The sequence below is a fragment of the Haemaphysalis longicornis genome, unplaced genomic scaffold, assembly GCF_048455015.1.
Source record: "Haemaphysalis longicornis isolate Haplotype H1 unplaced genomic scaffold, Haemaphysalis longicornis Haplotype H1 scaffold_6, whole genome shotgun sequence".
Classification (NCBI taxonomy): domain Eukaryota; kingdom Metazoa; phylum Arthropoda; class Arachnida; order Ixodida; family Ixodidae; genus Haemaphysalis; species Haemaphysalis longicornis.
The window spans coordinates 162,059,379-162,131,467 of NW_027526407.1; the positions used below are offsets into that span (position 1 = coordinate 162,059,379).

General features: G+C 45.2%; 1 protein-coding gene across 1 annotated transcript; it reads right to left on the bottom strand.

Annotated features, from left to right (window-relative positions):
* Nucleotides 1-16,738: 16,738 nt before the first annotated feature.
* LOC144142037 (alanine aminotransferase 1-like) lies at nt 16,739-57,717 on the bottom strand. The gene is made up of 13 exons (XM_077673463.1): nt 56,885-57,717; nt 52,497-52,586; nt 50,455-50,557; nt 47,794-47,921; nt 45,853-45,966; nt 39,809-39,938; nt 34,760-34,839; nt 23,112-23,245; nt 21,003-21,108; nt 20,630-20,695; nt 18,969-19,124; nt 18,062-18,174; nt 16,739-16,907 (listed from the first exon to the last, which is right to left on the bottom strand). The coding sequence occupies exons 1-13, from the start codon at nt 56,975-56,977 to the stop codon at nt 16,817-16,819; spliced, it is 1,404 nt and encodes a 467-aa protein (XP_077529589.1). The 5' UTR covers nt 56,978-57,717; the 3' UTR covers nt 16,739-16,816.
* Nucleotides 57,718-72,089: the final 14,372 nt, after the last annotated feature.

Here is a 72,089-nt window from a genome sequence, read left to right on the forward strand (position 1 = left end):
ACAAAAATATAATTGCCCGCTTTCTTTGTCGCGAAAAGAAGAACGATTTCTTGCGCAAGGACAGGTAGGCTCGTCTGTGCGCCCACCACATTGGTTTTCCGGGAAGCTTGAAGACGCCAGTGTTTAAATATGACAATCTCACCGCTGACAACAAAAAGCTATTTGGCAAGGCACTTGCTCTCAAAACGCAAAAGGGCTGGCAATTCTTGCGGACTGACAACTGCCACATCTTGGCACGTAAGAAAAGTGACAGTAAGACGTATCACATTCCATCAGAATCTGACCTGCACGTTTTCACCTAATATCGCTCATCTTATCTCTTGCCGCTTTCCCCGCGCAACTGCGCACCCAAAATTTTCATGTCGCTGCTATCTCCAGACAACTTTAATCATATTCTACCAAAAAGTTATTTTTCATTGATCCACTTCAACGCGCGAAGCATACGAAAAAATAATGATAGTATCAATAACGTTATCACATCCCTCAACCACCATTTCTCAGCAATATGCATTTCTGTAACGTGACTTTCTGATAGCGATAATAACTTGCATAGATTTTCATCTTATCAGGCTAAATACTGTCATCAACCCTCGGATAGCTACGGAAGGGCTGCCATTTTCCTTGATCCCACCATCATATACACCCACAGGCATAATCTATCATTCAATATTAGCAACTGCGAAGCTGTTTGGTTAGAAATGGAAGATCTCTTACTTGCGCATAATCGTACAAATTTTGTTCTTGGCTCTGTCTATCGTTCTCCGTCATCTTCCGTCCCTGAATTTCATCGTGCTCTTGATACCATTTTTAACAAGCCATCATTTGAAAATAGGAACGTTATGATAGTAGGTGACAAACTTAAGCCTTCTCGATACAAGTGCTAAGGTATATACTGACTACACTTATAGCTTCTCTGGCTATGGACTCGAATCCCCAATTAACACCTACACAAGATGCAGACCTAGGGGTTCTAAAACACTTCTAGATCACGCATTATCGAATCTAACCCCTACTCCATTAGCTGGTGTATTGTGCACTGACATAACTGACCATTACCCCATTTTTGTTTGATTAGATAGTTCAGCTTCACTCCCTGATAAATTATTTTTACTTCTGTTTTTTGTAAACATGAATCCACTGATACCATTGTCAGTACTGACTGGTCTGGTGTTAATACCGCTATTGACCCGGTGAAGGCTCTCGATGAATTCTGTACATTGTTTTTCAAGGCTGTATCGTTGAGCACAACAACTGTTAAAAGTAAAAAAAAACAGTACAAACAAGCATGCGACCCTTGGATGACGAATGCCTTACTGCCAAGTTTACGCAAAAAAGATAACCTTTACCGGAAAACAAAACGTCGACCTTTTAACACTGCTTCAACCCAACGTTATAAAAATATACTAATATTACTCAGTAAACTACATAAGCTTGCTAAAAGTCAATATTATGAAACCGAATTTACGAATATTAACCATAACCCCCCAGAACAATGGAAACTATTCGGTGAATTTTAAATACAGTGTCCTCGCGTAATCATTTTCATAAAATTAACTTTAACGGGACAGTCTTTCTTCAGTCATCCGACGTTGGTAATGCTTTCAGCAACTTTTTCTCGTTATCAACCCCAAGCATTAACACTACTAATCAGAAATTCCTACCACGCTCCCGACACTCGTAGTATCTATACCCTGTTACTGCCAATGAAGTGTACTTAACGATTTGTAACATCAAAAATACCAGTCCCGGTTTGGATAATATTTCGATGCGTCATTTAAAACTTGTTGCTGAAATCGTTTCGGAAACAATAAGTATCGCAACTAATACTATTTTTAAGTTAGGCATTTTTCCTAAAAACCTAAAGAGGGCCAAGGTTGTTCCAGTATTTAGGAAAGGTAACAATGAGTTAATTAACAACTATAGACCAATTTCAGTCCTTTACAGATTCAGCAAAGTCATCGAACAGTTACTTGCAAAACGCTTAACTAACTATACAAGAAAATTTAACATAATAGATAATTCACAGTTCGGTTTTCGTGCGGGAAGTTCCACTTGCTTGGCTTTACTAACCTTCACTGATTTCATTAAAAATCTATCGACTGTGGTAAATATGTTGGCTCAGTATTCTTAGACTTCAGAAAAGCTTTCGATACCATCCATCCTGAAATTTTATTCACGAAACTCGAAGCATATGGTATAACCGTTACAGCACTTACTCTATAAAAAAATTACTTGGTTGATAGGCAATACGTGGTAGCTTCAGCTGGCTCGTTCTCCGACTGTAAAACTATTAACCAAGGTGTCCCACAGGGTTCCATTTTCGGCGCCTTATTGTTTGATATTTTTATCAGTGACTTAACCAACTTTTTACACCGATACAACTGTCTTTTATATGTGGACGATACCACACTACCATTATCAGACACATCTATAGTATCCCTAACTGATATAATAAACGCTGCTTTAATGGGTGTGACTGAGTGGTGCTGCAGAAATAATTTAAATATTAATCCTACTAAGACTAAATTTATGATCTTTAGAAGCCGCCAGAACGTGTTAATTAAATGGCCAGAATAGAAAATTGGCACTAATAGATCGTATGATGTGACTGCGTCCAATTTGTTGGTATAATTCTTGACACTAACCTTAAGTTCACTTCTCACGTCAATGATAACAGAAAAAAATAGCATTTGGCGCCAGGACATTGCTGAAGGCACGACCGTTCTTTCCAACCAAGGCTTTGTTATTACTTTAATTCGCTTTCATGCACAGTCATATCAACTATGGTATCACTGATTGGGGTAACACATATTACACCCAGCTATCATCCATTCAGCACATTCAAAATCAAGCTATCCGTAACATTACTAGCAGCCCTCGCCATTCAGGTGCATCACCTCTACTCCGCGAAAATGCAGTTTTATCTGTCACGGCATTGTTCAATTATAACATAGGTATTTTTTAAACTACTAAACAACCAATTATGTGGTGAACTTCTTGACGTAGGTACTTTAGTGAATCATAACACTACTAGATTTGCCTTGAATAACAACTTGTTGTTACCTCAGGTAAAAACTAATTATAGCCATCAAACGTTTCATTTTGCCGCCGTTATTCTGTGGAACCACCTAAAACCTAATATTAGGTATTCACATTCTATCACAGCGTTTAAAAATCTCTCAAAAATCTTCTTGTAACCTGATATGTTTCCTATTTTCTTGGGTTTGCTCGTTTGACATTCGTAATTTGTTTGCACAGTAGAATTTTGTGTAATTTTGTAAACAGTTAGTTTTTAATGATGTATAATGATAATTTGCTTTTTAAATGCCGTTTTTATGTATATAGCCTAATATTTTAGTAAATTCTATATAAAATGATGCACTACATTTTTTGTTTATTTGTTTTCTTCACTAAGGTTTTATTGTACTTGTTTTCGCTTCCACTGCTGCTTCTCTAACGTTTTTCGTGTACTTCATCATCGAGGGTCCCAATACAGTCGCCGACTTCGGGACCCTTGTCTGTTAATTTCCTTTCTAACCGTTTACTTTTCATGAATAAACTACAACTTCAAAAAAAGAAACACTCTAAGCAGTCGAAGAGTGCTAGGCAGTCTAAGAGTAAAACCTTTCGTCCCATATTTCACTTCCTTTTGAAGCATTGGGCTACTCTTCTAAGGAGTGACGCGTGGCCGTCAAAATGACAAGCGAAATTCTCCTCGTGGGATTTACTTGCTGCTTTCGAGGGGAAGTACTTCAACCCTGTATGGGAAATGAATAACGATCTCCAAGGCAGCGTTCTGTCACCCCCATTAAGCCTGAATAACCTCTATTGGCTGCAGCAATACCGGCTACTGCAGAAGGGTCCTAGTACTCTCTCTTGGAAAGCATCCCGTTTCGCGCCAGGAGCGTTCGGGTATTCCCCGCGCTACAGCGTGTTTTTGCTCCGCCAGCTATTACACCCCCTCCCCTCCCACGATTGTACTGTAGACAGTTCGAGACAAGCTCTTCTGAAACATGACAAAAGAAGGAAAAACGAGCTCAGACTTTATTTGCCATGAAAATATCAAGACAATCGCTTCATGCAGTAATTTCACACAGAAAGCAATTTATTTGGAATTACAATATCACAGAACAACAAAACGGTTCTTACTCCTAATCCACACAGAAGGGAACGTATCTCCTATTTAAAACCCAGTCACAAAATTTCACAAATAAAAATGCAGGAAAGCACTGAAAACAGTGAAACTACAAACAATAAACAAGACAATTAAACGACAATAACACCCACAAATAAAAAGATATTGACATTAGCACAAAAAGCATCAGTAGAAAAGCTGCAGTGGGAGAATAGTTAACAGTAATAAAATAAATCAAAATGGCTTTAGTACATCAGTGCTGGAAAACTAGCTCTTATTTAGGCCACATTAAAAATATTTACAAATAAATTTTGCGAAACAAAAATCTGCGACTAAAATAATTCTACTTGGATTACCATTAACGCATTAAAAATCCCATCAACACAAAGATGAAAAGAGATAGGCCCAGAAACCCTGCAACAATTATACAGGGTGTCCCAGCTATCATGCACAAAGATTTAAAAAAATAGCAATGGCGTTACTCGAAGAAAACCTAGTGCATAATGTTTGCAGTACTCTGCAGTAGCGAGCATTAATTTTGCCGTTAATGATGCATCAATAATAATTTGTAATTAATTATCTAAGTCGAGAATTACTGTCCTAATTAGTGAGGAGTCAATGAGGCACTTCTGCGTTCCCACGAAGGGCATCTAACTGCGGTATTTTTTTCAGCGACGAACTAATTGCGTACTCATTTACTCTTACTGATAAAGAAAACCCGCGAAATATGAAAAATACCACGTGACAGCACTTCTATATCTATCTATCCATCTATCTATCTATATATATATATATATATATATATATATATATATATACAGTCAAACCCGGCTATAACGAACCCGGATAGAGGGAATTATGCAATATATCGAACAAAAATAATGCTGTTACGGAAATACATGGGAAACATATTCTCTATAACGAAGTTCACATCCGATATATCGAACTCTGCGTGCCTAGAATGGCCGCCAAAATGCATGGTCTCGGATCGGCGATGGAGATGTGGCTTGGCCGCGACCACGGAGCAAGAGTTGCGACTTAGACATTGCGCCTCGCATGGAGCGACATGACACCCGACACTTTCCGTAACTGTTTCCGACGCGCGGGACTGGCGACGGAACCCGCGCAGTCAGAGAGTCCGGACCAAGACAGCAACAGTGAACTGTGGGAAGAGCTCCCCCACATTCCCGATGATGTCGCGAGTGAAAGCCGTCCGACTCTTATAATGAAGCGCTTTCGGCAATCAATGTGCTCCATCAATGCTTCTTAGATTTTGGAGGACGGGGACTCGAGCTGGTGCAATTAATGTTTCGTGTAGAGAATGCTATGCTAGTTTAAGCCGCCAAAACGACGTGAAAACGAAAATCACCGCTTTTTTCTTCGCAAAGTAGGCTGTTCAGGTGGAAAGTAGCTTTATTACTTGCAATAAATTGATTATTTTGGGTATGGTAACGGCTACTTTACTGTGTTCGGTTTTGCATGAGGGGATGGTGGAGTTGGGGAGGCGGAGTGGGGCTCCCTCGGATTGCGAGCTTGTAACGATAAGTTCGTTAATGGCGGGTTCGGCTATATCGAACTATTGGATATATTGAACTAATCGCGGTGCATATTGCAATTCGCTATAAACGGGTTTGACTGTATATATATATATATATATATATATATATATATATATATATATATATATATATATATATATATATATATATAGTTAAGAGAAAAGGTTCCTGGCTATGAGATTAGCTGTACGATAGAGAAGTCAAACTGAAAAACATAACAACTTTTATTCTAACGTTTCGACCGGGGGCCGGTCTTTTTCAAAGATACAAATAGTGCAGATCAGTTGGGTTTAAATACATTTCAGTTGTGGGCGGGGCAAGAAAAACGTAGGCTCTACGCGACACAAAAAAGCCGCAGAACGCACAAGGTGGACAAAAAAAAAAGAGGGGGGGGGGATAGAGGGCTGTTGGAGTGCTGCCGGGGAACAGGGGGGAAAGGGGCCTAATGAAGGCAGGCGAAGCTATAGGATAAGAGGAAGGCATTGCAAGGTACTGAAGTCACGACGGGAAAGCAAGAAGGTGAGAACTAAGGAGGGGCTCGTTTTAGCTCGTTTGTTGACCTGTTTCTGGCGGCAGGTGCCAGGTAGGGCAACCTGCAGGGTGTGAGAGTTTCAAAAATACAGAAAATATGCAAAGAACCAGAGGAAATTGACTGGTGAGGAGAAAAGGGTGGGAAGCCCAGAGGTAATTACGGATGCCTAGTGCAAGCGTTAACACACATAAACAAAGGGAAAAAAGAAAAAAGAAAACGAGGGAAGGAAGAGGGGGATTGGGATTAGCGGGAGGGACGCGGAAACCGCAGAGGGAGGGGGGTGCGGGGATGAAAGAGGTTCGAAGAAAAGACCAAGCGACCATGCGGGGATGAAAGAGGTTCGAAGAAAACACGTGGTTTCACATGGCGTGAAATCGCGGAAACGCTTTCTTGCGAAAAACGTGGCAGCCGGCCACGAGGCGTCCACGAGGTCATGCAATGCAAGGAAAATACAATGCAAAGTAACGCTAATTTAAGCATGATCACATAAATACCGAAAATAAATGAACATAAGGCGAAAAAATAGAAGAAAGGAGATATACAGTGCCACATGAAGTTTTTGAAGAGTATTCACGCAAGATCATATTTCTTTACATACCCGCATACAGACGCACAGAAAAAACTATAAACAGAATATCACCACAGAAAAGACAAGCCGTTTTATCTACCCGATAGCAATTGTTCAGTGCAAAAGGACACAAAATAATAATCATACAAATAAAGAAAAAATTATAAAGCAAGGGGTACTATGGTGAAATATATGTACATGTGGTATGGCAACTACACACAAGCAATACACTGACACAGTACAAAGTACAATATGTACACAAATTAAAAAAAAAAAGTAAGAACGTTGTTCCTTCAGAACAAAGTTTCTCAGTTGCTTGCTGCATCGGCCTTCTCTGGTGCCTGATTGGGCAGGCAAGACAATCGGCCTGTGTTTTCATTTATGCCGCTCAAGACAGTGTTAAACTTGTAAATAAGGTACGATTCCCGGGCTTCACGATCATAATGCGTTTTGAAATTGGACTGAAGCACTGTGGCTGTGAATGCGTGGAAAGGGTGGCCTAGATTATTTACATGTTTAGATAGGGGAAGGAGTGGTAGGGACTTTATGTGTGCTCGGTGGTTGTTGATTCTCATTCTAAACGGATTCTCAGTTTGACCAACGTACTGGGCGTGGCATATGGTGCATTCAAGAAGGTAGACAATGTTTGCGCTGTCACAGTCAAAGTTTCCTCTTATCTGGAAAGAGAATGAAGACGCGGTGCTGATGGCGACAGAGGCTTTAGTCATCATGGGGCATAGTTTGCACCTAGGCTTATTGCAGGGTCCGCTGCCTGTGAAGCTGGGGGTGTTGACCTTAGATGACGTTACAATATCCCTGATGTTTCTCGCACGTCAGTACACGACGCGGGGAGGCTCAGGGAAAACACTTCGCAACTTTTCGCTTTGGAGTAGAATGTTGTGGTGCTTTCTAAGTATGCAGTTTACGCTGGAGGACGAAGCGGCATATGTTAGAATAAGGTTGGGGGTCGTATTCAAAGATTTGGATTTTGAGTTAGTTATCAGGTGGCGGCGGTCCTGTTTCTCAGACTTCCTAATGGCATCACTGATGACAGACGGTGGGTATTGTTGTCGTGTTAGGTCATTAGTTAGTTGTTGACAGTTAGAGGCAAAATCAGCTGGGTCAGAGCATATCCTTCTGAAACGCAGAGACTGACTGTATGGTATGCGCATATCAGAAGGATATGCTCTGACCCAGCTGATTTTGCCTCTAACTGTCAACAACTAACTAATGACCTAACACGACAACAATACCCACCGTCTGTCATCAGTGATGCCATTAGGAAGTCTGAGAAACAGGACCGCCGCCACCTGATAACTAACTCAAAATCCAAATCTTTGAATACGACCCCCAACCTTATTCTAACATATGCCGCTTCGTCCTCCAGCGTAAACTGCATACTTAGAAAGCACCACAACATTCTACTCCAAAGCGAAAAGTTGCGAAGTGTTTTCCCTGAGCCTCCCCGCGTCGTGTACCGACGTGCGAGAAACATCAGGGATATTGTAACGTCATCTAAGGTCAACACCCCCAGCTTCACAGGCAGCGGACCCTGCAATAAGCTTAGGTGCAAACTATGCCCCATGATGACTAAAGCCTCTGTCGCCACCAGCACCACGTCTTCATTCTCTTTCCAGATAAGAGGAAACTTTGACTGTGACAGCGCAAACATTGTCTACCTTCTTGAATGCACCATATGCCACGCCCAGTACGTTGGTCAAACTGAGAATCCGTTTAGAATGAGAATCAACAACCACCGAGCACACATAAAGTCCCTACCACACCTTCCCCTATCTAAACATGTAAATAATCTAGGCCACCCTTTCCACGCATTCACAGCCACAGTGCTTCAGTCCAATTTCAAAACGCATTATGATCGTGAAGCCCGTGAATCGTACCTTATTTACAAGTTTAACACTGTCTTGAGCGGCATAAATGAAAACACAGGCCGATTGTCTTGCCTGCCCAATCAGGCACCAGAGAAGGCCGATGCAGCGAGCAACTGAGAAACTTTGTTCTGAAAGAGCAACTTTCTTACTTTTTTTTTAATTTGTGTACATATTGTACTTTGTACTGTGTCAGTGTATTGCTTGTGTGTAGTTGCCATACCACATGTACATATATTTCACCATAGTACCCCTTGCTTTATAATTTTTTCTTAATTTGTATGATTATTATTTTGTGTCCTTTTGCACTGAACAATTGCTATCGGGTAGATAAAACGGCTTGTCTTTTCTGTGGTGATATTCTGTTTATAGTTTTTTCTGTGCGTCTGTATGCGGGTATGTAAAGAAATATGATCTTGCGTGAATACTCTTCAAAAACTTCATGTGGCACTGTATATCTCCTTTCTTCTATTTTTTCCCCTTATGTTCATTTATTTTCGGTATTTATGTGATCATGCTTAAATTAGCGTTACTTTGCATTGTATTTTCCTTGCATTGCATGACCTCGTGGACGCCTCGTGGCCGGCTGCCACGTTTTTCGCAAGAAAGCGTTTCCGCGATTTCACGCCATGTGAAACCAGGTGTTTTCTTCGACTCTTTCATCCCCGCATGGTCGCTTGGTCTTTTCTTCGAACCTCTTTCATCCCCGCACCCCCCTCCCTCTGCGGTTTCCGCGTCCCTCCCGGTAATCCCAATCCCCCTCTTCCTTCCCTCGTTTTCTTTTTTCTTTTTTCCCTTTGTTTATGTGTGTTAACGCTTGCACTAGGCATCCGTAATTACCTCTGGGCTTCCCACCCTTTTCTCCTCACCAGTCAATTTCCTCTGGTTCTTTGCATATTTTCTGTATTTTTGAAACTCTCACACCCTGCAGGTTGCCCTACCTGGCACCTGCAGCCAGAAACAGGTCAACAAACGAGCTAAAACGAGCCCCTCCTTAGTTCTCACCTTCTTGCTTTCCCGTCGTGACTTCAGTACCTTGCAATGCCTTCCTCTTATCCTATAGCTTCGCCTGCCTTCATTAGGCCCCTTTCCCCCCTGTTCCCCGGCAGCACTCCAACAGCCCTCTATCCCCCCCCCTCTTTTTTTTTTTTGTCCACCTTGTGCGTTCTGCGGCTTTTTTGTGTCGCGTAGAGCCTACGTTTTTCTTGCCCCGCCCACAACTGAAATGTATTTAAACCCAACTGATCTGCACTATTTGTATCTTTGAAAAAGACCGGCCCCCGGTCGAAACGTTAGAATAAATGTTGTTATGTTTTTCAGTTTGACTTCTCTATCGTATATATATATATATATATATATATATATATATATATATATATATATATATATATATACCTATATTTATATATATATCAATCAATCATGTTTATTTACGTGCCCAGGAACAGCAAGAGGCCTGAGTGCTGGCGCACGGGTAGTTACATAAAAACAAAATACAAGAAACATATAGCAAGAAACAAACAAGCGACAAGACACACAAATTGAAGTAGTGAAAGTGACAAATACAGCACAGGCGGAGCCTGGGTACAGGTAAAAAATTAAAAAAGAAGATGTCTATGTTGCTCTGCCTGTCGTAAAGGCCACACGACAGGCAGAGCAACAAAGTTTGACAGTAATACAACAAAAACAACGGAGTGTAGAGACAAATGATAATACGAACAACTGACAGTAAACAGTTTCAAAAATAGGCAACTATCAGTTGGATAGACACAACCGCAGAGAAACCAAATTCCAGAAAAAAAAGAGCGACAGACATATCATAGGTGTTTAACATACTGTATTCAACAGCGCTGTGCGGTAAATTGTAAAGGATTTCTGAAAGATGTCAAGGCGTTCAAAGAAGCGGTTGTAACAAGTCTGTATTCTGCGCACAGGAGAATGATTGGAGTTGCTCGCAGCGGTCAATAACGGGCGATGCGACCTGGTGGGCTTTTGTGGTACACTAAACTCTAAACAGTTAAGCACGTCGGCGCAAGAAAGGTCGCCATGAACAATTTTGTGAAGAAATGTAAGGTCTGCACGCATACGTCTGCAGTTCAAGGAAGGGATGGAAGGGACTATGGGTAAGTCAGAATCAGGATGAAAACTGAGATTGTGATGACGGTGCTTAAATATATATAAAAACTTCTTCTGCACACGTTCTATTAATTCACTACTATATTTGGAGATGCCGTTCCAGGCAACAGAAGCATATTCTAACTGTGGTATACATATTGCATTGTATAGCATTAGAAATGGATCTGGAGAAGAGAATTCTTTTGTAATCCGACACACATTTCCAAGGCTTCGGAGTGCTAGCCGGGTGATGAGCCTAATATGAGGAGAAAAAGAGAGGGTACTGTCGAAAAGCACCCCTAGGTCTCTAATCTCATCAACCCTTTGCAGAGGAGCTCCCTCAATACTGTAGGAAAACAGCAGACGGTGGGTTTTCCGGCTGTAGGTGACAACCTTTGTTTTAGTGGGGTTTAAAATTAGGCAGTTTTTCCTGCACCAGACCGATAATTCCGACACATCCCTCTGCAAGGCACAGCAGTCCTGAACACCGCTAATGTGCCTAAATAGTTTGAAATCATCAGCATTGAGAAGAAAAGAAGAGTTTGTTAACACTGTTGAAACATCATTGATAAAGACAGAAAACAATAATGGACCCAGCACGGAACCCTGGGGTACACCACTTGTTGCAGGGTAAACACTAGACGTTTTGTAGTTAACATCTACATAAAAGGACCAGTCAAGGAGATAGTTGGACAACAAGGCAACAAGGCTTGCGTCTACAACGGACTTAGCAAGCTTGTTAATTAATAACTGATGGTTCACCACATCGAACGTCTTACTGAGGTCAAAATAAATAACGTCCAACTGGCCGTTTTCACAAACTGCAGCTGAAGCCTGTGTCATAAAGCTTGCAAGATTTGTGACCGTCGATCGACCCGAGAAAAAGCCGTGCTGATTTGGTATCACAACGTTTTTGACGCAGGCAGCAAGAACTTTGTGCAGAGCTGACTCAAAGAGTTTTGAGGCGACACAAAGGAGTGAGATCGGGCGATAGTTAGAAACGGCTGACTTATCGCCAGACTTAAATATTGGAAAAATTCCAGCGATCTTCCATGCACAAGGAACTTTACCTAAAAGTAAGCAGTTATTATAAATGGAAGTTAAGACAGGCACAAAAATGTTGCCGTAAGCCTTCATGGGGGCTGCTGAGATTCCATCTGCACCACAGGAAAATGATGGTTTCATCCTTTGAAAGCTATCATTGACAATTTTTTCATCGAACCTAAGTGTGTTAAAATTAGAGTTATTAAACGATAGGCGTTCATCGTTGCCATCTGGCAGTTTAAAGACAGAATGAAAGTACTGAGCAAAACTGGTGGCAACATCCTCAACCTCTTCACCATCGGAATTAAGCAGGCTAACATGTTCTTTAAACACCTTAGAACGGCCGCGTACATACCTCCAGAATTCAGCCGGTTTCTGAGACGCAGCAGCCTCTAACGATTCTATATAGAGCTGGTGGTCACGCCGGTAGAGGATTTTACAAAGTGAGCGATACCGACTAAACTCCGCTTCACACTTGTCAAGCCCAGAACGCTTGGCCTTTTTGTGGGCGCTATCCTTAAGTTTAAGCGAATTTAGAAGTTCTTTAGAAAACCAGTGGGGAAATTTTGAAGGAACAGGCTTATAACAAGGGATATACTTTTTCATGCCCCTACTGACGATTTCAGTGAAACGTCGAACCAGTTCGTCAACATCATTGACATCCAAAACACTAGACCATTCAGCAGATGAATAAAAGTGATACAGCCCAGCATAATCTCCACGCTTGAAAGCATATCGCGGCACTGCACAGTTGTCAACACCGCCAGAGCGATGCTGGGTCGTGACCGAGACAGAGAATTAAGAGGGGGGTGAAACTTGTCGGGGTGCACAAGAGATATTTCGGAGGCACACACTTGTACGTCTTTTAAGTTTGAGAAGCACACATCTAGAACATTACCACAAGAGTATTCTATGCGGCAAAACTGCTGCATGGAGGTGAACGATTGAAAATCTAATAGCATGCTGCATTTCTGCGCTGCATAATGGTTGTTGTGCTCAAAGGAAAGACTGTTCCAGCGAATACCTGGGGTGTTGAAGTCTCTAAGTATAATTAGCTTATGGTTGGAGTGTGCATTTGCGACATTTTCTATGGATGTGAGTGTTCGATTAAATACAGAAGGTAATACATCCGGGGATATATAGAATGCACCGATGAGTAGCTTCTCCCCCTTCGTGAGGCCTACCTCAAGCCAGACTGATTCGTCTAGGGTCTCGAGGTCAGCACGCCGCATGCAATGCACTGAATGATCAATGGCAACGAGAACCCCGCCACCTTTTTGTTTAGGCCAGTTAATTTTCTGTCGCTTGTAAAGATTTGATACTTAGAAGGGAAATAGTCGGAAGACGAGATATCATCGGAAAGCCAGGTTTCAGTAATGACAACAACAGAAAATTTAGAGCATACAATATTTCTAATAAATTCAGAGGACTTAGTTCGTAGACTTCTAGTGTTTTGATAGTATATGTCGAAACTCTCGTACTTACTGATCATTTTCAGTTATTTCAGAGCTGTGCAGCATACCAGGGTGGACTTTGCCTTGAAACGGCTTGAAAAGGCAGCCTTTTGGCCACATAGACGGGTCGCTCAGGCGCCTAAAACACTCCTCGTTAACAGTTACGCAAAAAGAAGAATAGGAGTCGTACTTGGTCCTAAGGCGTTTGCACGACAATGGCGTAACTTGCACAGTTGACAAGTGAGCCAACAGTTGAGCAGATGTGTTGCTAGCGGACAGTTTTGAAACAAAGATGACCCTGGAGCTCGGTGGTCGGTGTACCACAACCAACTGAGAAGCTTCCGACGCACCCACGCAGCGAGGGCTCCTTTTCTTCTGCAAGTTCGTCGGCGAGCCATTAAACGCAGTTTCGGACCTAGGAGGCGGGGGCAGAGGGTGGACCGAATTCGGGGAAACCAAAGTGCACAAGCCCGTAGCAGGCTGACTGCGGGGGTGGTCAACGAACGGCGAAGCGGTGTTAGAGGACAGGAAGGGGGCACTTTCACCAGCTGCACCGGCGGCGGCTTCGGCGAACGACGACCTCGTAGGGATATTAGACTGCGGTAACGTCACCGGCGGCATGAAAGGATTAGCAGGCTTCGGGGAAGCAGGCGGCGAAGGCGGGGGACGCGCGAGCTCCCCTCGCAGGCAGCGAACCTCCTCACGCAGGGAAGCCACGATTGCAGCCTGATGGGCAAGCCCAGCCACGTTGTCCCGTCGAAGAAGCCGGTTCTCCTCGCGCAGCTCGGTGACAACATCCCCGAGAAAAGAGAGGCTGGCGCAGGCTTCGGACAGGAGATTCTTCAACGCAGCTACCTCTGCGCGTAGGTCCGCCGAAGGGTTGAAGCATGCTCCGACAGGGGACGCCACTCGTTTGGCCGGGATGTTCGCTGGCTCACCGTCTTCGCTGGCTTGATCACCGGGGTCGCTAGGCCTAGCGGGTGACGCCGCAGCCACACACAGATTGCAGACGAACGGCTGCTCACCGGAGATCAAACGCTGCAGTTCCTCGTCCGGAAGAACAATGCACTTTCCGTGCGCACGGCGTTTACACGCAGAACATCGAAAAAACGCCTGCCTGCCGAAGAAAGCGAGGCAGCAGAGGAGGCACTTGTCCTTACTGGGCGCCATCATGCCCAATAAATAAATAAATATATATATATATATATATATATATATATATATATATATATATATATATTAATATATATACATTTAATTGTGTTTACTCGTGTTTCAAGATGTGTCGTTTTAGTGTTGCCCCTTTTTGCCTATTGAATAAGCCTGCAGAATCACACAATCAGCACATATTTAGCGCCAGGGTTTTGACTGAAATGATGGATGAGAATTGGTAGTACACCATGACCAAATGCTTCCAAACCGGAACCGTTTGTTTTGTTTATTATTATCGAAGTTTGGAGAAAACATGCAGTTAGCAGGCGAAATTTGGCTGGAAAAGCGGTCTTTCTATAGTTTTAAAATTGCAGTTGGCGCAAATTTGTGTTGTTCCTGTATACGTTCCGAGACATACATTCTTTACTCTTTGCTTATCTCTCATTGTGTATGTGGGGTTTTGAAGAAGTTATTATTGATTTCACGGAAGCCCTGGACGTTGCCTAGAATGAACCAGGAAGCTCCACACTCGAAAATGTTTTAACAATGGCAACGCCGATGTTCTTTGTTGTGCTGACAACTGATAGACTATTGGAGGAAATTCAGCTGCAACTGCCTTTGTTTTGTTCTTTTGGGTATCTCTACATTGCTTGAAATACCACTCGTGTAATGATCGCAGTTTTTTTCTTAAATTGACGCAAATTTAGGGGTGCGATCATTACGCGGGGTAAATTTTTAGCGAAAAATATTTGACCACAGGAAACGCAACAAGTTGCGCGTCAATAATTTTACGAAAGGTGTTTGAACATAATTAATAATGAAGGGTAGATGTGGCTTACCTTTGAAACAAACGCACACATAACATGAACAGCAGACATACATTTTTATAATTATTTTTTATTCAATCACGTCCTCTAATTTTGAAACTTCAAACTGTGCACCCAGACGGGAGAAAAAAAAAGTGACAGAACGAGCGAAGAAAAAAAAACGTGATGGGACTTGTCTAGACTTCGCACATGTACGACCTACCACTCCAGCAAGGTCAGGGTGCGACCATACCGCGGGAAATAAAAAAAAATCGAAATTCGGCGACAAACATCCCAAGTGCAATGTTTACGCGAGTGCGATAAGTATGCGAGTAAATACAGTATACCCCATAATACGGACAAATTGTTGCACTCGAGTGAAAATAGGCAAAATGAAAGTTGAATGAGCCTGCTTTATACGACCGGCAGAATACAATTGAATAAACGATTTGTGAGCTCTAGAAATCGTGTTTATTACGGGTAAACAATCGTGCATTGAGCAAACTTTTGATGATTATACATTGATCTTGAAAACACGTGCCGAAAAGACATTGACCAAGAAATGAAGTAACCAGGATGACCACATATCTGTTTTTGTTTCGATCAACGTCGTCTCCGGGCGTGCTTGTACGATAAATGAACAAACAAAACGCACAACTTTGCATCCTGATTTTATATTGGCTCAATGCTGATAAATCGCCCACACTCACAAATTCTGCAGACCTTGCGGGCTTTGTTTCTTCCCAACTTGTTTTGCCGATTGCCATCAAACAGTTATAATTCCCAATTACAACGATTCAAAAGGTGAAGCTTTAGAATACGGAAAGCACGCCGCCTGTGGGGCTTATTTTTCGTTTCCCACTTGTATATGCTGTATTCATTCTGAATGAACACAAGCTTGCCCCGTCACTCCCATTCGTAAATAGTTATTCTCGTATGCGATATTGAATTGGCAAGGTGTGTTTATAACCATTTTATATGGACGCAGAAATTGTTAGGACATGTGGCACTTACGTTTTTTTGGTACAACATGCTTTTATCCAGGACTGCTGAGCTTTAAAAAGTTTGTAAATCTTGTATTGCAAGTGGATACAGAGTTCTAGTCGTCAGAGAGATATTAAAAGTATTAGGTTTGCTTTCCTTACTCAAACATCACAGGCTCAAAGGGCTGCACCAGTAACTTTTCAGCAATGCATGGATTTCAAAGCAGGGCAGCTTAGTAGAATTCATGCAGACGTTTGGCAGAAGGTGTGTTTGTTTTGTCTACGTGCTGGTACCACGGATATTGCGAAATATCTTTGTCTGTCAGGACTACGCACTCAGCCTACGTAGATGATGAAAACTGCTCAACTCATCAGATTGTTTCGAATTCATGACTACATTCCAATCACACCTATTACATTCAATAAAAGCGTGCAGCAATATTCGTTTATTGCCAGTACGTACAGCAATTACACAGCGAAACCAGCCATGTAATTGGCCTTTTCTGGTACCCGGGTAGGCTCTTCATGACTTTATGCAGCTGAGGAGCTTGCCTAATAAATCTGCGTTATCCATGGTCACTATTATGCAAACGTTTTCATGAACTCTTCTTGAAATGACTCCAGACGCTCAAAGAGCTCAACCAGTTTGTCTTTTTCAACGTTGAATCCGAGCCTGCGGCAAGAGTACAATGTTTTTGTTTCATAAAAATGATGTACAAGTCTCAGCAGTAAAAACTGTTTCATTGTGAATACATTCTCTATATACTAGTTGCACACATTGTGTAAACAGAGTGTATTTAGCAGGAATAACCACACTTACCTGCTCATAGAAAACAAAAGAAATTGAAGCACGACTTGTAAAATGTGTCGACAATCAACCTACACCAGAACAAGAGCGCACAGTGCACAACACTTATACAAGTAATGAAGGCAAGGAGGAGCACATCTGGCTGTTGAAGAACTGGCGCGTCCCAGAGATTTGGTTACGGTAAGAGAGTGCAGTTTTTTTCCGTGTTCCGAATTCGCAAGCAATGTTCTATTTTATTTTACAAGTACGCTATTTCTTTTCCAGAAAACAAAAGGAGCACGTGCACGAACATAGACGGCATGTGTTCATCACATAGCAGGCACAACACTTCTGGTCACCGAAAAATAAACAATTTCAACTCCTTTTTACAATTTTAAAAACTCTGTATTCTACACGTGGAGGATTAAGTCGGGTGATCGAACTGAGAATTGGCTTCAAGGCATAAGCATCAGGCGATCTGGGGTACCGACACGTTTACTGTATTTCTACGCGAGTTTTAGGCTTAACTTGAATGTACTCCTCTTAAAATTCTAGCTTGCAAATTATGCCTTCAGGGGGGAAGTTTTTCGAGGGAACGAATGGTCGCTCAGCAAAATATCGAGCAGTAAATTATTACCTTTAGCAGAGCTAGATCAAACTTGATATACAGACCAGTTACATTAGTGTTGTCAAACATTGCTTATAATTTTCTGTAAAATTCTATAAATATTTTCGCATGTTCTCCTCGCTGTCGAGGCTTTATTCACGCATAAAAACATACAAGCCACTCTTGAAGATTCCTCCGAGTCATTTCTTTACTGGAAAGCAATGGCTTTCTCTACCGGTAATGTTGTTGCTCTTTCAAAATGCCCACGAACTATTATAAACAAGAATTGAAAGTGTGCGTATGGTTTTCGGAATTAAGTGGAAAACGGAGGAAAAAAAAGGTTAATTTTACAAATGGCAATTGGCGAAAATAGCCTATCAAAGCCTGATTACAAAGTGGTTCTACACACTGCGCACCTGCGGGGGCTGCTTACCTGAAGTAAAATCTTCCAGGGAGCTGTCCGAACGCGGAACCAGGGGCTACGCTCACGCCTTTTGATTTGAGCAGTTGCTCGGCGTAAAACATATCTGGCAGATATCCTTGTTCCTGCGGAGAGTATAGTATTACAACAGGTTTCTCATCCGGCCTCAACTAGCAACACTCGGTGATTCTGACCGAATAACTGTAGGTCAAACAAAAGTAAATTTATGCTTGGGTATTTGAACGCTCTATGGAAAGTTTCGAAACACTTAAGGAAGCTCATGAAGCGGAGACGCCTCGTCAGCACACTTGTCATAGGGTGAATGTGTTTTGCAAACATGTACCGCTTTGTGAACATTGAATCTCGCACGAGACAGAACATGAGGAAGTTGGCGTTGCTTAGTACACGGGCCCTTCTACGCGCTACCAGCGCTGTCTTGGTTATGAGGAACCTTGCGTAATCCGAACGACGCGCATATTACTCTCACGTTTTTCCTAATTACAAGAAAGTTTGGACAAAAGGTTAAACAACGCACCACTACGTTTATATTTTCCGCGTTGTAAGGAAATTGATGAAGTGTTATTAATCATATGTTTCTACCGACGCCAGAAGCTGGACACCGCCGATGCTGCCGGCATGATTTTTTATTCAATAGGCTGTAAAGTGCCTAATCGATATGAGCAGAATGCCCACTATACACTGCAAGAAAGAATTACCTGTTTATTTACTTCACACTTTTCATTTATGAACCAGGCGTGAATTGCAGGAAACTCTTACATTAACCATAGTTAGGCCCGGAATAATACGTATTTACGTATTTAATAATTGTGTATAGTGCCAAATTGCGTCAGTACTTAGAGTAAGACACGACCATACGAGCGATGAATGGCCAGCCCACACGAGGTCAAATTAAACTTACCTCTGCTTCTAATATGGCCCTTTTAGGAATTTGTACCCTAGCGTAAGCAGACATTGTGGCCATGACTGGACCACAGGTAATCCCTTTGATAGAGTTGAGTTTCTCTTCGGTCAACGCTGCTCGTTCAGCTAGGGAGTCGATGCAGGATGTTTTCTCCTGAAAGTGTAGTACTCTCGATCTTGTATGCTGTCCAGACGATTTTGTATTTTCGAAATAAAAGAGCAGTTAGGCATTCCATTTACGTAAGTAGTACTTGGAACTGTGCAAGCAAAGCAGGCTATTTTTAAAAAGGCCCTAGTCATTTTAGTACCTGTCTTTGTTAAAACATGACCGTTTCGTCAATTGCTTATAGCAACCAGATATTACGTATTCTTCGCCAAAATGTGGCCTTAATTTCTATTGCAATTATTAAGACGGCTTTACTGCATAACAACAAAGCTGTACTAATTATTACTGTCAAATTACTCATTCACTGGAGCAACAAAAAGTACGATACATAAATGTCATTATGAATGGGTGGCCGGCCAACTAAACACCTAAGAAACGCGTAGGGTGCAGGCGGATAGTTTGCGGGTATCCGTATATTTCCCGGAAGCAATAACCATGTTTTTTCGCCACTATAAAGCCGCAGACGTTGTTCAGAAAGAAATCATTTGTGAAGTTCAGTGTTTCATCTCGCGGGCACGTAATTTGCCTTGCGTGAGAAATTTTAGACACACTCCAGCGAATATTTGCGGCCATACCATTACCCTAAAATTCTAATCATATTTTACTCACTTGTATATTGTTGAGCAACGGGTGTTGTATGCTGGGTGTGACACTAAATTAAACAGGACCTATTGAATCCCTGTTGTGGGCTAATTTGTAAATCAAGCTAACCAGTGTGATAAAATAAAACTAAAAAGATTTCATAAACGGCCTCGACTGCAATAGCACAAATACTGATGTTTAAAAACATTGATTTTTGTGGTGCTTTTTTTTGCTGCATCCAAAACGCCCCTGTGAAAGTGCATGTAACCTACAAACACGATGACAATGCGAAACAGCAATGGTAAAAATGGTACTGCCAAAAACTTGAAACTTCCATATGCTTGATACTACAACCTTACCTAACCCAGTCAATATTGTGTGCACGTTCAAAAAAGAATTTTAATTCGTTCAGAAAGAAGTTTGTTCTACAGAATATTCGGAATCACGCGGCAAATGGTAGAACAAGTTCCCGTCTGCCACAATTTTGGGAAAATCGTCCGGAATTTTTTTGTTGAGGTTTTTTACTTTCAAAACAAAAATATACCGGTTTACATAAGTTCAGACAGAAATCAGACAGTTTGCTGCAGTTTTTGTGCCCCTACAAAAATACAATATTGTGAATCATAAGAGTGCTTTCGATACAGTTGGAAAACAAAAGCACAATAATATACGAGGCTCCTCGGTCATTATAACTAGAATAGAACAATAAGTAGGAGGGAGATCTAGTCCCCTTGACTGCGTCAAAAAACTTATTTTGTGACGCGCAGCATTTTAGCTGAAGACTTCGTTTTTTTTTTCACGTAACAGCCAAGGCAGTTTTGTTTACTTGACTTTGCACTCTTCTTAATTTGTATATTATAAAGACTTATCAACAACAAGCTTAGTAAGGCATTTCCATTGTTACTTCATACCTTTAAATACAGCTCGTAAGAAGGGTCACTAGGGCATGGCGGCCGCACGAGGCAGTCAAGAATAACCTGAAAAAAATGACCAATAACATACACGCGAAGAATTTGTATTTGCGCTATAAAAACAGACAGCTAAGCATGTATATAATGGTTTCAAAACTGTTAGAAAAGTGTTAGAAAAGGGGTGTATAGTGTTATAAATATTGAATAAACCCACGCAACCGGGCGGAGCAAAGAATGTGGTACAACCACGAGCTCAACAACTTTTACCTAGAACTTATTCTATGGTAAACAGAAGGGCTTGAGAGGGTTTCGTTTTTGTTTCTGAGTGAGATGAATATTTATAATTCAGAAAACATGAATGTAGCCGTAATACTTGTGACGCCGTTGAACAATGCGGATCAGCGGTATCATCCATCATGTGGGTCTTGACAACATAGTCCAAGTTGATGGCTTCAAAGTAGCCGGCTCGAAAACCAGGCCTGCGCAGTTAAGAAATATATTGCAAACATTAGTCGCAACATGCCGCACGAGCTTCTATGCTTTGAGTTTTATTACAAATGGCTTGGCCATAAGCGGGCTCAAACATTTCAATGTTAACCCATTTTTGATGTTTTGACTGCAGGGAACGCGACCGTTGGAAGACTTTTTTTACGTTGTACAACCATGTCTGCCCATAAACTGGTGTTTACATTCAGTATTTATGACTTCCCTAAATTGTATGCGCGAAATGTTCTACCTTCAAAACAATTTTACCGCTGTGTTTCGCAGACTTTATATATATTTTAACTCCACTTTCTGGGGGAACGCGCACTGCCATAAGAGGCATTTTTGCGGAAATTTTAAACGTATGCCCACTACTTCCACCTTATCTCATCAAACAACTCGGTGGCCTCCTGACAGCAACCATGTTTCTAATTAATTGGCCCCTTTATATTTAATATTGCTTATTGTGCCGAAACTTCGGTTCTTCTTCTGTATTTATCTTATAAAGCTTGCCTAACTCGCAATTGTGAATTAGGTTTTTGCAAACTGCGGGGGAATTGTATTTATTCCTAAAAACGTCTTGGGATAATTTTTTAGATGCGACTGCATCTCATTCTTTCGCCTTGTCCCTCCATACGGCGTTGTTGTCCGTCCACACCCCTCCCCCGACACTATAAAAAAATAATAGTTAGCGGCGCCCGGTTTGGATCCGACGACCCTGTGGGCGGAACGCGAGGTACATGGCGCTCTTCCCACTGCGCCACAAAACCGAGACAGAATCAAATGCTACGAACGCGCCTTATATCCTTGACTCATTCAAACTACGTCAAGATGCTACTGATACAACGCATGATGGGGCAATAAATAACACTTGCAATAAAAGAAAAGAAGCTCCCACTTACAGCAACAATGGAGTAAAGGTCGTTGCGACAGCGAAGCCCCAAGCACACCACTTAGAGAGATTGACCAAGATTGGCCAATAAAACATAATATAATCATAAAACATAATGATCATACGCGTTCCCGACACGTTTCACGCAATTTCAGAATCAATCCAACGGAAACACCAAGTGAACCCCACGATGCGTCGCATCAACACAGGGTTCCCCTCGCGAGGAAGTGGGCACAATTTTTGTTTGGAATCTATGTTGCCACAAGAAACAAAATGTATTGATGAACTTTTGAAGGCCACGCTTCTCATTGACAAATGGTTTAGTTAAAATCTTTGCTATAGTAAACTCAGAACAGATACACTTATTATAGAATTTCTAAAGGTATTCGCCAAAGCACCTTACGGTTTCTTAATTTTTAAACTATCGTGGCTAACACTAGACCAATTCGCATTAAATGGGTTTTATAACTATCTGAAATACCACAGAATTAATAGCGAACAATCTAACACACCACGGGGTTCCGGGTTCAAGGAAGCGATTACTTCCTCCTGTTTTACACTCAATATATTGCATACCGCGTACGAGTAATGTAATTTCTGAGGTTAGGGCCAAATTAAAAAGACTCTAAGAAAATACATTTGGGTAACGTAAGCGTAGGATGTTTCAAATAATCAGGGAAATGATTATTTGGAAAAGAACTTGCTCACCCAATGAACATGAAATATGAGTACTCCCGAGAAAAACATCGTCTTCGAGCCTGATACGACTTTTCTATCTGTGTGCAAGAAAGTGACATCGCAAATGTTTTTACTCCCTCGTGCTAATCTTGTAGAACGCTGACTATAGTGTACACTAAATCTCTTCCCGTGCAAACTTATTATTCTTGCACTGTAGGCGTTTATTGCGTAATTACTCTTCCTGCTTTTAGTTCTGGTATAACCATGTAAAATTTTCTTGCGTATAAGTGATTGTATGCATTGCCAAAAAATGACAACAGGACGTTAACGCTAAAAAGAAAACTATTGCTCATCATTTCAAACACCAGAAAGTTTGTAATAAAGTTAATACGCCAGGAATACATGTTTTAGCAATGACCTTGTACGTACTCTGCAAGGAAGCCCTTTGATGTGGAATTGAATGAAACAAGGGGCATTTGTGTATACGGAGGTCCCATGGCATTGATGACCTTCCGCACACTATGAAAGCAGTGCTTGGTGCTGTGAACATTGTGCTCGAACACCTGAAATTGTAAAAAAGAAGGACAAGCCTTGCCGGTGGATATTTTCTATCAAGGTGTCTGCAATTTGGCGATTTCATGATCTTCTGGGGGTGTTCATGCTTGCACGGTCACAAGTTTGCCTATTTATTTCAAAAATATGTTGTTTGATACCTCTGCATGCATAAAATCTTGTTGACAAACAAAAACATTTACATCCACTTTGCACTCCCTCATTCTGCAGCATTTTCAATGAGTGCGTTAGTATTGGCCTAAATATGTCTCAATAAAGTACATCGTGGAGCGCAAGCTTTTTACTCCCTGCCAAATTTTACAATGCATATCCCAGCATAAAGACTGACCTGTTAGACTCAGTTGTTGAAAATCCCAGATGAACAAAATGAAGGTTGGCCTAATGCCTTCAGAATAACTTGCATACTTCAATATAGCTCGTATATTTTAGGCACGGTGCCTTCTATTGGATTACCAGTTGCAATTTAGTTTAAAAAACAACTACCAGGGAATGGTAGCACAATTTTCTTCTTTCCTAAAGTTCACAGAAATCGGCGTGCTCAGTTCTGTGCACAAATTTAAAATTATTTTTACAAAACAGCAATTGAATTTAAATGTGCGCGGTTCAACAGTTTGAATTAATCTGCACCCGCGTTGGTTGGTAGTGGTTTATTTAGTTGAAAGAGTTCAAGAGACAGCGCAAAAAATTGATCATTTACAAAAAGCATACTTTCTTGCAAGTGGTACTGTTCGCCAATAAAAAACTTTAAATTGGAAATTGCAGCTTGCGGCTGTAATAAAAAAATACAAAATAACATGGGTCCACAACTCATTTGTAACGCACGTAGCAGCAATGTATAATGCCCGATATCAAGTTTCGTCAAAAGCAAACGAGGTGGCGTGTATCACACCTACGGAAACTGCCAAAATAGTGGAAATGTCCCGGATTGCAACCAGGGCAGTCGACGCATCTGGACGTGAAGAAACCAGGTAAAAAAGTGGCCACCGCCACTTTCTAGGTAGGTGGACCAGTTCACAGAAGTCTTTTCGATGTTGAGGTAGGGCCGCAGGTGCATAAAAAAATGAATCAACTCGGAGAAAAATGAAAACTCCTGCCGCGTGAAATACACTATGCGGGCGTTGGGATTCTTACCGCATTCGCCAGGTTCAATTCTTTGATGTTCCCCAAGAATAGTTGCTGCCCCCCAAAACTGTATTACTTGGGGCCTGTGCGCTACCTTCTCCAGGCCTTTGAATAAAGGGTGCAGCTGTCGTAGACATGCAACCTTTCTCAGTTCATTTGGTTTCTTGTCATGGTTTACCCATTTGATTATATTCCAGAATAAAGCTGCATGTTACCACCATGGTAAAACTTCAGTAAAATAACATTTAGAAGTGGGGCAAGTTGAAAGGGATTGCTATCAAATCACACCGTCAAAGCCGAGGCAGACCATTGAAAAACCACAAGACGACCACCTAGTCTTAACTTTAGGATCGATTTACCGTCATTTCTGCCCACTGCGGACAGCGCCACATGTGGCAAAGTTGCATACAAAATAAGAAAACGGAAACAAGAATTATCTGTCATTATCCAGGAACTGAACCTATTTATCACTAAGCGACATTTAAGGGTGAATTATACATTTTTCGCTACTCCTTATAATCAGTTATGCTTCAAAATGTCAGTTTCCTCAAATGTCGGCTGCAATCCGCTGGTGTTGCGGTGTAAGGGCAATTGCGATCGCGAACGTTTCTCCGTAGAGAGCGCATGGTGTCGCAATTGGCACATGTGGCAGTCTGCCCTAAGTATGACGCACCGCACGATAGCGGATCTTTGTCCACAACCCGGCTCGCAGTCCAAATATCTGCGCCCACAATTCGAGTCACACGCCGATTCAGGTACCATTTCATTGGACGTAGCATTGCTGTGAACGGCTGCGCACATTCCCTCCAGTTTAAGCGGGGCAAAAAAAACCTCTGTGACACCATACCGACTGGCAAAATTTGTGAAACCGTTCCCCGTACGGGTCCTAGCATAAGTACACGGAGCATGGCAGTAGTGGCCGAACTCATCGTTCAGTTTAACAGGGTGTTCACACTCCCACTCCGGACTATCTGATGTGATTAATCACCGTTTTGCTGGCGTGTCATGCTGACAATTAAGGGTTTGAAACAGCAGCTGTGGTCCATAGAGTGGCGCTGGTTGGATTGCCGCTAGCGGGTGCCAGAGCCAAAGGCCAAAGCTTCCGCTGTTGAGCTGGACGAATCTACGTGCTCCCCAAAACCTGCCTTGTGGCGCGGCGTCAAAGGAGGCATAAAAATGTAGGCCGCTGAAGTTCGCCATAGCATGTCTTTGCGATATATTTCATCGTACGCCGGCAAAAATTGTCCTGGACAATATGGAATGCCAATTCGCTGAAATTTTTGATATTAAAACAACCCTCGCGTCAAACGTGCTTCTTTCATTTTGCGGAGCCTGGTGGAGAGGGCCCGTGTGGCTAGCCCAGGCCAGGGTATTCCGGACTAGAAGAAATCCCCCACCAGGCGGGTGCCCAGACGCGGCGCAGTGTCTGGGCACCCGCCTGGTGGGGGGCGGCGCAGCGGCGCAGCGATGCAGTTCGGGCACCGCTCCCGTGCTCCCTTTACTTCTCCGCGGACCTGTAAAGTGCATATAGAAAATCAGGGTCTGTTTATTTCCTTCAGTGTTTTTCCTTTGCCCTATTGGTGCCTGAGGAGGCTTCAGAAACCTGTAATACTTTTGGCCACATCTCTAGACGGCTGCTCTAGGGTTACCTGACACCTCTAGCTTCTTTGTCTGACCCTCGAACCTCTCATAAACCGTAGGGTAGAAATACTTGGTTTGGGCTTCCCGCAACACGTAAAAACTCAGTGCATTCTTCACCGAGCGAGGCAAGTGCTACGAGCCCGCACAACCTTCGTGAAATCTCAAACGCAGGTCCACGAACAGCAAGTTCTCTTTTTTGGGAGCTAAACCGTAATTATCAATCCGAAACTACTCTCAGGAGGCACTTTCAAAAGATTCAATGCAAGGCGTGGTAATTTTTCAGACATCAAAAAACCTAAGTAATCATCAGCCTAACTAAATATGTTACTTGCAATGCCAAAAAAGGTTCGCTCAATGGCACGGTCAACCCTCCTATTCAAAATATTGCTGATTATGGGCGCAACACAAGACCGAATACAAACACCGGGTCTCTGCATTAACAACAACACACCAAATATAGAAAAGTGAACTGCTTGTAAAAAGAGCTGACTTCAAAAAGACCGTCGTATTCTTACCCTTGACTTAGACTACCTTTTTTTTCCCTGGCACACGCCAGCTACTTAAATGTGTGAAGATGTGCATCGCCGGAGAGTGTAATGAGCTGGTCTTCATGAGCTGAAATGGCGTATCGGTAGTCTTTTTTGGAACTGCTCTCCTTTTACCTGCAGTCCACTATTGCATCTTTGGGTGGATGATCGTTGTTTCTGGAGAGATTCGGTGTTGTAGTGAGTCCTGATTTGCGCCCGTAATCAGCGATGCTTTCGTAGCAAGCTTGACCGCGCAATTGAACAAAACTTGTGTGGTGTGGTACGTAATGTTTTGGTTATTTTGACGATAACGTCGCTTTTGTTTTATCATAGGAATTCCTACGCATCGCCGTTGAACTTTGGAAAGTATTTCGTGAGAATGGTTTGGGATTGAATTAAGATTGAATGGTTGAGCTTAGAAAGAACTAGGACCGTAGTTCTTGTACTTGCGTTTTAGGTTTGAGAAAAACCCCGTGGGCTGGTTATCCTTATGGCGCTCAGAGAATCCCCTCCGTGTTTATAGTTCAGGACATTCGATGTAGTGAAGAATGGAGTGAGTTTTTCTGCGTTGCGCACAGCCTTAACCCAGTCTTGCTACCTTATCATTGATGAGAGCTTCGGGGTCAGCTAAATAGGATTGAGGCGGAAGGTTACCCTAAACCGCCCTCCGTAGTTATGGCAATAAGTTCACCAGGAATGCGAAGTCTCGTGGGGGGGCCCAGTAGAAAATAAAAATAAAAGAAGGAAAAAAACTGGCTGTGATATTGAATGTGCACAGAACGTCTTATGGTTTGAAGAAAGTTGCCAGACTTTTTGGCGTCAATTGGTCTTTTGCGCCCTGCGGAAACTAGAGTGAATGTGTGGGGCCGTTCACCAAAGGCTACGTCGAATAAAAGGTAGCTGAATCGGCGTGTGGCTCGAAGCATGAGCACAGTTATGTTGACTGCGAAACCAGTGTTGTTGTGCGTCATAATTAGGTCAGACTGCCAGCTGTGGCAATGTTATATTGCAAAATCATGCGATCTCCATGTAGAATCCGCCCAATCGCATTGGCACTGACACTTTAATGCTTACGGCAGCCGCCCCAATTTGCGGAAACTGCAAGTATTACTGACCACCCGAAGGAATTACATCGAGAGATGGTTGAAGCCTATCAAATTATTAAGATTGACGAGAAGTGTGCAAGACACCCTTCAGTAATCCTTACTGATAAATGACTATGGTGTCTGGATAAAAACATAATTTTTAATCTGGGCTCCTATGCAACCTTGCCAGGTATGGCATGGTTCGCCATTGACATAATAGTGTGGAACGAGACTTTTAAAATTCAGTTGAGAGTCAGTTCTCGTACTGTGGTTATTCTCCTGAGGGCCTAGACTGTCGCACTGTGATTGGATATGCATTTCAGAAAAACAAATCGTTTTGTTTAAATTTTTACAATATTTCGCCTCTGAGCTTTTGTATTTCTAGTAGTTTAGTTTGTATTGCAGCAATAACAAAGGCCAGTCTGATGCTATGCAAGCACTAAATTCTCTGCAACCTTGCGATTCGTTAGTTTGCAAAAAACGCTGAATTGTGGTCGTTTTAAATTCAACAAAAATGGCCTGTTTCCCTTCAGGACACCTTGTGGCTTTAAGTAAAGCAAGTAGAACGGCTGATATCAAATGCGGTTTAAATTTCTTTACAGTCGTAGTGATGTTAACGAAGTTGCCGAAAGCCCCAAGCATTGGTAACGTGTTTTATATCATGTTTATTATATTACATTGTATTACGATTTAGCAGTTACGTGCGCACTTAAAAACCAACCTTTCATTTCTGTCCCGCTGAAACCACTGAGGGCAAGCTATCAAAAAATTATGCACCCCTCCGTCTCACATACGATGTTTGAACGCGAATCTTTGTCATTATGGCATTGTAGTGGATCATCATCATCATCTGCTTGCAGTGCCACTATCCCCATTATGAAAAGCTGCCTACCATCATCATCAGTGGTGCTGGCCCGGCGGCGTCAGCAGTTCCACGCGACACAGAAATCGAAGGCGGCTGTGCACCATCGCATGTCGTAGGCCATCGCCTCTCTCCTGTTCCGGCCGGGGCTTGCGCACCAACAATAAATGTAGGACAGCCGCAGCATCACCGAGTCTAGGGCTCCCTTTCCTACAAGTGGTCACCCGGACGTGATACCCGGCCAGCGGCACACCGCAATGGTGACGTGGGGGACCCGCCGATAGAGGTCTTGGACGCACGCAAACTCAGAGGTTGGTTTTTCAGTCTTGTTACCAGGTTCTTGCTGAACAACGCACATCCAGCCGCTCAAGCACTTCATCCTCTGGGAGACGCTTCCTCTCGATCTCGGCTGCGTCCCCGCCCTACCACCGCCCAGCGAAACATCCTACGATACGTTCGGGCTGATGTGTTCGAGCAATACGGCTATCGAGATACCCCGCCTTGATAACACGAGGTACCCGCACAACTTGCACACGCTACGCCGCGACACACGATACCCTCCGTGCCACCCAGCACGGCACCGTGTCCTGTCACCGACGCCGTCACCAGCACTGCAGCCTCACCTTCACCGACGGTACTCGCCGCCGACGACATTGCGGACGCTCACCGACAACAGCCTACCTCTTACGCTTCTAACGTACCGCAAGAAGGCACGGCTGAGCCTCAGAGAACCGAGGCAGTGATTTTTATTCCGCCTCGATTGACACCACCGCCATATACACCAACTGCGAGCCCTCCCTAGACACCGCTCCACGACCAGTGCTCCAAAACGTTGCCAGCTCGATGCCAGACTGTGAGGCAAGCACAGTGCACCACTGACGAAGCGGTCATCGTCGCACCCGCCACTTGCCGTCACGAAATTTCGGCTCCCGTTTACGTGAATGCACGGCCGCACCGTGCTTCTACGCTGTGCGACGTCCTCAGCTGCCACAAGACTGTGTACGCAACTGCCGCGCCTCCGAGCGACCTGCTGGACAACGAGGAACCACGTGGGCTAGTAGATTCTCTTAGACCAAGGATGGCCATTCCCAAACTACCTGCGACCAAAATTTCTTCGGGTCCCGAAATTGAGAATACAGAAGGCCGGAGTCGCAGTCCGAGCCGTCAACCTCGCTCATTCTCGCCTGTTATTTCGCTTACAGACGCCGCGTATGCTACGCCGAGTCGTCAAAGCCACATCCGTGCACAAAAACGCGGTGCACCTGGCACCCGAATGGTTGCTACACATAAACCCGACCTTCAACGACTGTGCGGCTTTCACAAACTACGTGATATCTCCTTTCGGCTGGCCCCATCCACCACGGTTTGTTGGAGTTAGGAGGACATTGACCATCACGCTACGTGATTCGCGGGTCTTGAGACATCATAAGAAGCGTCCTTTCAATCCAGCACGACTGCCCAGGGCACCTAAACCACATGCCCTGAATTTTGTCTCTGAGACCCGCAACAAAACGGCAAGATAACTCTGCACCATTTATTCGTAACGGCGACGGAAACGACCACTACCTAATGAAAGCTTGCGCATAGTGCGCAGGTATGCAAAAGAGCGACCCACCGTAGCAGGCGAGCCAGTGGTCCGCCGGACTCGCTGGCTTTTAAAGCGCCATCATCGACGATTGCGTCCCTCTTTTTTGTCAATGGGCTGTTGTTGAAAAGTCCTTGTCACCTAAAGTAGTAAGTAGTTTAAACTAGAAGTTTAACTTCAAATTTCCCTTCATGCCAGCATCGATCGGTGAACCTGCGAGTGGCAGAGCGCCGTCACCATCCCGGCACTTTCGTGGGCGCTGTAAACGTATTTAGCGAAGCAAAGCTTTTCCCCCTAATGAAAGTTGATCGCCAGAAGAGATCGGACTCGTCGGGAATGGGCTGGTGGCCTTGCCGCAAAACAATCAAGAGCATCGAGCTCATTTTGCTTCTTCAATACGGGATCCTATGGGACCCGCACAGCTTTGTACTACCCGGAAGTGAGCCCGGGAGCCGCTTGCGCAGCGCCCCCTGGGCAGCGCAGGAGGCTTATTAGACAACGAAACGCACTGCAGTGATCGCAATATCTATCACCTAACTTCTTTCCAATCCACAGTAGAGGAGGGCGTGGACTGTTCTTCATCCGACGACGATGTAGTAGAAACACTTTTTTCAGCCAGGGCGGCCTGCACTAAGTGTGTGAGGCTCCCGAAAATTCATGCTATCGCTCATCAAGAGTTTGAAAGGCTTCACGAAGTGCGTTGGAGAGCCGAAAGAAGACCGCGGCGGACGCGATCAACGGAAGATATTTGAGATTCTTGAAGAGAACAGAAGGCCGTTCGGAGGCAAATGAGCAAGTTGGCCATGAGCAAGTGGGCTTTATTTCGCTCGAACTTGGACTGCAAAAAGCAACTTTCTGGAATACGCCGCATAGTTCGAAGTGTCAGGGGCACAAGGCGCACAACTTCACCGTTTCAACTGTTTCACTATGTACGAACACCAGTAATGTAGACGCCGCAAATGTTTTCTGGAGAAAGGTCACTGCTGCGCCGACATCAAATATAAGGCCCTCGTTGCGCACATGTGCGCGCGCCGCAGCCAGAATATCAACCATGGAAGAACTGTTTTAAGTGCGAATGCACTTCTTAAGCGAGCCTGAATCGTCCGCCGCCGTCGTCCGCCTAGCAACAGCTGCGGGTGCACGCGCTCCTCGTCTTCCTCCTCGCATTCCCTAGCAACTGGGGGAGATGGGCGTGCGCTACTCTCCTCCTCCTCTCTCCGCTCAGTGACTGCGGGTGTTGGGCGCCTCCTCTCCACTTCGGGCGGGAGAGCTCTCGCTCGCGTAGCCGGCGCTCCGCATTCCGACGCGTGAGGGCGCTCGTGTAGCCCTCGCCGTAACGGCGGGCGCTACTCTCCTCCTCCTCTCTCCGCTCAGTGACTGCGGGTGTTGGGCGCCTCCTCTCGACTCCAAGATCACGATATCCACCGTAATCGCGCAATCAACAACCGTGCATTCGCACTTACACAATCTCCCCGTCGGGGAAGTGCGAGGGAATTTTTTTTCTACGGCAGAACTCGTCGCTGCGCTGGCCTGTGTCATTAAAGCTGCGTCTCCTGTGGTGGATAATATATGCTACACAGCCCTTTCCCATTTGTGCGAAAAGAAAAAATGTGCCTTTTAGGCATATTCCATTGTTGTTGGGAAGCTGGTCGGCTCGAGCAAAAATGGAAACACGGACGTAATGGTGGCTGTATAAAACCAGGCAAACTACGGGCTTGCATCAAGTGTTACCGTCCCAGTGACCTCCTGAGCTCCTTCGGCATGCTTGTGAAAAAAATGGTGCTCTATCACTCGACTGGGCACTAACCATTCGCCATGTATTAACGCCACAGATGTGTGGCTTCCGCAGCACGCCGCAGCCCGGATATTGCCATAGTTCTTGATAATAGCACAAAACAAGGCAGAACACACCGTACCATAAAATTCTCTGTATTCTTTATATGCAATGGGCACACGACTGCATGTACAATTAAACTATATGCTCGGCCACGAGGTCTTCGGGCTTTGGGGGCCTCATACATGCATGAATTTCACACCAATTAACACACCGCTACACAGAGTGAACTGCGGTGTTCCACAGGACAGTGTGTTCAGTTCGACGCTCTTCATCATCGCAATGATGGGAGTAGAGAACTGTTTGCGGCAGACCGTGGATATATTCTCGTACGTGGGTGACATGTCCATATGGAGCACTGGATGCAACGAGCGGGTACTGAAGACGCGACTGCAACGGGCAATCAATTCTATTGCGGCGTTACTAGGAACCCGTGGCCTAGAAATATCACCGATCCAGTGCGTGTGATCGCTTTCGCGAAGCGAGATATACAAAAATATAGACCCGAACGTTGCATGCTTCACTATCTCCTATGTTCCGCACCACAAGTTTTTGGGTGTCATATTGGACAGTTTTCTGACGTGGTCAAAACACGCCCGCGATGCCGAAGAAAAGCTTGCTTCCTTTGCCAACATCACAAGCTATGTATCTAGAAACGCAGGCCGATGGCCAGTACCGTGACGTCTTCGCCTGTATGATGTCATATGTGTTGTATTGTTACGTTATAGCCTTCTTGTACTTGTCCGCCTGTCAAAAAGAAATGCGAGAGTTCTGCGAAATATGCAAGCGCACGTCCTGAAGGTGTGCATTGGAGTTCCGAAGACCACGTCCACGATACGAATTGTTGTGGAGTGTCCGATGACTGGCACCAGTTTTTCGTGGCACGCAGGAGCTCTGATATGCGGAACTACGATTTGTATCACGGCAGCAAGGTCACCCCGTATTACCCAGCTCCGCCACTGGCGTCCGCGACCTTCTGCCGCTATGCTACCAGCACCATTCTCGGTCTCTGCAACTGTCTTGGATGTTCCTGCGTCTGTAAATTACAACTGGAGGACCCGACACAACCGACGAACAGGATATCGCCAACCCTGCCGTAAAGTGCTTGGCCTTGGTACTGATCTCCCAAAAATACAGGGAGCACACCCATTTATACACGGATGGATCTGTGGCTGCCACCTCATCTCTCATAGAAATCTGGTTTCTGTCCTCTCGAACTGCCTTTGCCGCACCGCTTAGCCACAGGATAACATTCATGATTACCGAACTTGCCGCTGTGCGTGCTGCTTTCGCCTACATCATCGATCAATCATCATATCAATGGGCAACGGATTCTCTGGCGGCGTTTCAGTACTTAGCCTCGTACCCGAACGACCAGCATGCTTTCGTCATTATTGCAACGCACTTACAAGCTCTTAATGCACATTGTCACGTAGAACTTAAGGGAATTCCAGCCCACAGTGAATGACTGGGAACGTCAAGGCGGACACTAAAGCATCGATCGCGCATAATATGCCCGAGCCAATGATATCTATACCATTCTCCATACGAGATGCTTCTGCTTTTGCGTCCAAGGCTGCCTGGAGTTTTAGTAGTCTACGTAGGAAATTGCGGCGCCAAATTACCAGCGTTGTACTCCATAAAGTCCTACGGGAAGTTATAGATGCCTACTGGACTGTCCAAGCACGCGAAGTGATTCTTCACCGCGTACGAATAAATTTAGCATGTAGAAGTTGTTTCCGCTGCAAGATTAATGAGGCCGCTTCCCCCTTGCACTTTTTGTGACGTGCCAGAAAACTTGAAAGACAGAATTCGTTAATGTGACCACTAAAGAGCAGCTAGGACGTCTCTTTTGTGTCCTTGTGTCATCTTACTTAAAAGGAGTAATTATAGGTGACGTGTTAGGCCCTTGGTTTAATTCTAAACGAGCGTCTCGAACGACAAAAACAATATTGACTTTCTTGTCAAGCACAGGACGGTAGTATACGTTTGAAACAGGATTTACCTATTGAGCGCATCATTGACATCATAGTCGTCAACATCACGTCATAAATTTTCTTTCTTTCCGTACATTTGCTGTAGCAACCTAGGTGCTGTTGCCAGGCTGACCCCACTAGTATCGTTCAAGATTATTTTATGATGGTTCTATGGATTTCACAACCCATAAAATAAAAGTTCTCGCAGAAACATTTATTTGATGGGGCATTTTCTCAAGCGGCTGCTTCCGTGCACTTGCGTTCGTGATTTGCCCAGTTGTGTGAAACAACGCGCTGTAATTAATATGTGTGTGGCACCAGTAAGGCTTCTAAGATATAGTGCTAAACAGGTTAAGCAAGAATCGTTATGACGGAGCTAAATTTATTGGGATTAAGATCGCAATAAAGGGATCACATACATCGAAAATGTACACAGCGTCATTTACAACACTGTTGAATACGATGAGAATGCTTTGCAACCTGGCCCGTCAGACCGATCACCCCATGCGTTGCTTTTGCGACAGGCCCAATTATTGTAGTTAGAAAAGCAACTGCAATATTCCCAAAATGTTTGACAACTATTTTATTTTCAATGCACAAAGCAGTACAAAATAGAGACCTATCTGGTGGTAGTTTGCTAACTACAATAACGTTACGTATTGTACAAACTTCCATGTAATCAATGCAGTAGTAATTGTTCCTAGGCGCAGAAACTGGTCAGGGACAGTACTCCCGACTCCATGTTGCCAGCGTCCAATAAGGGGGCTGAATCTAACAGGCAATATTTCCTGGTAATGGGTTACCAAACTCGCACATTTACATTCAAATACCAAATAATAGAGACATTCACTTTTGGAGACAGTGAACCTTACCTCATCCGCTAGTATGATCAATTTATGTCCGTAGGCCCAGTGGATGATGTTCCTCATCTGTTGCGCCGATAACACCGTGCCTGAGAAGTACAGCAATAGAGAACTTACTACTACATCGCAGACAAAATGCTCATTCCCCCACAATAAATGACACACAAAAGTATTCCTTTTGCCAGTTCAACCAGACGCCATTTGTTTTCTATATAATGGTACCTAAAACACTGTCCGAGAATTGGGGTTTTGGTGTGTATTTGGTTTTATAGCCTTGTGTGTGCAAATGACCGGAATATGTAAAACATTTGTTCGAATAAGTTTTATCTTTCTATTTTCAAACAGCTCCAATGCCATTTAGTACTTTAATGACGATCCTGCCGTGTAGAAGCCCCACCGAGGGTCAATGCAGTTCTGAAACGCCCTCTTTTTTACCTCTAAGACTGTTATGCCCTTCTATATTTTTCTATAAAAGCATAACTTAAGCTGCCTAGTGTTTCCTCATGTCTCTAAATCGCCCGTCTGTCTTTCCAATGCGCTTCACATTTTTTGCACAATACGATCAAATATTTCACTTTGCTATTCCGTGTATAGCTAAGCTGGCTCATCTTTAAACTTCTACAGCCCATTTTTAATGTGAAGAGCATTTTAGTGCCGCACCTTGTCGTCCTCGCTCACTCGCCGGAACCAAGCACTGCAACAGGGCGTACCATGGTAACCCTGCCGTGCACGGCGTACCCCAGAGGCTTCGTAAGCCAAGCGGTTTCGAAAGCCATCATAAGTGTTCGAAACTCGTGAACCGCTGGCGCTTGTCCTCCATTTCCCCATTTGTTAGCGCAAAGAAAACAATGGGTACATTTGATAAAAAACATACGTAAATAACCAAAAGCGCCCTTGTTTTTTTCGTTTAGAACGCGTGTTGGGTTGGTTTTTACGAGAGTAAGCGAAAAAAATGGCAGTGGAATGCCGGAACATGCGAGGGGTAAAGCAGAAAGAAAACAACTTCCGCTGTCGCAGTTTCAGGCAGGGGGCGCGCGATCACGGCAAATGTTGGAAATTTGAAATACCTTGGGTAGTATGTTTGAGCGCATAACGGAGCTGCAGCCCATTATGGCGAATCCCTGCTCTGCACTCACGAGAGCTTTCACATTGAAGAAAATGGCTTCCATTTTTTCTCCGGGAGTCGCGCGGTCGGCGAAAGATAGTCTGGTCGTATTTGATGATACCACCACACACGACCGCCTCTCTCGCCGGATATTTCCACAGGCGGACCAGAAATTGGATAACAGCAAAGCTCATATTTGAGGTTTAGTACCAAGGAACAATTTCCACAACTCAGTCCGCCCTTTCCAGGTACATGGAAGCCTCTACCCAACCGCAGTCTGCCACCTGTGCGGTGAACACACCACCCTATCTCACATAATATGGCCAAGCCCCAGGATGCGTTCAAACTAATCTCCATTGAGGAGTACTTCGAGGCCACGCTCCGCGGCTCGGATCCGGACGTTCAGGTCTGTTTAATCCACAGGGCTCAGGACGTCGCCGGTGAGCGGATGCCACCGGCTACAAGCGCGGCCGGAATGTCATTACCGAAATAAAGTATTTATGTCTGTCTGTCTGTCTGGCTGTCATATTGGCACCAAGTTTCCCGCATCTCATTCACGTGTTGTTTCGTTTCTTTCCGCAACATGATCAAAAATTCGTGTAAGCTCTGCTCACGGCATATTGTTACAAAGATCCTCACGGCAGTTTTGTAATAGCAGCTCTCCTCACGGTTCTACTCACGGCATACAATGAAAAGGCTTTCTGTGAACAAAATAAATACACTGCAACTTTTGGTCGTTAAGCTTTCATTTGAACGTTGTTTCCGCCAATATGGCCAATGTTGCGCAAAGCAGGAAAAAAACAGGTAGTGTAGAAAGTTCACAGATAGCCATCACCGCTGAATTGATGATTTTCTTATGAGTGCCTGACAACAATAATTTAGTAAGACGCTCTTTGTGAAGCTACTTCTTCAAGCTGCTTCACGGAACTTGGTCTATTCTTTATCTAAATTTTGTGGAAAACTCACAGGATGAAGGTCATGTTTTTATTCGGAGTCATCGAGACTTCGGCCTTTGGATTGAAGCAGGATGCTTACGATTCGGATGTTGGACAATAACGAGAGGCGGACACGGCGGTGCCGCCTCAAGTCTGCCGGCTGATTGGCACGCGAGACCACAATCCACCATTACCTCCCATTATTCCCCGCACCGGTTCAAAAAGTGATGCGTCAACGGTAAGGAGAATGCCGCGAGGCATTGCTCGGCGAAAAATGTACGACCTCTGAATACAATCACAATTTTACTTTGTTTAATTTTCACTTTCACAAACAAAAGAAATAGATAAAAATAGTGTAGACGATCAGGCACCAGCTATGAAAACAGAAATTAGATTGAGACGGTACAGAAGAAATTTGAAGCATTTTAGGAAACTATCTTTAATGGAAAGGTTAAACCAATAAAGTTTTATTTCATTCGGAGATTGTATTACTGATTAAAAAAGGCACAAGTCTGACCCTAATAAACAGTGCTACATTATTGTGAAATTGCATGCATCAAAAAGATATCGGAAGTTTTTCCGCTGACGGGGCAATGCTATGACCCAACTGATTTTAAAACTCCTCCAGGAACAATGCTACTTGCAAGGACAGCCACCTGCGTAAGACTATTCACAGCAAGGAAAACATCAGATTATACACCTTCTTTGGCTTGACTTTCACGGCAGGTCATGGTCTCTTACCTTGATGTGAATTCAAAGATAGTGCCCGTATTACGGCGAGCGAGATAGAGTCTCATCGACATCTATATTGATGGTTGGGGATACGTATGGGGAATGTCTCACACATGATGCTGTTAATGTTGTACATGTTAGACGCACATACTGTCAGCATACCGACAAGTCCCACTTGACATTGAACAGCGAGATACTGACGTTTTTGCAAGACATGCCCACCAGAATGCTGTTGCACGTACCCGGTAACGTGCTCTACCGAAAACCGTAAAAGACAGCACGATTTGAAAAACAAGAACGCAGTTAACAAAGCAGTCAAATAATCAAAGCACACAGTATAAAAAACTGTTTTCAGATCGTGGTATGTACATCTGAGCACTTCAAATTCGTGTACAAGACCCTGGAAGGCGGCGTATGAATATTAGCGTGACTACGCTGACTCAACAGATACCTTCGGTGTGTGCTCAAATGCCTTTGTGGCAGCTTCACCTTCCGACTGTCCCAGTGGATTGGACAGAAACGAGCCCGGAGCGGTGGCTCAGGGTCTATGGTGTTGCGCTGATGAGCACAAGGACGCGGTTTCGATTTCAGATCGCAGCGGTGGGTTTTTTGAGGAAGGCGGAAAAAAAACGCGTTTTTTTTTTTGATTGCGGCGCGCGTTAAAAATCGCCAGGTGGTCAAATGTAATACGGAAGTCTCCTCTACGCATCGCCTCATCGCATGTGAAGCGTCGACGTGGTAAACCCACTATCAGTCAAATCAATCCATCTGACTAGAGCAACGTTTGCACCTGTGGAGGCGAAGTAATCACGGCTTCTTTGTGTCAAGGGAAGATGGAGAAACCTCATGGGTAATCGTCATTGCTAAACCGAAGAGGTCACCGTCACGAGCAGCATCAATTCAGTCGCTCCAGGTCGGCCTGCTTTGGCTTTCAAGTATCACAGTCTTGTAAAGAGAACCACACTTATCAACAGTGGGATGTCACGGCATTTGTCCTTTGCTACTATTTACGGAGGCAAAAAGCGAGCACCGGGTGTGGTGAGGAAAACTGTTTCGCCTATTTAAGAGTTTAGAGAAAAAAAAATCTCGGGAGTTTTAAAGGCATAGCCTACGGGCTCACAAAATTATATACACGGCTACAATGTATTAAACTCTCATTCTTCACATATGTTTCATAGCGCCTTGAAGCAAATTATTCCGTGAGCGAAGTGGTAAGCATTCACGCTGCAGTATATTTGCAGCCGGATCTTTTCTCCACGTGCACCTGTTTTACTCCCAAGATAGCACGTTCTTCCGTCATACGGCACGCAGCTAAGTATTGCACCTCACCCTTCTCCCCTCTATCCTGAGGCATAGCAGCGTGTGCTGCGCAACAGCCAGCTACAACGACACGATGGCCTGAATCTCCTCAGGAAGACTGCCTCGCAGGCTCGCGGCCTACCGGACTATGATAACCACAAATTGCTCCACTCCTTCATCTAACTCCCGTTTCCTGTTTTCTCCATAAACATTTCCAATAAGGACAACCTTCGCACAGATGTCCGAGGTAGAGCACCAACAATACACTCTGGGAATTATTTTCAAATCCCCTTTAACTCTTGTGCGAACCTCAGTGTGCCTTTATATATTCCTTGTTTACAGCGGCAGCCACTTTAATACCATTCGTTTTGAAGACTAAGATGAAAACCACCGTAACTTTTCGGGTTTGACGAGAAATCTGAGGTGTCCAAGTTATTCCAGAATTTGAATGGGAATGCACGACGCTCTACACAGTGCTCTCACTGATTTAGAAAAACCAAAAGTAGCCCAGCGGTTATCTACTCCATGCGAAACTCTTGAACGAGTGGCCGCCTGAAAGGAGGAAATCAAATATTGACTTGTTTGAGATACACGTAAATTCCACTTGAGAGGAACAACTAAAAAAAACGCGGAAACATAGCAACCAGAATCATATCACATGCATCTGGCAACGTAACGGTGCACTTCCTCAGGAATCTGGCACAACCTAAACAAAGAAAAAGAAAATCAGGCTATGCGAGATGAGGGGACATGCGTGCAACCGTGTTAGCGAAGTGAAGGATCCCAAAATTTTTTCTACAGGAGGAAAAAGGCAGAGAAACTGTCTGCGTGACGAAGCTACACTGAATGAAATGTGGTGAAAAAACCCTTGTTGGGCTCGGGACATTGCGGGTCGCCCAGCGAAAAGGAATGGTTATTTTTATTTTCAGCATTAACTTCCCGGAGGCCTTTGGCATTAGTGAAATTCGCCATTTACAGCTCTCTTACTTGTTGGATTCGCCGGGTTCACGAGGATCAGGCATCGAGGGTCGCTGTATTTACGGCACTCATTGAGTGCTTCCTCCATTCGGTCAGTGTTGTGAGCCCAGTTGTTGTCTTCGTCCAAAAAATAGCAGGCCTGCATGCAACGCTCAAAATATAGCATTGATACAACTATGCAGGCTCCGTCAGGAAAATATGATTTGCCAACTTCCTAATATTTGCTTTTTTTCCTTGTAAAGCTACACTGCTTTGGAACATGACTAATTACTGGAGAAAAAACTGTTCTTATGAAGAGAATATATTTAATATTCACCTAAAAATTTGGAAGTATCAGCGGATAAGGTATAATCACACTTGCCACACGGAAACAATAAAGATAAAGAGAATGCACTGGAGAGTTCGTCTTTTCTACATCTACAATATAAACACGAACATAATTATTAATGACCAATGCAGAGAAAATGGTAAGAAAAGACCTGTGGATAGGGGACCGGAAAATCATTTAAAAAAATATCACAAATTCACAGTGATAGATGCAAAAAATAATACGTTGAAGTGTATTGTATTGTAGTCACCACAGAAATTTTGACCACCACAATATATATATCTATATATATATCTATATATATATATATATGTGTGTGTGTATTTACGATTGATGCTAAAAATGTTTAATCAAATACAATAAAACACATGCAGAGATTGCGTATGCATAAACACACAGAGTCTTATCAACGCGGATGTGCTTACAAAATTTCATTCACAATAAAAATACGTTGTTTTGGGTTACATGTCTCTATGAATAGACCTTTAATATCCCACCAACGCTTTAAAATATGTAATTAGCTTACCTTAAACAAGTTCCATTTATTTCAATTGTCGTTGTTTTCGTGATCTCTAATGCAAGATGCGGGTAATCTCAATGATAATCTCAATGTGGTGAGCTCAAGCATTCCAACCACACGAGTGGAGTGTATGGCCAGGAGATAATCAGAACCTTGTCCAGCACAAGTTATGAGCGGTATTTTAAAGTGAACACAATTTTTATTCCCACCTGCCTCCAACCCCAGGAAAGAGGAGTAATTTCCTAATGAGCAATGTACCCAGACAACGTGTTTGTTTATTTACCAGTCAAAAGCTTCGCGCACTGCATCCTTCGTAAATTTTTCGTCTCAGACTTGGTGGTGTAGGAGAGTACATAACAAACCAATCGTTTATACAGCGAATGTATATTTTAAGGCAGTCGTTAAACTTCTATTTACATTAGATGCCTGCTTTTTGCAGTGCTATCTTAAAAAAATTACCCATCTTTTAAAGAAAAACCTGAAAAACGAGGGTAAAGTACAAGTGCAGAAGTCCCAATTTCTTCTTTGCAGAACTAAGAACACATGTAAAGAATTAAAACTGTTTTATTGCGCATGCCAATGCGCCATTAGGATAGCATTTTCGTAGAAATAAGATTTAAATGTTGCAGGTAGAACAAATTGACAAAGCGATTTCAAGCAAAGATTATGTAGCTGACCTCAGGCGGATAATCTGAATAAAAAGGCGCCAAGAAATTTGAAACATGCGCTATCTTCTCCCATAAATTGAAGATAGGCAGAACACTGACATAAATTCATCAGCTAAACTGAGAATGAATTATGAAGTTAAAATAATGGTTACACAGTTTTATGTTCACGCTGAACTGCGAAGGCAAAGTGCTGTGACTGAAGAAGATTGTTTTTTGACTCAAGGAGCAAAACAAACGAAGTGTGTAAGAGAGACATTTCAAAAAATGCTGCCAACCTGCTTTCAAACATTCATGCTAGCAGTAGGCCTAAACGCCAAAGCCTCTGAGCGAAAGTCAGCCAGCCCGTTATTATTCCTTTCTGAAGAATTTTAAACCATACATCTGGAGTAACAACGAAAATCGTGTCACAAAAATCTGTAGAAATGTAAAAGTTAGACTACGGGCGCCCATAACAAGCGCCTATCTTGTAAAACGCTAGGAACGTTCTCAAACCGTGCTGATATTTAGCAGAACGGTTTGTGCCCAAAGTACATAAAGAACGGTTTAATATAAATACTTCAAAGTAGGAATTGGCTTCGCGTCCGGAGTAGCCATCAATAGTCAGATACATGTGGAAATCGCTCAAACCCTCAGGTGCGTAATTACAGGGAATGTGAACACTATTTTACGATAAATATATTTCTGGTGGACCTCTGCGTATGCCCTGCAACATGTTACTTTGGGGAGGTCAAATTAATGGGACGTTCTTATCACAACCAGTGTGGGGAAAAACGAAACGCATAAAAAAAGACCGGAGTAAAAATTCCGCAAGCGGGATTTCTATCTGCCAGCTGACCACAAAAATAGCGCTTGCATGGTTGTGTTCACGTGACAAAATTGTGATATGGGTGGTTTTCTTGGGGGGGCGAAGCACCTTAAGGGCTCGGGCTGTCTTTGTCTCTTGTCTTCTACGTCTCCTGGGCTCAGGTTACTACAACAACGGGACACTCGTTTATCAACTTCTCATGCTAGAACGTAATTCGTATCAAAAGAACGGTATCATGAATAAAGCTGCTGCCATAACCCGAAGTTCGGGCAGATGGGGCACGGAAAGTGATAAAACCGGTTTAATGCAAGAGAGAGCGCGACCTCCTCAGTAATCACGTGATCTTTCTTCGCACCTCCGCTTTTGCGGCGCCCAATCAGGGTGCGCCGTGTGGCCAAAGTGAGCCTTCGAACTTTTTGAATAAATTCCTTTGCACTGCAGGCATCATACTCCCCAGTATCAGGTTGTGGTGATTGTCAGTTATTTTATTTTTCTTTATTCTCTCTTCAAAACATCCCCTCTATAAATAATTTTTTTTTGCCTTGACTGTTGGGTGTCCATACGGAACTATGCCGCTTTCGCTTTTGTTTCTCATACTTGTCATTCTTCAGTTAGGTCGACTGATGTTGTTACTGTTATTGGTTTGCTGTTTCCCATGTGTATAACCCATGTAAAATGAAATAGATCTCACTTCATTGAAACAAGGGGCCTTTTATCCGTTGGCTACTAATTATATAGGTCGTACGTTATTACCCATTATTTTTTATTTTTAACCTATTTGCCGAGAAAAAAGGTGTGAACTGTTCAAAGGTGTGCAGTGGATGATAAAGGGATGTATATGGGGTTTAACTTCCTGCGAGAGAAAAGTAGGATGCCTGGAACGTGTCCTCGTACGCTTTCGCTTGCTTATTCACATGGCATATAACGTACATTGTTGGAAGTGCGTTGAGTTCCAGGTTTTTATTCAGTTATGGTCTTCTTTGCAGAGATATATGTTGTATAAATGGGGGTACTGGTTACAGACCCCCCCTGTTATGGGTACGCAATATCCTTTATCATTCCTCTTGAACCTTACACTAGCGAGTTTTAGCTGACCATTTTTCACGGTCCGCTCCGCTCCGACAGCAAGCGCGAGCGCCATTGCGCATGGTTGGCCCACTTGGCCACGAACGGCATTGGCTCTGGTTGCGCTGACCGTGCCGCCGATACCGGAGCGGACCGTCGAAAACGGTTGGCTAAAACTATCTTCTAGATGGCTCTGTAAAAGGCAAGCAATGTCTCTTGAGCGTACTGACAAAAAAGGCAGCGGATTATCCCCTCTTTTTTCTAAAGGAATTACACTAGCCGTTGTTCAGGAATTGATTTTGCAACTGATTGAAGATAACTTTATATTTTATATTTTGTAGTGTGATGCACATACTGGTAAATATACGTTTACTTTATCTACGTGCCGTCATGCTTTCTGGAACATTTTGAACTCGAGTACTTGTGGTAGCGACGCAGTGACTTAACGTGCAATGTGCCTTCATAAGCCCAAATTACTGAAACACTTGTACTGCGACTTCCACGGATGCTCCGCCCCGGATGAAAGTGTAACTGCAGTTGAAGGAAGCCTGCCACAATGCTTTGTAGTCGCAGTTTTGCCAGCCCTTTTCGCCTTATTCGTTACCGCACCTACTTTTTGTTTTCTTCCAGGTGACTTTTCTGTATCGAATGGGAGGGTTAAAACAAAAAAGAATAGTACGGAGGCAGACGAGACAGCCGCTGCTATAAATTGAGTTTATTTCGAAAAGAACAAGCATAAGTATGACAAAAATACTCTGAACAGAACAGAAAGAAAAAACGATACCCGATGGGCATGTGGCCAAGCGCGAACATCGAAAACATTTTTAAGAAATTATCTTTCCTTAACAAATCACGAAAGCGACTTCACATTCAACCACACGGGCCCCTTCTTTATAAAAAAAAACGCCTCGGCAACTGACGTGCATTCACATGTGTGCTTCTTCCAAATATTTTTGTTTTGTTCAAGGATGGTTTACACTAAAAATCGAAATCCTTAAAATGTTTCGGAGAGTGTGAACCAATTTTAATATTTATAAACAGCGCCTGTTCTCTTAGGGCGGTTATTGATGCATCGGCCGCTCTGGCCGATACACACTTTGCCACAATTCGAAAGAATCTATACGCAAACCGTATCGCACACTTGATGGGAGGCCTGACATGCTTCGTTTCGCATTTTTTGCGCTTCATTTCTGGCGCTATTCTTGAGAATAGAGTGGCAATTTTAAGGGTACTGAAAATAAGACCCGTATATTCTACCTGGAAGCGACCTTCGTAGGGTTGCGCGCAACTCGGTGCGTGTACGAAATCATGCTAACTAAAAGCGCAAGAAAACGCGGGACAAAGAGAACTACACACATGTACGGAATGACCGCGGGCCTTGGCTTATTTGGCAAGCGCTCAGCAGGAGCCTTTTGAGGAGCACCCTTCATTTTCCTTAACAAACCCTTTACCACGGCGCTAACGATTGAGCTCAGAAAGCAGAAGCTTGAGGACTGGTCATTGGATGGTCAAAACGTCTGCCTATTTAACTTCACGTTTTAACAAAACGTTTAACTTCACCCCGTTAAACCCAAAAATCAAACAATCCCAACTGCGTTGATCATTGCCATGAAAACATTGTTACAACATAAAAGTTACTAATTTGTGACGTCCTAAAGTGAACTGCAGGACTAACCTAATCAAGAAAAATGTGGGGCCGAAGTGTTTAGTATGTATTTTGTGTAAAATGTATTCTTTAAAATTTCAGAATTAGAGCTAGTTTCTCGCTGCCTAAGATTAATCGGGAAATCAGACAGACCCTGTATCAGATACCGTATTTACTCACGTAATGATCGCACTTTTTGTCCCCAAATAATGACGCAAATTTAGGGGTGCATTCATTACGCGAAGTACATTTTTTGCGAATAACGTTTCGGCGCAAAAAACACAAGTAAGTGTCAGAGCAGAATTTTTACGATAGGTCCAACGAACATAATAGCCACAAAAAATAAAAACATAATAAAAACTCCATGAACCACCACTAGTCGCATTGAAAAGTGACGCATAATGCCGCATTTTTATGAATTACGGAACGCGCCGGAACGAGTTTCCTGCGAGGTGAGAAAAGGTGGACGAATAAGTAGCTGCTGCTGTCGCAGTGCGACATCAAAACAGACACGGCTGCCGACGCAGCAAGCTGAGCACAAATTTTGTTCTTTTTTAAGTAGATTATGTGCATTTATATAGAGTTTCTTCCGCACCAATGACGAAGTCACGCTTTCCGATGACGCCAATATCGGAAAGTGTGTGGCAATAACGTATCCTTGTCCGCTTTGAAGGAATAGGAAACATAGGTAAGCACGCCCATTGTCGGCTAGACTTAGCCCACATAGAAAATATGGCTGCGGTAAGTTTAGGTTGCGATGATTGTGCGGGTAATGAAAAGAAGTCGTATTTTGACGACGAACTTGAGGGGTGTGATCATTACTCGAGTGCGATCATTGTGCGAGTAAATACGGTAAACGAATGTGGGATATAGGTATGGCTAATACCTGGAAGCATCAATCAACAGGTACAAATTTGTACTTTTACAGCACGTAGCTGCAATACTCACTACATACATTCCCCAGTGGTTAGTTAAGAAAAGAACGAACTGTTCTTTTTCAGCGCAAACTTGAAAGTACTTGCCTCATAGTAACCATGTTCTTTCAGAAGACAGGTGTATCCCATGTATTGCGGGATGCAAGTTATGGCACCGGGTGGCTTTCCGTTGTTCTGAAGTTTCAGGGCTTCCAGCACAATCTGCGAGAAATTCCCAGCAATACTGCCTACAAATATTATCACTTTTCTCGCGTTGCCATTGATGCCATTAGGTGCATTTATTAAGAAAAATGAATACTTAAATCGGTCGCAAATACTGGGAAAGAACGACTTAATATATATATATATATTTTTTCCCTACAGCAAGCTGAACCTATAACTTGCCCAAGAGGATGGTTTCCAGTATAGTTTCTGGTAACTAGGAGATTCAGTTTGTGGTAACACAGCAATGATTTAGCTATACAGGTAAATATTTGCATAATCGTAAAAGTAATACAGATTGCTGAATTGACGTACCACAAATATTACTGAAGGATTAGGAACATCGGTATACATGTACTAGTTGAATCCCTCTGAAATAAACGCAGCATCTTCCAACCACATAGACATGCTTACTTGTTTTGCGAACCAGATATATACCGCAGCCAAAATGAATTTTTATTTGTTACCCGCTGCAAAATATCACTAGTTCACAATTGTACGAAAACAGGTGCTATTTAGGAAGGTACGAGTTCTACATACTGCCACGTTTATAGCTGGATGAGGTAAATAAGGAGTGGTATGAAGCTCCCAATACACCTCGAGTGAAACGCATAGTCGCGCAAAGGTTTGGCATATTTTGCGTGCCGTATTGTGGCCTCTAATGATGAGAAAAAATACCGCTTGTGCTACCACTTGCATGCCATGGAACCGGCAGTTGAGCTGCAGTATTCACTCCCAAGCCCAAAGTACACAACCCACACTTTCTTTTGAAACTTCTGCATACCCTCAGCCCAGCGTGCTTCGGGGCGGTTTGTTTTCGCGGTGATATGTTCTCCCACTATCTCATGTTTGCTGCTTGGCTTGAATGTACGCCAAGTAGATATCTGCGAAAGCAAAATCCGGATAGGCAAAGGCGTTCACTGTAGCAAAGGGAGCACGCTCTGCACATGACGTCAAATATGGCGTTTATTTACGGTTTGCATGAGAGTGTTGGTGAGTGCACGCGGCATGCGTTTATCAGAAAACGTGCGATTTTAGTGAGTCAGGATCGTGCTTGAGCACTGAAGAGTACGTTTTATACGCTAAAGCAGAGTCTTCTGTCGTACACTGGGTTATCCCGTAGTATAAAAGAGCTACCGTAGGAAAAGGTCTTCGTCTTGGAACCTCGTACGTCTCAAAGGAGAGAATCTCCCAGGTAGGACCGAGCAGCCCGGAGACCATGTCAGTATTATTTCACAGTGAACTGGGAGCTCCTTTTTGGTCGGTGACGCGTCCTTCTTGCTGCTAACGAACATGCACAAAAGGCGACATCGTGGCTATTTGTTCATTTATACAAGCAGATATAAAAGGAAAAGTTTAGATATGGGCTTGTTATGAAATATTATATTTATGGAGAAAAGCTAGATCGCACTGTGCTGTGGTCAATAGATAAAAATTCTAAGGAAAAACAGTTCAGTGCGCACATTGTCAACGAATTCCAAGCACAAAAATTAAGAAAGTCAAATTTTGACCGAAAAAGGGCATAACATCAAAAGAGCAGGGTATGTGCAAGCGCTAATACTGCTCTAAACCCAACCCTGATGATAAAGCACGCAATTGTTTTCATACAGGTTCAGCATAAAGACATCAGCAATGCATGCAGCAATATCTGGATGCTTTCCTTGTTGGCTCGACTGATAGAAGAGGTAATTGTTGTACTTATGACCTCAAATGTTTCGTAAAAAAACAGTTTTGATAATAGAAGCTGCCATTCATTTTCGAAACAGTATCAACAGACTAACATCAGCTCAGAACCATCGGTTTTGAAATAAATAAATCTATACTTACTGACAAACCATCCATGACACCACTTGTAATCCACACATCTTCAGGAATAGCTTCAACGTTGTCTCTCTGGCTAATATACTGGGCAATATCTCGTCGTACAGTTGGGTGGCCACAAAAAATGAGTGATCCTGTTAGATTTAGGCAAAATATTTTGTGAGCTTTAATAAAACACACCAGTCTATCTTAACAGTAAAGGCTTGCCTCTCGGAGAACGAGCTAGGCGGTTAGAAAAGCAAATATTCAGCAGGAAGGTTCAGGCCCTAACGCGAAATCTTTTGTGAAAACGACGCTTCAGGAATGCAGCCTAAACCAGGTGCAAAATTTGTTTCTAAAAGATTCGCTGCAGACTTTGTCTCACAGACTAGTTTTTACGAAATTTTGTTTCAGCCTTGCTACCCGCACATGAGTCCTTCGATTGCGTGACATATTTTTGACTCCAAAAATTCCGACCACCTTACCCTGGTCTTGCACCTGCGTAGTGGAGAGCTTTTGTTTTTGTCTGCTGCCAAATGATCCTTTTTATGATGGGCTCATGCGTAGTTTATATTTATTTGGGAACAATAATATTAATATAAATAAGTGCTTCCGAAGTGTTGCAGGGTTTTTTATCTCTTCAATGCAGCAAAGCAGGTATTTTGGTCCTTGAATACCACTTCATAAATCGCAGCGGATTTCAACATTGTAGCAATTAAGAAGAAGAGCAGGGTAAAGATCTCGAAGTGGGCATTTGTGCTTGTGTTGAAGTTTAGGCTACGACGTTTTTTGCTGTCTGAAATGTGACGCCAAATAGAAAATACGCAATACTATCACGCCAAACGTTTGTACCTAATTCTGTACATGCGAGAATACAGCTTCTGGCAATCGCAATGCTTAACGCAAATTTTGGAAATCTCTATGGTTTTTTTTGATAAGTTGCTAAAACTAGCGAACGTCCTTATAGAGCTCCATTCTGACTCCTTTGTTGGGCCGAATTTGACCAAAGAAGTAAATAAAGTTGGATGAACGCAACTGCAGTAACTAAGCCGTTTTTTAAAAGAAGGCCTTGCGGTTGGCGTAATTAGGATTTAATAGTTTGCACCATCATTGTAAAACAACTGATCAAGACCGAAGAAAACGAGGACAATGGCTCGGCTTTGTCTATTTTTGATTTGTTCGTGTTTTCGTGCGCTGCAGCTGCAAAAAAAAGTTTGTCGTCACTCTTCTCCCCCCTGTCAATTGCCTCAAAGGAGTATGTCCTGCTCGGTCCCGGGTACCCAAATAGGTACCACAAGCATAAAGGCAATAGCTTTCCCCCATTCGAAATTAGCGCGTCAAAAGTTGTCTCCCCGCAAAAAGCCGGCCTTGCTTTCACTAAGCCCCTCTAGGTGGCCCGATGTGTGCAGGCATACACGGGTAGCTACAGGCAGCAGGATGAAACGTGTGCATGCTGCGGCAGTGATCGGGAAACTATAGACCATATTGTCAGGGGCTGCACAGAGATACGGCCACCGCGGGGTGAGGGGGAAACGACGCTGGCGGAGGCTTTGGGATTTGGGGCGAGGGGGAACCTCTGCTTCAAGGCCATAGAGGTGTCGAAGAGGCGACTGGAGTGGTGGTGGAGGAAAAGTAGGGAAGGGACGGCTACGCAGGCGGAGTAATCATGCGGACGAGAATTTAGAACAGCGAGGGGAGAAAAAAGGGGGGTGGGGTCGATGAGTTTAAAACACAAAAGAGGGAGAGATGGCAGGGAGGAAGCAAAAATATAGGTTAACTGGGAGTACGGCAAGTCAACGTAATAAAACAGGCAAGTCGGTTGCTGACAACTGACGCCCCGATTCAAAGGGAAATCCACTAATCATCATCATCATCATCATCTCTGAAGAGCGAGGTGGAAAAAATGGCTTTCACCGGCGAGAGCGCTCGAACGCGTCAACAGGGTACGAAGACACAGAGTACCTAAATGGGTACCTTCATATTTCATAACTTTCGTTTGCTTTTTTGTTATTGTAATTATTTTGCACCCATTTCTATGGATAATGAAGCAAATAAAAGTTTGTTGTAGCATTTTTGTAGTATTCTTGAAGCATTGTATAATTTTGAAAATATTGGTTCTTGCATTCCACATGCACTGAAACCCAGAGTACCCAAGTGGGTACGATGAAATTCTATTACTTTCGTTTGTTTTTGCTATTGTAATTTTTTTGGCGTTTATTTCTATCGATAATGAATCGAATAAAAGATTGTTATGAAAGATTTTTGTATTGGCGCATTTTTGGGACTGAAGAGGATATAGTTAATCAACTTTTGTGAAACCTGCATCACCCAGGAAAATTCATCTGTGTGTGCATTTAAATTCTGTTTGCAGAAAAGGTCTTCTGTCTTGGTATTGAGTTTGTTTTTCTGCATTTATCATAATATTTTTTCAAGAGTACCACGTATTTTTAGAAAGTTATGTTGCATAAAGATACAAAGAACATGGTAATTCCTTACCAGAAGTGTAATATTTTGCAGTGAAAGCTTACTGTAAAACGGAAATCTTTTTTTTTCAAGTATAATCATGGAATAATGAAATAGTGTCTGTTTCATGAATAAAAATGAAGTCATAGTTTTTTCGCAAAAAACAAACCATCGCGAACAAATGGGTATCTACATGTGATAGCGTACATATATTTGTGCACATACCCAAGGTTCGTCCCGGACAGTTGACGAGAATTTCTGTCGCCCTGTCAACAACATCTCGAGGAATGTCCTTGGAATTTTTGGGAAACGAGCAGAAGCTCAAAAGCTGTAACAAATTAACATATTGACATTGTCCGTAAGGGAAAATGTTCTTGAAAGGATCTTTATTTTATTTAGAGGATCTTGGATTTTTATGTACACGTAAAGATCGAAGGGTTAGTAAAAAAAACACCGAAGTGAGTGGAACTGTCGCGACGGAATGGGTTTGTTTCCTCCCACAGTGCAACGAACGAGGGGTAATGGCCGTCTCTTACATACAGTTTAAAAACAAAGGAAGCCAAACATGTAATAATGCAGTGCAGTCACCGGCTGTGGAATAAATATTCTACCTGAATTTTTTAGGATAAGCACCAGGTACTCTCTCCCCTGAATATAATGAGTTGCGTGAAGAAAAATTTGACATCCACCTCTCTTCAGCCGTACGGCTGTGAAGAAACATCCATGGGAATTTCTCCTAAATCCGGCCGACAATGATTTGTGTCGACTTGTAACCTACTTGACGGTGGCACCATTCCCTTCTTGCGCTAGAATACAAAAATGATTTTTGATCGTACACAGTCAGCTCGAACGTTTTACCTTTTCTTGTGCGGCCAATTTTGAAAGCGCTATTTCGGCGTTGAAGTGAAAATGGCGACAAGAACGCTGCGTGTGAGATATAGGATTTACGTGACCATGTTCAATCTCGGGTTTAGCTGCCAAGGGCATAAAGAATGGAGTGGGAGACCACTCGCTCGGTCAGTGGTCGTAGTCGGAAAAAAATACAGCGGTGTATGCACAATAAGCTACTGGTCTTCATTTATAGCGTCTCACGTATTTCCCGAACCTTCTGACCGTGCGCTATTACTGGCGTCACGGATACACGGTATTTTCAGGTTCGGTGAATCTGAGGGTTTTTAAACTTGCTATTTCAAGGGAGCCTAATTTGCCCTTTTCTCACTTTTACCTAGTTGGGTTTTCTAATGCTTTCTTTTAGTGCGGCCAACGTTTTCGGAGGGCGGAAATTGTCTGCTGAATATGGAAACAGAGATTCGAAATTGTTTATAGCCCACTAAAACAACACACCATTCAGGCGGTCAGAAGGAGCACATTCTTCTGGTGAAGATATTTCTCTTTTGGACTTCCTAAGTTATGAAGAACTGAAGAAAATTCTCGGGGTATAGGTAGATTCACAGAATGTATAAAGGCTTTCTGGTGCATTACAACAACTTTATAGCAGGCGTAAGTCTGTGAAGCAGAAAAAAGATTGGTCCATCCATAGTAAGAGAACCGAATTTCCCGACGGCGACTGTATTTTCATTCATTTCTTTATACAAGGTGTGTGTGTACATTTTGGACTTTGCCACAGCAGCTCAACTAATACGTCGTTAGTGACATGACAGCTACAAAACGTCCTACTTTCGGCGAGTGAGGCGTTAAAACAATTACTGGAGTAGTCGATGCGTCTGTCAAGCTCGGAAGAACCGTGTTACTCTTACCACTGGCGAACAGGCCCTTGTTTATCGGGAAGCCTCACGCAAAGGAGCCAACACAAAGAGGAGCAATAATAGCCAACTTTGCTCGATATCTGGCTCCGATAACCAAAATAATTTGTCCGTAAATCAATTATCCTACATACGGCACTGCAATACACTGTGACGAAAGAAAACCTATACGTTTACCTTACAGCACTCGTAATGTTGTGGGAAACACATAAAAATAAACGCCCGCAAAAACTGCAAATATACGTTAAAAATTAACAAAGATAGCCTTAAAGTTATCCAAACTTGTTGATAAACACCAGCTACCAGGTCTTTTTCCGCTCCAACAGCAGTTTAAACAAAAAAAAACAATGACATGGTTTTGAGTGCTCTGGCATCATTTTCGGTGATAAGAGGTTTTCAACCTGCTTGAATTCACAATATTTCCATACCAAACGTTCATTTACGGTGACATTTATACTGAGTTTGCAAATTTTTCAGACCAGAGCTAAATAAAAAGTAACTCACCTGTCTTGCAAACGTTATGGGCTTCTGTCCAAATGCTTGGCTGTCACTGATATCTGCCCTAATGATATATGGGAAGCCGAGGACATCGCCCTGTAATAGTTTATTTCTTTTCAAGGACATCGTTTTGGCACAAAGTATAAACAGACGAATTTAAACGCTAATATTTCTGATAGTCGTGAAATTAAACTTTACAGTAAAGTTTGGCTTCTAATGAAATGCATGCATTTAGAAGTCAGGCCATATTTATTCTGTTGTCGCGAATTTCAGTTGACGTGGTCTACCACCAGTGTAATTAAACAGGAATAGTATTCGCCTGTGTGCGGGTACCAATGCTCATTTTCATTGTATGCAGCGCTTCCGCTGGATGACACCACCGAACTCCTCCAGGTGCGATCGTGTAACACGAGCAGGCGAGCGAAAGCCGCGCCCACGCACCGCCGCGTCATAGAGCACGAAGAGAACTCCCCGATTGGCCACTCGAGCCACCGTTGTAATGAAAATCAGTTAGTTAGAACGAATTGTTTCAGTTCATATAACGACTCTCAATATATATAACAGTTCAGAAGCGGGATATACTCGCAACGTCAGGACTTGAGAAGCCGCCCCTGCAGTTTCGATGGGGCCTGTGACAGGAAACGAAGCGTCTTCAGCGACAATGAATGAAGAGGGCGCCAAAGAGGCCAGCGGTGACGACGGGGCGCGAAGCGACACCATATCCGAAAACGATGTCCCGAGCGACTCTACGACAACGCAGCCGGCGATGGACATGGCAGCCGTCATCCAAGCAGCTATACAAGCAACTGTGAGGGAAGCAATAAACGGTATGGCGATCCTTCAAAAGCAACAGACGCCTGCCACGCCCGTTACGCCTGCGGTAGAGACTTCGCGTCTAGTGCCATCATTCCATCCGCTTTTATCAGGCTACTCGACCGTTGACACGTGGATTCGGCGAGTCGAAGACTTGGCTGACATTTAAGGTTGGTCGCAAAGGCTGAACTCCTGCAACGCACTATGCAGATTGGAAGGCCCCGCCAACACCTGGTACTATTCCCTGTCATCAGTGGACAAAACGTGGGTGCAGTGGAAAGACGAACTATTGCGTGCATGTCCTCTGAGATTAGAAATGCAACACCTTCACCGTTAAATGGAAGCCCGTTGTCGAAAGCGAGGTGAGCCCATCGAATATTACTACTACGACAAGCTCACCAAGGCTCGCCAGTGTATTATCAGTGACAAAGACTGCGTCGAGTACATCATCACCAGCCTGAATGATCAAGACAATTCGAGCAGTGAGCGTTCGCACGTACGACACTCCAGAAGAATTCCTACATTGTCTCAAGCGTCTAGAAGATCGTCTAGGAAACGTAGTTTCGCCAGCTTCCCGCCAAAACGCCATCCATTTCACCGATAATCAAAAGGGGCAGTTCGAAAGGGCCAATCACCCTACCAAGGCAACCGGAGCCAGCATGCCGACGATCGCCGAGACTCCCTCTCGCGCAGGCGGAGAAAGAAGACTTACTCCAATGAGAAAGGAGAACCGCTGTGCTTCAACTGCAAGGAATACGGCCATTTGTCTCTCAATTGCCCCTCTCAACAACGGAAAGTGTGATGCGGCGTTTTCGGACTAGTGGGCATGAAACGAGAACTGCAGAGCGAAGAAAGAACGAGAGCCGCGCGTCACTCATAACGTTGTGAAATCTGACTTCCGCGTTACCGACGCAGTCAACAAAAAATATTTCATGCAAGCAAAACTGAGCGGACGCGAAATACGTGCCTACGTCGACTTGGGGAGCCAGTGCGTAACCCTACTCGAGGACGATCGAGAACGGTTGGAAATCTCCTACACGAAACTCAAAGAACCACTCTCTATTGGAGGGTATGGATCGAGATGTGTGACGCCTTGCGGCGAAGCAAGTGCTACAACACGGTCGACCAAGCGACAGGCGACGTTAATCTGTACGTGGTACCCAGCAGCTCGCAGTCCATACAACTACAGTAGCTCGCAGTCTATACCACCGCGACACCCCGATGCCTAGAGTATTCCGCAATGTCGCTTTGAACTGGTTATGAACTTTTCTGTGGCACTTTTCTGGCGTTTAGATTTATAGGCTTTTCTGTGCATTAGTTAGACATTTTGGGTTTTGTTACCTCTCTGGTAGTCTATCGTCTAAGTATTATTGTTTGCGTCGTGCTTTGTTCTAGAAAACATATTTTCTTGGTTACCTCTCAAAGCGCCCTCGTCTGAATAGCTGGTGACTGTGGCTAGCCCAGTCGCCATCGAACACCCCCAACTCAAGAACCGGCAGAGGGGGTTTCCTTCCCCTTCTCACACCCCCCTTAACTAATTTCCCTGGGATTTTAGGGTAAATAAATAAATAAATATTTAAATGATAAATAAATAAATAGAAAGTCTTAAAGATGTGATCCAAAAAACACAAACCAAACATCGTTCGCTAGTGACCAATAACGACTGGAAGCTGGGTTGTCATGAGGGCAGTTTCAGGCCCCGCGGTGCCTCAGCTCGATTGCCATATCCTGTACGAAATTTATCATCATAACGTTTTTCAAATCCGCAAGCGCTGGAATAAAGGGACGCTTGCACGCACTCTGAGATAAAGGAACCAATGTAATGCACTTTAATTTCAAAAAGTGAGAGTATCCTACAAATATTTTGAAATTTACGTGCAGCCATGCTTTCAAGGTGTCGTCAAAATGCTATAAGTTAAGCACGGTAATTTTACAAAAAAAAACCGCTGAGATGTCAGAAGGATCAGGTTGTAGAAATCAAGCGCTGATTATTTCGCAATTGCGAAATAATTCCCTCCCATCTCATTCCTCTCTCTTAAGAACTCCCCCTATTTTCGCTACGCGCACGCTTTGCTTGTGTACTACACAGCAGCAACACTCAGTTTCCCGTACCCGCCTACCTCAGAATAGCTTTTTTTAGTTTTTAGCTGCCTCTCGATCGTTGTGTAGCCCAACAGTTCTGGCATTGCGTCTTCAAAATTCCAAGCCACCTACGCTTACAACTATTTTATTCTGCATAGTGGCAAACGCCATTTTAGAACGCGTACAAACGGTCAAATGATACAAGAGCGTATGACGGGGGAAGTGGCGAGCCTCTTTCCATGGCGCCGATTGCGCAAAAACAAACAAGGACAAAGAAGGAAATGACGAGGACGAGGAGTCCGCTCGGCCTCATCCTTTTCTTCGTTGTAGTTGGTTTTTTCGCAATCGGTGCCATGCATAACTAGTCCGGCTCACGCTGGAGCCTCTTTCGTCTTGGCGTTGCACGTGTAACTTAACGTATCAGGGTATAAAATCGAAGGATATAATTTAAATGTATTTTACCCACTACATGTTGCCATTATGAGAAGGGTTTCTACTGTATCAGCCGTTTAATAAAGTCGTCAAGAAGCAAGGCCATCCCAACATTTGATTAGAGGCGTCTTGCAGCCCTTTTCTAAGCTTTTTTCTGAAAACTTTATGCTCTCATAGTTCAGTCAACAAACAAATTTAGAACATCAATGAGGGGTAACAAAGTTCGTTTGCCTTCCTGATCTATGCCTATAAGAATATAAAAGATTTGCTCAAAATTTTTTTCTCTCTTTGTGCATGTTGCCACACTTCTAGAGCTTGGGTTGCGAAATTAGAGCGTCAAAGTGGCTATTAGGGGTCTTACTTTTTTTAAGCGAAGGATACAGTGGAAGCCTTTATCCGAAGTGCTGAAGAGTTCTTTAACTCTTCTCTTTCGGTCACCCTCACGTCACCCCGATGTACGCGTGCCCTTATTTTTTGTTTTGCAAGCCGTTAACTCCCACTATCAAACAAACAAAATTTTACACTGTTTGTTTCCCGCATTTGTGAGGGGACAGAAGTGGCATTACTTAATCATGTGTTTCGGTACCCACAATGCCTGCGTGGAGCGCCGTTCGGCCGAAGAACGCTGCGCAATGCATTCTGGCCAGGCTCACAGAGTTCTAGTGAGCCTGGGCGGGGCTGGAAAACCTGAAGCTCTCTACTGGAAAGTCAAGTTTTACAAAAACCGCTGAAAGTTTTAGTCTATCACGCAAAACGTCTGCGCGTCCTAAGCCTAAAACCTCTAAACACAGAAAGAAGATAAATTTTCTCAACTGGAATTTTGGTAAAATGTCCTGTCAGGCAAAAATACAGTTACAACAAATCATCACTGAACGAATCACCATAAAATACAAAATATATCATGTTACCAGGGCAGATTTTCTTCAACTTGGTGATAAACGACTGCTTGCATAAAACCTCTTTAGTAATTTGCTAATAAATAAGCCCAGAAAACTATATGTCAAAGTAAATATTCCGACTATTCTGAGAAATGTAGTTAGTTAGGAACATCGTTAAACAATGCATACCTTGCTCAGTCTGGATTCAAGATGAGAAATCAACCGCATTATACATCCGTGAGTCTCGTAGCCGCGTGTTTGGTTGCTGAGGTGACTCTTCATGTTGAAGCCCCCTTTTGTTTTCGGGTCTCTTAGTCTTCTGGACCTACTTCAAATGAGAGCTAAGTTAGCAACAAGTTGACTTATGCGTTGGTCGGTACCCCTTTTAAAGTACCAGCCAGGTAGCAATTCCAAAAATAACGCGCTCTAAGTACGCCCACACTAGAATATGAGGAATGCCGTGAACACACCGAGGCAACTGCCTGTAACACCTGGTGCTCGTCCTATTTGCTGTCATATTGCGCTCGGGGGTGGCATATAGAGCAGCTAACTGATAAGGGGAGCGTTTCGTACACGCGCATGACCGAAACTAGCTTCCCCATTGCTCTGCTTTAAATACTCCTATCTATAGAACCAAAAGTTGTGAAAACAAAAATCTGCAGCAGATATTTCAAAATCTGCGAGCGCTCTACCATGGAGTACCAAAACAAAGTTCCTTGCCCAATCTTTAAGGTGTGTTTAGAGGAAGGACTTTCCTTTTTCAGTTAGTGTTCTAGTCGATTTTTCCTTGCCAGACGGCACCGCTATGGAAGGAGTCCCCAAAACGTGCAGATGAACGTAGGAGATGCCATTGACATCAGAGTTTTCCCTTTCGCAGAAAAAAAGAACGCTCACCGACGTCCTTTCACCTACCTGGAAATGGTTATAGACCCCGACAGGAACATTCAAGGGGCCAAAATGGCTTTTACTTGTAAATGTCGACAGCCACGTGCAGCAAAAAATTAATCGTAACGCTCGTCTAAGCAGTGTTCAGGTGTGTTTCCAATGGATGGTAACGATAATACAGTTCACAGGAACTCTAAGGCAATGCGCGTTTCCTCGCTCATAACATTGACGCTGGTGATGGGTGTCCCATAGCACGCTGCCCACGGGTTTACACTTTCGCGAAACCAACGCGCGTCTCTACAACTGCCAGGCACCAAAGCTTTGGCTTCCCCTTACTTTTCTGCACAACGATAAGCTCTTGGGAAATCGAATGAGTATTCTAAGAACTGCTTTTAGTGGTTGTTAGGCGGGGCAAACTAAGTCACATTGAGTGATTAATTTCCCAAAACGAGACTTCCTTCCCACACTTTGCAGCCATGTATGCCGGAAGCAAGTAAGCGATAAATAATTTCCTATCACCATTAGAGTACCGGAGGATATAGATGTCGAAAAAAAAGCTGCGGCGTTTTCCTGGAGCTCCCGAGAAACCAGCTGCCCTGCGTTTTTATAATAAACAGACATCACACAGAGGTACCATAGAACCTTACAGATATAAAATATATTCCACAGAACCTTACAGATCTGTGCTTTTACACTTTAAAGTAATGCGCAAGATTAAAACTGCAGCCAGAAGTTAACTGGACATTTGTGGTCAGGAATTGAGGTCGGAAAAGGTAGAACGCCCTTGTGAGCCATCATGAAATGAGGAATTGCTGTGCAGCACAACTACAGAGCTGTCCAAAACTTCGGGTGTACCTCGCTTCTATATAATCTCCGATATAGAATAGATGGCAGTATATCCACTATAATTTCACCCTATATTTTGGTTACGTTTGTGACGTGCCGTACACCTAGATTATTACCGGAGTTCGGACATGAACAAAGGCTGCGAGACATTTCAGAAACCATGACTAATTGCCGGAAGCTACTCTTCGGAAACTTACCAACGCATGATAGCGAATGAAGCGTTATTTTTTGTTTTATATTATACTTATAGGCCGCCTAATTACGGAATCAAGAAAGATTCACCAATACGGAAACTTTGATGTGACCCACAACCGGACAGCGTGATCTGAACCACGACCGAACATAGCCAGCTCATAAATAACTCCGTTGTAAAAATTTGCGTAACGTCCCAGCTTGTATTTATTCTATCCCAGATTTCCTCACAGCAGGATGATAGGGTCGTCTGTCGAGGGGAATATACCTCTCAATCAATTAGCGTATCTCTTTTGCATCTGTATTTTAAACATTACGCTGTTTTCGTGTTGGGAAATCACTATTTTTTCATTACCTAGTGTGAACAACTAGAGTTTTGCATGAATTTCAAGGCAACCTTGAACGTCTGCTTAAGCCTTGAAAAATGTTTCGTTAGTACGTGATTTCAACCTCTATCCGTTTTGTTGAAATACGTTTTAGCTGAAGACACAAATATTATAACGTCTCCGCATGTGGCAATCCCGTTGACAATGAGTGCACTGAAACATTTTGTCATTAGTTATGGTTTTTTACACTCCTGGAAAACATTTCACTTGTGTGGCGGAAGAAACACGAGTGTAAGTTCGAGCAAGACGAGGAAGAAATGATCGGCTCAATACTTCCTTGGCTCGTAAGTGGTAAGAGCTGCCTTGAGTTGGTGGTGTAAACGCGCCACCATTCGTTGGCACACGAATGGTAGGAGGTGGTGTGTATGTGGCGTACTCCCAAGATAAGGGCGAGGGCGTTCAACAGGGCGGATTAGAATTGACGCCCGTGATCAGTGGTGACAACAGTATGGCAGCCGAAACAGGACACCCAAACACCAACAAATACTTTGGCAACTGTTTCCACCTTGATATCAGGGATAGGGATTGGCTCTGGCAAGCGCGTGAAGCGGTCCATGCTCGTCAACACGTGGTGGCGCATCGCGATGGCAGCAGAGGGCCGACTAGGTCAAGGTGCACGTGCGCGAAACGGCTGTCCGGTGGATGGAATGGCGAGGCCGGAGTCAATGTGTGCCTTGTTACCTTGACACGTTTTCACTGGAGGCAGGTTCGTGCCACCAGCGGACGTCGGCATTCATGAAGGGCCAGAACTACCAAAGTTTGACGAGGTGTTGAGTTGCTCAGATGCCGGGGTGACTCTCGCCGTGCAGGGCATCACAAACAGCTCGACGAAACGGCGGTGGAGCATAAAGCCGGGAGACGCCGGTTGATGTCTCGGATGTGTCTCACCGCTAAATGTCTCACCGCTAAAAATCAAGGAAGTACTTAGGCGCCATTTCTAGTAAAACCGCAGTACCAACGCGCAAAAATGAAAGACTGATTAAGAGGTCGACATTTTATTCAGCCCCAAAATAATGCACAGATAGGGTTCGAAAAGTATACTACGTGACTGCATTCACTGCGAAGGGAAAACGCTTGAGTAGCATGTGTCATTTTGCTCCTTGCCGAAATTCAGAAAGGTAACTCCCAATATTCGCAATTGGCAAATCAAACAGCAGGTAACTTTTCTTCTTGCATAACCCGGAAATGCTTTTATCGACGCAGTTTGTAGGTAGCCCGCAAGAGGTAAAGTCGCCGCTGGCAAAATTTATAAGGAAGCGAGTCCACAGAGCACACGCGGCCTTTACCGCAAGTCTGGCGACAGACGGTTCAAATGCCCCGTCAACGACGTCACGTCTCTTTCACGCCTCTCCAGAGAAACAGGCTGACATCGCGATGTATTTAAGAAGACAAACATACAAATATTGCACACGAAGGTGTACACTACTGCGTAAATGCCAGGTTAATCTTTGAGGTCTTCCGCGCTAATTTCGCATGTTTTGTATGCATTGGCATTAGGTCGTTAAGCGTACTCGCGCCTTTTTGCTCAAATACCTCTCCTGTATTTCCTTTATCTGTGACGGATACACACGTTTTAAGAATTGACTGCAGAGATTTTCCAACAAGTAGGAATGCATTACTTCCAAAACATGGCATAAAATGCCTTAGGAGATCTGAAATGGAGATAAACAGCGAAAGTTTCACGACGTAGAGACCAAAGTAAACGACGTTCACACCGTTCTGGTTTATGCATCGTCGTCCTAAATCTCGTCATTATTGCGCGGTTTTCTCGTTTTCACAACCCTGAACAAACTATCGCACGCCTTAATCGTACCTTATACGTGTGACGTTTTTGCCTCACCATATTGTTTTGAGCTTTCAGCGTGATGGTTTGATGTGTGTTCAAATCTAATACCGGAAATAGCAACAGCTTTCAATATTTGTGTAGAGGGACCGTGGGGCAAAGGGAACGCCCCATGACCGCATTTTCACCTCTTAGGCCATTACCTCAATGGCCCTAGCATTTTCAATTTTACATTCCATTATACTTTGAGGGTGCTGTCTAGGTGCTATTACCTAAGCTACGTAGTCTAACAAATATCACTTTGTTAACGTAAAGCAGAGGGCTACAATTGAGGTTTCAGTGCCAATAACACGTCCTGTTTATGACACCTACATGTGCTTACACTTCCTTCTGTAAACGTTTGTTGGTGAGCCAAAGCATCTATAGGCACGTCAGGGGCAAAGCCCTTCAGGGGCTCGGGCTCTAGGCGCGTCTTTGCGATTAGTGTACTAACTGTAATAAAGCACGCCGACTTTTTTTTTCCAACGCTTCGCGCTGGAAGGTTGAATTTTAGTTTGCAAAAACGCGTACTAAAAGAACACTCCGGGACTCTCGCTTTGGAACGCTTGGCTGAACTTCTTGGCATACTTCTTAGCATGATGTGCAGTGCAACACGAAGACAACCTACGGCTAGTTGGTCTTTCATTTAATTGTTTAAATCCGGTCCAACGTGAAAAAACGTCGGTGCTGCCTCAGCAAGCGCGCGATCGCCCCTCCCACCGGCGCATCTCCGGCGTCCAATCAGCGCGCACCATGTGGCAAGAGAGACACATACATTTTTTCAACGCACTTATACACTGCCTGCTTCGTTCCACTTTAGGTTTCACGTTAGTGGAGATGGCCGAAGAATTGCTCAGGTCAACGTTTACTGATTGCTATTTTACGCGAAAATGGCAAATTTGTTGCAAAAGTACCAGCACGTGTGAAAAGTGTTTTCAGAAGGTTTTAAACGTGACCTAATGCCCCACGTTCATTAAAACAGCTCGCTCCGTAATAACATTAGCACGACATGGAAGTGCTGAGAAGTTTTAGACTGGATGTTGTGTGCTTCATTTAGCGCTGCGAGGCCAGATGCAGAATATCAAATCTACATAAATTAAGCTTGAGATGTGACCATGATCATTTAATAAAAATAAAGGGCAGATTAATCAGCGACTGTGAAAATTTTTTTTAGCATTTTCTTCACCTCTCTTGTGTACTTCCTCATGTTTTGCAAGATATACGACGTCCTTGCGTGGTACGAAGGAGCAACACGCAGCTTCCCGTACCCGCAACCCTCAGAAAGTTTATTTGTTGTTTTAGCTTCCACCCGCTCGTTTGTAGTACGATTGTTTCAAAAACGTCCCTTTGAACTTCGAAGCCATTCACAATTACCGTTATTTGAATCGCAAAGGTCGCACGAGCCGTTTTAAACCGCGTGTAAATGGTGAACTGATACCTTAAGACGTCGTGCTAAGACGGCATGTGACGAAGGATGTGGCGAGCCCCATTTCTTCTTGGCGTCACCCTTGCGATTTGACCTCTTGCTGTATACAAGTGAGCCGTACAATATAAAAGTATTTTCACGCTTTATATATTTGGAATATGGGAAGTGTCGCTAGCTTATGAGCCAATTTGATAAAGTGAGTTCAGAAAGAAAAGCCAGCACAGCTTTTGGTTAGAGGCATCCAGCAGCATTTTTTCCAGCTTATCTCTGAATTCTAAAGCCTTTCACAGTTTAGCCAACATACACATCCAGAACTTCGAATAATGAGAACAAAGCACCTCGGACAAAAATTACTCATCTTGCTTGTCAAATAACTAAGGATCTTGCTTGCTACATTTTTCTTCTTTCCTCGGTAGCAGCCGAGCAGCAGCGCTTCAACTACACCATATGCGCTGGCTTTCTTTCAGTTACAACAAAAATGCATACGCCAGCCACAATCAACAAATCCCCACAAAATAAAAGCAGATGCGGAAGGCGAATCTGTTGCGACGAGCCAATCATGCTGTGGCCCCTTTGAGCAGGCGGTAATGAAAGCTTTCCCTGCGCTCATAGACCGGAAAAATACAGTGAAGGCCTCCTCCTGAAGTATTTCATAGTCTTTTTAAACTGTTTCTTGCAGTCGCCTTTACACCACCTCATTCCACACGCGCTCTCTGATTTCCTCTTTTTGAATTGTTTCTGCGTAATTATCGATTGAGAAAAGTTTCACAGTGATTGGTCCACAAATTTCTCACGGAACAGAACGGCATTACGTAATTACTTATTTCGGTAGTCAACACGCCTTCACAAAACGACGCTCACCTGAAGAACGCTGCGGACAGCGTGCTTGTCAGACTTATATACCTCTATTGTCCGTTTAGCATGGGTGAGTCAGCAAAAGCTGAAGCTCTGTTCTAGGAATTGAAGTTTTCCTATTACCGCTGAAAATTTGTCTTATGCACAAAAAATCTGTGCAATTGTGACCCAAAATTCTTAACAACAGACGAAAGTAAATTTCGTGAATTGCAATTGCTCTAAAATCTCGTGTTTGACAAAACAAGAATTCCGAAAGTAACATGACTTGCAGAGAGACCTTGAATGGACAAATGCCCGGTTTCCCGTGAAGATTTTGTAACACTTGATACTGAAAGACTACTTGCTGAAAATGTCATTTATGATTGCCTGGATTTTTAACCCGCCAAAACAATATAATACAACCACCCCCACATTTGTTCTGGCTAAGGAATACAATAAGTGCAGAACATAGTAATACAATGCGCACCTTACAAATTCGGGATTTCAGATAAGAAAGCGAACGTTTATTACATCCGTGAGCCTCGTAACTTAGTGTTTGGTTGTTGAGCTCACCCCTCCTCCTGAAGCCCGGTTGAGTTTTCAGACCTCCTGATCTTCTTGCCATTGTAAAAGTGAGGCCTAGGCTAGCAACAAGTTGATTGCGCCGTTGGTCGGTACATATTTTAACGTACATGTCACCTCACCATCATCATTGTCATTATCAGCCTATCTACGCCCACTGCAGGGCAAAGGCCTCTCCCATTAGTCTCCAATTATTGCAGTACTGTGCTAACTGCGACCCATTTATCCCCGCATATTTCAGGCTCTGATCTGGCCACCTAACGTTCTGTCACTCCCTTCCACGCTTGCCTTCTCTAGGGATCCACTCTGTTACCCTTAATTACCAATGGTTATATTGCCTTCGCATTACACGCCCTGTCCACGTCCATTTCTTCTTAATTTCGGGTAATATGTTCCGTACACGCGTTTGTTCCCTGACCCACTCCGCTCGCTTCTTGCACACAAAACACGTTCTCAGTAGAGCTGCAATACAATACGACGAATAGTAACGCCGTTAACACGCCTAGATGCGTGCCGGTAACGGCTTGACTTGTGTTCTGGGCTTTTCATGATGAGCTGGGGGTAAAAATTAAAGCAAGCGAGTGATAAGTGAACCCTTGCGTACACGTGCATTACTGAAGTAAACTTGTTTTTAATATTTACTGCTGTAAAAAACAAAAGTTGTAAAAGCAACATCCTGCAGTAGATATATGAACACCTGTCGAGGGACTCCCACCCGACGCAACAAAATGTATGTACTCCCTAGAATAAATGTACTGGGCGTCACTGCTCTCGTGTGCATTTTATATAATGGATCTGTGCGAAGTTATCAGGTTCGGCTTATTCCCGCGGGCGCCAACTGACGTCTAGACACCCCCGCACAAATCGTTGAGCCGAAGGAAACGAGAACAGTTCGCAGCAGTGTAGCCCTCGACCAAGAGGTACCAAAAGCAAGACACCCTGCTCGTTGTCTATTGTGTTTTCGAAGGAAGTGCTTTCTTTTTACTTATTTCTCTATTATCCTTTTTTTTATTCAAATACCCCCCACCACAAAAGAAGTACGCCACAAAACATTCAATCGAGTGCAAGACATGCCTCGGCCATCCCAATGTTTCCCGCCTTATAAACACAACTTTCATTCCGATGTCCCTTTTCTTCTTGGATAATGTTAACCACCTTTATTTGATTATTTCATGTTATCGTAATGGCCTGTAGTCATACAAGTCGGCTGTCATGTGCACTAATAAAATCACACTGCTTGCCTATCAAGTGCACACCTATGTTTGGATTGGCGGGCAACAGTATGCCACTGCACAGGTACTCTATCGAAACCATTGCGCGTTTGTTAGTGTATACCACCGCTCTAGTAACAGGTCACACTGTATGCTCTTTCACAAGGATTTAAAATTCGGTCAAATTAACAAGTGCCTTTTAAACTACCAGGCGCTATCCCTTTGGCTTGAGCTTGTGCTTCTGTTAAAAAAGATAGGCTATTGGCAAATAAAATGAATCTTCTCGGAACTGTTTTCTACAGTATTAGGTTCACAAATGCTGTCGCATGGAACCATTGTTCGGTTCGAAAATGAGACTTCCTTCCTACACTTTGTGGTGACGTGTAGAAGAGGCAAATCAGAAAACCTTAAGTTCACATCACCGTTAGAGCACTGCATGATAGAAACGTTGAGATGCAGCTGCGGCATTTCGTGCAGCGTGTGTGAACCCACTTGTCACACGACAACCGCTCCACCGCCTTTTACATGTCTGTGTGTTAACACTTTAAAACAGTAAGCGAGATTCAAACTGCCGCCAGTCCTTAACTGGACACTTGTAGACAGGAAATAATGGCTGAAGATAAGGCACGTCCTTGCGATGCTTCGTCAAATGAAGAATTGCGATCCAATATTACTAAAAAGTTGTCAGAACTTTCAGGCTCATCTATGTTTAATTGGTTCTTTCCATTAGGATCATAATTGTGCAGCCACCGCGCTTTCACGGTATATTTTGGTTAGCTTGGTTGACAGCCCGAAATCTAAATTGCCACAGTAGTTTTCTCATGAATCAATGTTGCGAGATGTTTCAGAAGCGACAAGTATTTGGCGTACGCTACACTTCGGGAGCTGATAAACACAGAAAATCGAAGAGGTTTTTTTTTTTTTTTGACAATATAAACGGTGCTTCAGTGCGGAATTCTCCTAAGTGACCAGTAGATGATGAGGACAGAAATTCTTCCGCACCTTTTTTGGGATCTTCACCCTCTCAAAAGCGACAAGGCGCCTTTAAAAGCGTCAGAAATTATGTGATTTACGCACTTGTAAAAGAGGTCGTTACGTCGACAGAAAGGCTGCTTTGCTACCAAACGAATAATACATTCATTGGTCTCGTAACACCGCGTTTCCACCCAGACTGTGACTCTTCATGCTCAAGCACTATTTAGTTTCTGAAATTTTCTTCTCCCAACACTAGTCCAAGTGAGCACTACGTTAGCAACAATTTGATTTATCTATTGTTCGGTACATAATTTAAAGTACCCGCCAAATAACTCTTCCAAATATAAAGCATTCTCAGTATACCGCCACTAGAACACGACGAATGCCGTTAAGAAGCCGGCATATGTGGCGGTAATAGCTGGCGCTCGTGCTGTTTGCCGTTGATAATGTGCTCGGGGGTGGCAAATAAATCTACTAAGTGATAAGGCGCACCCTTCGGTACACGTGCATTACCGAAATGTACATCCCGGGATTTTGTTTACATATTTTGTTCCATAGAAACCAAAGTTCTGAAATCAGTATCCGGTGGCCGTTATATCAATACTTCTCGAGGGACTAAGGCCTCTCAAGAAACAAATGGAGGCGCTGCGATCGCCGAGGTGAGCGGACGCACTTCACATCGGCTCCGTCGTTTATGCCGAATTTTGGAGGACCATCCCGCCTCAACCGTCCCAAAAGAGTACGTACGTGTTAGGTTTAGCACCCGCTACCCAGTGGCACCAGTTTTGGGCAATTTCGCCCACTCCTGCGCGTTTTACGGCCGCTTTTCCCGAGTGAGGCGAGGCCCCCGAGCTAAGCCTAACGAGGGCTACGACGATTCCGAGCCATGGCGACGGCCACGCCAACGGCCGCCGCCACCTGCGACGCCCCCGGCGTCGCTCCCGACGGGGCCGGAGGACGACGCAACGCCGTCGACGACAACGATGACATCACGGCCATGGATATAACCCCCGCCGACGGCCTCCACCGACGGCAACCCAGTCTGGACCGCAGTTCGAGGAGAACAACGATCACGGTTCCCGGCACAGCCGATGACGACGGCGCGGATTCGCGCGCCACCGCCGCCGCCGCTCCGGGCGAAGAAGGCCGCGCCGGGTGGATTAACGTCGCACGCCGGCGCGGACGCAAGTCGCCAGCAGGCACGGAAGGGTCCCTCCCGCAGCAGCCCCTTTCGCCCACCGGTAAGCCGAGCCCCGACTCCGCTTCCAAATCTCGCAGCCCTCGTCAACCCACGCGGGCGCAGTTTGCCCGCAAAGTTAACGCGACCATGGCGAAGACGGCCAAGATGCCCAACTTCGCCCCCCGAGACGAGCACAGAGTCGTCGTCCGACCACGTGGAGGCCTAATGGTCGGGAAGGCGAGGCCGACCGAACTGACGAACGCCATCGTCAGAGCGGCCGGAATCAGCGCAAGCGAAGCGACGGAGGACACCGCGAGCCCCAACGTCGCGCAAAACATCGTGGTGCTCAGCACGCCGAGCGAAGAGCGGGCCAGGCGCTACGAAACGATCCGAGCCATCACCATGGAAGACCAAGTCTTCGAAGCCTACGCATACCGGGCGGCCCCGGAGAACACGGCCCGGGGAATCATCAGAAACATCGGGATCTACGAGACGGCCGCGGAAATCCACAGCCGCGTCGTGCACAAGCACAACCCTACGGCGCTGGACGCCCACCGCCTCGGCCAGTCGGAGGCGGTCGTCGTTCTTTTCGACGGCGGCAAGGTCCCTTCTTACATCAAGTACGGCAGCATGATCGTGAGGTGCTACCTCTACCGTCAGCACAGGGAGGTGTGCAAGACGTGCGGCAAGGTGGGCCACCGCAAGGACGTCTGCCCCACGCCCACCGCCCGAGTCTGTTTCGCCTGCGGCAAGCAGAACCCGGGCCAAGACCACCAACAGCACTGCAAGCCCAACTGCAAGCTGTGCGGCGGCCCGCACGCCACGGGCACCAAGAACTGCAAAAATAAATTCAAGACGCCGTTTCAAGTGAAGAAGCGGCAGTGGCAACGCAAGCTCGAAGCCGAGGAGGCCCACGTGGTGCCGTCGCCGCCGGCGCTGAAGGTCAGAATATCCAGAAGGGATGATTTCCCGGAACTCGCCCGCGCAAGGCCGATAACCACGGCCGGGAGAAAAGCACAAACCGGAGCCTGTCTGCCGGCCGCGCGGCGAGCCGCGATAGGCGCAGAGGCAAATCACGCGACCCCACGTGGGCCGCCGTCGCCACGGGCGGAACAGCTGCGGTGGCGCGCCAAAGGTCAAAGTCTAAAGCGCGGCGCGCGAGCCGCTCCAGCTCGCGGCACAACAGCACGAGACGCTCCGCCGCAGCAGGTGCCGGCTCCGCGGCACCGGACGAACTACAGCAACTACGCACAATGGTTCAAGAACAGAAAGGCACGATCTAGAAGCTCACCAACACGATAGACAGGCTCACCAGGCAACTCGAAGAGCTCCGGATCTCGCAAACGGGAGGCAAGAAGGCGGCGGCAGCCGCGACCACCACCTCCGCCATCGGCCCAGCGCCGAGCCAGCCAGCGCGCCCCCCGCAAGGGCAAGCCCGGGCGCCGCAGCAGCAACAGCCGCAGCAGCGGCAGGCGACGAGGGAAACCAGCCCTAAGCCGCGCCAGCCACCGCAGCCACAACCGCCAGCGGAAGACCAGGACTCCCCGACCCCCGTCAAGCGGCGAGCGAAGGAGCACCGCAACCACAACGTGCAAGAAGAGACGCTGGACACGGAGGAAGACGACGACGACGACGCTGAGTCGATCGTCTCGTCGGCGTCGATGCAGACGGCCAGCGAAACGAAGACCCCCGGGTACGCGGGTCTGAACAACCGCTGCCGCCAGCTCTCCAACGTGATGAACCATTGGGGCAAGAACCTGAAGGGCATGGAGAGACGTATCACCAGCCAAACGAATCGAGCAATCAATCAAGCAATTAATCAACTGGCACAACAAATCACCCCCGAAAACATGAAGGCGTTCATCCTCGACGTCGTTAAAGAACACTTTTACAACGGAGACGCCCAGAACCCGCCATCATGCCAAGCCACAACCGCACAGCCCCAAGCCTGAAGATTTGGCACTGGAACGCCAACGGCTTCCGGTGCCGAAAGGCAGTGCTGCAGCAACACCTGCGGACCCTGGCCGCGCCGGACCTCCCCGACGTGATCATGGTCCAAGAGACGCACGCAGAAGACGGCAACGCGATGTCCCTGCCGGGCTACCGCGCGCACGCCAGCCCGCCCAGCGCCCGCACCTGCGGGAAGGGAGCGGCGCAGGGCGTGTGCACGTTCGTCCGCAGGGGGCTCGCCTTCATCCAGCACGAGCACTTTCTCGGTCCCCGGGGCAGCCCCATCGAGCACTGCGCGACCGAGCTGTCGATCACCTCCACCCACAACAGGAAGAAGACGACGCGCGACACCAACCTGGTGGTGAACGTCTTTAGCAATCCGCAGCATCGCCAACAGAAGTTTCGCGCACTACTACACAAGGCACGCAACGCAGTCTCCCAGCACGCCGACGCCACCGTCATCGTGTGCGGCGACTTCAACGCACAGCACCGGGAACTCGGCTACACCGTCACGACGGCCAAGGGCAGAAGCCTGCTGGAAGACGCCGCCGAGGCCGGTTACGTCCTCCTCACGGACCCGTCCCACCCGACGCGCATCGGCACGTCGACGGTTCGGGACAGCAACCCGGACCTCTCGTTTGTGCTCCTGCCCGGCCGCAGGACCGCGCGTTGGAGGAACACGGGCCACAACTTGGGGAGCGACCACAATATCATCGAGGTCACAGTGCCGCTCCGCTCCGGCAACGGCGGCGGTGGAGGAGCCGGGCACATCAAGCACCGCCTCACGGACTGGCACCAGTTTCGCACCGCGGATCTGGGCGAGATCGACGACATCGAGAAGTGGACCGACGGCCTCGTAGCGGCTACCGAGAGCGCGACGACGGAGATCGAGACGTCGGAGGACACCACACGCATGGACCCCCGCCTGGCGCACATGCTGGAGGCGAGAAGATCACTACAGCAGCGCTGGAAGCGCCAGCGCCACAACCGCACCCTCCGCAAGCGGATCGCGGCGCTCGGCCGCGAGATCGAAAAATACAGCCGCCAGATGTGCGCCCAGCAGTGGTTCGAGCTATGCAGCGAGGCCGACGGGCAGCTCCACCGGGGAGGCACGTGGAAACTCCTTCGCCACCTGATGGACGAAAGCAAGAGTAAGGAGTTCCAGCGCCACCGGCTCGCCCAGATCATGTACACCGCCACCAAGAGGCTGGGGGAAGAGGAGGTGCACAAACGCCTGAACGAGCGCTACCTTCCCGACACCCCGAGCGAGACGCACGCCGAGTACGCCGGGCCGCCCAACGCCACCCTCGACAAGGCCATCGAGGAGTGGGAGGTTCGCCAGGCGACCCAGGCCCTAAACTGCCGATCGGCAGCGGGTCCGGACCGAGTGAGCAACACGGCGCTGCGTAACCTGAGCGACGCAGCCATAACAGCCCTGACGGAATTCTTTAACAAATGCTGGCAATCGGGCAGCCTCCCCAAGCAGTGGAAGACTGCCAAAACGATCCTGCTTCCCAAGCCCAACAAGCCGCCGGGCGTCGAGAGCCTGCGCCCCATTTCCCTCACCTCGTGTGTGGGCAAGGTGCTGGAGCACGTTCTCAACACCCGGTGGCAACGTTACCTGGAAGACCACGGACTGTATCCCGATTCGATGCTGGGCTTCCGCGCGAAGCTCGGTACGCAGGACGCCATGTTGCTCCTCCAACACGAGGTGCTGGCACTCCCACCCGTGCCCAAAGCGGACAACCACGCCATCCTGGGTCTGGACCTGCAGAGCGCCTTCGACAAGGTGAAACACTCTGCGATCCTGGCCCAGGTCTCTCGCCTCGGCCTGGGGCGGAGGTCCTACGACTACATCCGAGCCTTCCTGTCCCGGCGCACCGCCCGGCTGGAGATCGGCCGAAAGCAGCTCGACGAGCGAGAACTCAGCAGCACCGGCACCCCGCAGGGCTCCGTCATCTCGCCGCTCCTGTTCAATCTGGTGATGATCGGGGTCGTCCGGCGCCTGGACGCGCTCCCCGACGTCAAGTACGCGATCTACGCGGATGACATCACCCTGTGGGTTCCGGGCGGCAGTGACGGCCACATCGAGTCGACGCTGCAAGAGGCGGTGAACAGCATCGAGGCCAGCCTGACCGGCACGGGTCTCCGGTGCTCCCCACAGAAGTCCCAACTGCTGATCCTGCCCCCACCGGGCCGGTACCGCAAGCGCGCCGCCGCCGAGGCGGAGCGCAACATCGTCGTGCGAGCGGGGGACGGCACGGCCATCCCGAAGGTTCCGAGCATCCGGGTCCTCGGCATGCACGTGGACGCCAGCCGCACCAACAGCACCACGATCGAGCGAATGACAACGAAGATGGGCATCGCCACGCGCCTCGTCAAGAGAGTCTCCACGCGCGTGCGGGGGATGCGGGAAGCCAGCCTCCTCCGTCTGCTGCAGGCTTTCGTGGTGAGCCACGTGGCGTACGTGGGCGCCTTTCACCAGTGGAGGACCCAAGAGCGGGCCCGGATCGACGCGGCCATCCGCAAATCGTACCGGGCGGCCCTGGGCCTCCTCAACGGCACCAGCAACGCGGCCCTCCTGTCCCTAGGCGTGCACAACACCCTGGCGGAAATCAGCGAGGCGCAGCGCGTGTCACAACTCGAACGCCTGAGCACCACCAGATCGGGCTGGAAGATACTACAGAGGGTGGGCCTGAGCCCGCCCCTCGGACCTGCGGCGGAGGACGAGCTCGTTCCGCTGCGGGACGACATCGCCCGCCGCGTCATCGTGCCGCCGCTCCCGAGGAACGTCGACCCGGAGCGGAACGTCGAGTGCAGGTCGGCGGGAGCGTGCGCGCTCGCCAAGGAATACAACGAGCGCGAAGGCGCAGTGTTCGTGGACGCGGCCAAGTACCGAGAGCGGGCCGACACCTTTGTGGCGGTGGTCGTGAAGGCCACCACGGGAGAACTGCTCAGCGCCGGGAGCGTGCGGGCCACGACCTCCCGCCAGGCCGAAGAGGCGGCGATCGCTCTCGCCCTGGTCCGGCCGGGCACGACGACCATCCTCAGTGACTCCAAGTCGGCGATAGCGAACTTCGCCCGGAGCACGGTGTGCAAGAGCAC

Coding starts and splice junctions, on each gene's coding strand:
- LOC144142037 (XM_077673463.1), bottom strand. CDS start 56,977: ATGAAGAGTCACCTCAGCAACCAAACACGCGGCTACGAGACTCACGGA. Junction 23,246..34,759: donor TGATCATACTAGCGGATGAG/GTAAGGTTCACT, acceptor TTACAATTTCAG/GTGTTCGAGCACAATGTTCA. Junction 18,175..18,968: donor GGGCCATATTAGAAGCAGAG/GTAAGTTTAATT, acceptor TACTCTCCGCAG/GAACAAGGATATCTGCCAGA.